Source organism: Solanum stenotomum, chromosome 2, assembly GCF_019186545.1.
Source record: "Solanum stenotomum isolate F172 chromosome 2, ASM1918654v1, whole genome shotgun sequence".
In the NCBI taxonomy this organism is placed as follows: domain Eukaryota; kingdom Viridiplantae; phylum Streptophyta; class Magnoliopsida; order Solanales; family Solanaceae; genus Solanum; species Solanum stenotomum.
Window position 1 is genome coordinate 62,013,409 of NC_064283.1, and position 72,089 is coordinate 62,085,497.

A 72,089-nucleotide genomic window follows, 5' to 3' on the forward strand; every position below is an offset into this window, starting at 1 on the left:
CTAAACACCTCCAGAAGACATCCCTCAAAACTTTCTCATATGTCTTTTTCATGATTAATGAACACCATATATAGGTCCCTCTTCCTTTTCATATAATTCTCCGCCAATATCCCCACAATGTGGATGGCTTCCGTAGTTGATCACCTGACATGAATCCAAATTTATTCTCGTAAATGGACACCACTCTCCTCACCCAAATTTTCACTACTCTCTCTCAAACCTTCAAGTATGGCTTAGCAATTTAATATCCTTGTAGTTGTTACCGTTTTGAATATCACCCTTGTTCTTGTATAGTGGAACAATTGTACCCCCACCTCCCTTCGTCGGTCATATTTTCCATCTTAAATAGCATAAAACAATCCAATCAACCACGTTATACATGTCTTGTCTATGCTCTTTCAGAATTTCACCAAAATCTCATCAGGTTCAATCGTTCTTCCCCTGCTTATTTTACTAATATCATGTGCAATATCATCAACCCTAAAACATCTATAGTTTCCAAAGTCTCAAAGTCTTTCAGAGTGTGCTAATTCATCCAATATAATAAATATGTCTCTATCTTCGTTTAAGAGTTGGTCCTTAAAGACTATAGGGACAATTCTTATTATTCGGTGTATTTGGTAGAATTGTTGACTGTGAAACTCGATTTCCTAGGGGACAAGCTTTAAATGAATAATAAGGAGTAAATTATGATTCAATCATTAGAGATAGGGATAGGTAGAATAGATCTTTACATTTTACGTTAAGGTCATGCATCTTGCATCCTTAGTTAAAGTTATCGGTCACGAACTTACGTACTTGGCTTTGATGCCAAATTATTTTTATAATCATTGAATTATGATTCAATTTTTGATAATATTAGTGTACGTAGTTAAATATTAGGTGTATTGTATTATATAAAAATCATTAGAATTATCTTATTCGGAGAAATTAAGACTTAAACTTATGCTTAAAATTTGAGAAATATTAGAGTTGAATATTAGTTTACATTAAGATTAGGAACTTGATTATAAATTTGTGCTCTACAATTTATGGGTAATATAGTTTTACTAAAATTTTGGTATTGTCCTTGTTGGTCTGAATTCAACTTTTGGGTGATTTTTGGGGTTCAGAATGGAAGTATAGAAATATGGCTGCCTATATACTTGTTTACTTGTGAATAATGTATAATTAATAGACTGGAATGTTCTGAAGCATTGTGAAAGATAAAAGCAAAATATTGAGGATTTGTGATACGAGTTCGACCTTGGAAGACATTTTTCTAATTAAAAATTAAAAATTGAATAGCTAATGGGTAAGAATAAAAATAGTGGTCTCGTATCAATGATGTGATGGGCATTAGTGTGAGTATCGGTGTTATAAAAGAGAAAGGTTATTACAACGAAATGATAGATTGTAATTTGAGAATACAAAAGCATATGAGCATTAGTTAATTATTATTGACTTGATTTCTTTTATATATGTGGTTGTGTTTCTTTATTGAACATGTATATATTTATGATAGTTGAGATGATTATATGTCATACCGACATTTGACTGATTGAGATGCATCACCATCCCCTATTTTATTGATATTATATTGTGCATATGTATAGACATGAGATTGAGTATCAGTAAGGGTCCAACACGTGGAGATAGTTCGTGTTGAGAACATTTTATGATTATGAGTTGGCCACTTAGAGATCGTATGTGGTGGGGATGTCTTGATTTTATGCTACTGCATTGATATCGTATAGGCATGTGGAGATCGTTCGTTTCAGTATATGGATCTCGCGAGTTCCTCATGAATCATGAACTCTCGATGAATTTTGAAGAAGTATCATGTATATACGGTTGAGAGATTACTTGGTATTTTGAGGCATATCATTTCATGGTATTGCATTGCATCTCATTATGTCCTTCATTTTTATTGAATTATATGATTAGTTTATATTTGAACATTATGTGGCATTTCATTAACCCTATTTTGATGAAAACTTAAGGGTTAAATGTAGCGTAGATTTGTAAATTTATAGGATGGTTTTTCATACATAATCATGTCACTACTTTTTCATTGTCGATCAATAAGATATACAAAGTACACATGATTTCGTATTCATACTATAACTGCTGTATTTTTTTTGTGGTGCATATTGGATTCTGAACACGAGTGAATCTCATGGAGCTTTTCTAAGTCAGAACTTGAGTTATTTTGGAGTTGTGGTGAGTTGTGGCTGACACCTCTCTCTATGTTTTTATTTATTATGTTGTTTTAGTATTCTGACAGGATATTTTTTATGTCTAAACTTGTCATTTTAGTTTCAAACTTGCATCGTATTTTAGAAGTTTTTGTACTTAAGAGTATGGTACCAAATATTGGGATGGTATGTAACACCTTGGACTTCAAAAAAGACTAAAGAGGGATAACAAACAAGTCCATGAACCCAAAATGGACCATGGACCATTCACGGCACCCTAGACAGCCCAGTTACATGTCCACAAACCGTTAAGGGGGTGGTGAACGACCATCCAAAGCTGTCAAGGTGGGAGTCACCTAGACGAGATCCTAGACGGCCCGTGGTGAATTTTACGGTCCGTTTAGGGGTCCGTTCAAGTCACCCATCAGTTTTTTAAGTTTTGGGTCAACTTCAAATGATCATATCTATCAACACATAATGAATTAGGTAGTCCATCACCTATCAAATTAAAGTTCTTTGAGTCCTCTTTCCAACGTTATCAAGTTTGCCTCATTTCAAGTTTGGTGTAAGAAGTTATGATCGTTTAAATGAAGCCTTGACGGGCAAGTGAAACTTGAGGACCAGCTAGATGGTCCGTGAAACCTTAAAAGGTCTGTGAAACCTCCCTTTTAAGGCACCTTTTCAATTTTAAAAGTTAGGGCAATTTTGGTTTTTCCCCTATGTGTCTGGTACTTAAACTATGTCATTAACCCATATTTTGAGCCTAAACCATGATGTTTTACATCTAATTAAGGGCTTAGAAAGTGTAGACCAATTTTTTACGTTCATTAACACTTCAAGACATTAGANGTCACCCATCAGTTTTTTAAGTTTTGGGTCAACTTCAAACGATCATATCTATCAACACATAATGAATTAGGTAGTCTATCACCTATCAAATTAAAGTTCTTTGAGTCCTCTTTCCAACGCCATCAAGTTTGCCTCATTTCAAGTTTGGTGTAAGAAGTTATGATCGTTTAAATGAAGACTTGACGGGCAAGTGAAACTTGAGGACCAACTAGATGGCCCGTGAAGTGTTTCACCGACCGTGAAGCCTTAAAAGGTCCGTGAAACCTCCCTTTAAAGGCACCTTTTCAGTTTTAAAAGTTGGGGCCATTTTGATTTTTCCCCTATGTGTCTGGTACTTAAACTATGTCATTAACCCATATTTTAAGCCTAAACCACGATGTTTTACACCTAATTAAGGGCTTAGAAAGTGTAGATCAATTTTTTTACGTTCATTAACATTTCAAGACATTTGAGAAATGTTCCAAGAGGAGAAAAGGTAGGGTTCAAGCGTTCTTCGAGTTTCATCGATTTTGCCAAAGAACTTCATTCTTCCAATTATGTAAGGCTATCATAGTGTTGGACTAGTTCATCTTCACGCCCTACATCTACTTTTAAATCAGTAAAAGAGTAATCTAGGGTTCTATCCGTAGATTTTAGTATTCTTTAGATGAGTTGATATTGAGTTATGAATTCTTGAGTTGTTGATTATTAAATTTCTATTTCTAATTATTGAATTGCCATATATTGTGTATTGTGATTATTGAGGTGATTGTTCATGACTATTTTCAGAATTAACCCTATTTTTGAGTATTCAGTGAATTCTCATTGAGAATATTTAAACAAAATATTATTGTTTAAACTACGTTTTGAGGAAGTAAAGAGCAGTTTGAGAAAGAGTATAAGGGAACTAAATATTTTTCAAATGCTTCATTTTTTTACATGAAGAAAAATAGTAGACTTTTATTGAGAAAAGTTAAAAGAGTTTTCAGAAAGATTAAGTATAGATCAATTACCTCTAACAGAAGCCCCTTTTGAGTAATTCTCTCAACCCAAAATGTATTTTTACATTGAGCAAAGAAAAACCTTATTTTCTAAATGAGCAATAGTTTCAAAGATATTTCAGAGCAGTTACCTCTTTTAAGAGGATAGTTTAAGCCATTACCTCAAACCATAGAAACATAATGTTTTTATACATTTGAGAAAAAGTATATATTATTGAGAGTAGTATTGAACACCGATATGGGGAGAGTTCGGACAACTCACAGCCCCCATAAACCATGTCTTGCTAACATGGGTACATGATCATACTTTTTAGATGAATCATTAGTGCCTTCAGGCAGAGCTTAGTGGATACACTTTGTTGAGAGGTTCTATATCTCGGCACTATATAGGACAGTTCTAGCAGCGTGGATAAGACGTTACATCATTTTGTATCTCATAGTGATGGTTGTCGGTTAGAGAATCTCTTAATAGAGTTAAAGTGTATTTTATATATATCACTTATTATGTTGAAGTTCAAAGATGAGAACGTATCTTGTTAAGTTAAATGATTTCATTCCTTAATTCATTAAATGCAGTTGAGTTTATGTTATATCTTTTGCAGTTCTTTTAATTAGTTATTTTGCCTTGGCTTTATTACAAACTCGTGCATTCAATGTATTAATATCATTCGACCTGTATCTTTTATGATGCAGATACATGTATTCAGGATCATCAACAGGCGCTTTGTTAAGATCATTCGGTACTCCAGTTAGATTTTGGTGAGCCTCCTTGCATTCCGTAGGAATCCTCTTTTCCTTTAAGTTTAGTGCTTTTAGGGTATTGTGGGTCTCATCCCAACATCCATGTTGAACTAAAGAGGCTTCATAGATAGTTAGAGTTGATGAGTCTCTCAGTATGTTCCTTTATGTTTCGAGATCTTGAAAAGTATTACTTATACTTTATTTAGTATTTCTACACATTTATTTAAGTTGAGTTTAATTGAGACTATTGAGTTTAATTATGCATTAAAGTTTCCTAATTGCTTAAGTAAGTCCTCAACTAACTAGTCAGTCAAGCCAAGGGTTTACTTGGGACCAGCAATGGTTCTTGAGTGTTAGGCATGTCCAGGGTTTAGACTCAAACGTGACATACTTGGTATTAGAGCATAGAGTTCAAGAGTCCTAGGGTTTCTATGAAACTGTGTTTGTAGAGTCCTTCTTATCATTATGAAGTGCGCCACATCTATAATTAAAAGGCTATGACATTTAAGAACATTTCATTGTTTTATTACTTATGTTCGTGCGACAGAGTTAAACTTTATAAAAGTTTCCTCTAACTCATGCTTACGCGTGTCTTTTCAGATCATGCCTCCACGAAGAACTGTTCAAGGACGTCCTACTAGGAGGAATGTTATCCCTCAAGGTCAAGAAGCTCCATATGCACCAAAAGTGTAACCCCCTCGGGGAGATGTCACCAATGTTGAGTTCAGGAATGTTATTCAGATACTAACTCAAGTTATGGCAAACCATGCTGGTTAATAAAGAGCCCCCTGAGTTAACTAGGTCGATGGTCATTGAGGATTTGGAGAACATAGTTAAAGAGCTTCAGAAAGTATTTGAGGTCATGCGTGTTTTTGATACAGAGCATGTGGATTTAGCCTTATATCAACTCAAAGGTGTTTTTAGGATATGGTTTGATCAGTGGAAGAAGAATAGGGCAGAGGGAGCACCACTTTTGAGTTGGGCTGTGTTTGAGTATGCTTTCTTGGGGCACTTCTTTTCCCGAGAGCTAAGGGAAGTTAAAGTGAGAGAGTTCCTGAATCTAAAATAGGAAGCGATAAGTGTGCAGGAGTACAGTCTCAAGTTTACTTAGTTATCCTGATAAGCACCGGAGATGGTGGGGGATATGAGGAGCAGGATGAGTTTGTTCATGTCTGGGCTATCCCGCATATCCAACAACGAAGGTAAGGCAACTATGTTGATAAGGGACATGGACATATCTAGACTCATTATTCATGTGCATCAAGTTGAAGAGGATAATTTAAATCATAGAGAAGAGTTTCACAACAAGAGGGCCAAGACAATAAGTAATGAGATTGGCCAGCAAAAGACGGGGAATGGGCATCAGTCATCTCTTTAGCAAAGGTCATATAAACCTGCTCCATATTCATCTAGTACACCTGCACCAAGAAACAAGAATGATCATAGGAATCAAAGTTCTCAACATTTCAAAGCTTAGGTTACTAATCTCAGGGTAGTATGGCACAGGGGTTTCGAGCTCATCATGTGCTAAGTGTGGTAGTACTTATCCAGGAGAATGTTGTGATGTCTCTAATGGTTGTTTCAAGTGTGGTCAGATAGGTCATTTTATGAGAGAATTCCCTAAGAACATGCAGGGTAATGAGAGCAATAGAGCTCAATTTTCTTAAGCAGCTCCAACAGATATAAATACCAGAGAAGAGCTATTTTAGGAACATGCAGAGGTACAAACTGTATATATATGTTATAGCTAGTCTCCAAGATCAGGAAAACTCACCAGATATTGTCACTGGTATGCTTAACGTCTTCATTTTTTATGTTTATACCTTACTTGATCCAGGTGCGAGTTTGTCTTTTGTGATTCCCTATGTAGCCATGAGGTTCGACATTCCCCCCGAACAACTTCTTGAGCCCTTCAGTGTTTCCACACATGTGGGTGAGTCTATTCTAGCAGAAAGAGTCTATCGTGATTATATCATCTTTGTCTATCACAAGGACACCATGGCTAACTTAGTTGAACTAGACATGGTGGACTTTGATGTTATTCTAGGTATGGACTGGCTTTATGCTTGTTATGCCTAAGTTGATTGTAGAACTCGAGTAGTGAAGTTTCAGTTTCCTAATAATCCAGTTTTAGAGTAGAGGAGTAGTTCAATAGTGCCTAAAGGTCGTTTTATTTCATACCTTAAAGAAAGAAAGTTAGTTTCTAAGGGGTACATCTATCATTTAGTCCGAGTTAATGAATCTAGTGTTAAGACACCGCATATTTAGTCAGTTCCAGTTGTGAGTGAGTTTCTAGAGGTCTTTCCTTATGATCTTCCCGAAGTCCCTCCTGAGAGAGAAATAGACTTCAGAATAGATATTTTCCCGATACTCAACCCATTTCTATTCCGCCATATATAATGGCTCTAGCTAAGTTAAAAGGGTTTAAAAAGGAGTTAAAATATCTTCTTGATAAGGGTTTCATACAATCAAGTGTCCCACCTTGGGGCACTCTAGTCTTATTCGTGAGAAATATAGATTGTTAACATAGGATCTATATTGATTACCGCTAGTTGAACAAGGTCACCATAAAGAATAAGTATCCCCTTGTGAGAATTGATGACCTTTCGACCAACTTCAGGGTGCCACTTGTTTATTTAAGATAGTCCCCAGATTTAGCTATCATCAGTTGAAAGTGAGAGAAAGTGACATCCTGAAGACAAATTCAAGACCCGTTATGGTCATTATGAGTTCATTGTTATATCCTTTGGGTTGTCTAACGCTTATGCAATATTCATGGATCTTATGAACAGAGTATTTAAGCACTATCTCGACATGTTTGTTATCATATTTATTGATGACATATTGATTTATTTGAGGAATGAGGAGGACCATGTTAGTTATCTCATAATAGTCCTCCAAACTCTCAAAGATCGAGAATCATATGCTAATTTTTCTAAGTGTGAGTTCTAGCTTGAGTATGTAGCATTCTTAGGCCATATAGTGTCTGGCAATGGAATTTGAGTTGACACTCAGAAGATTGAAGTAGTGCAGAATTGGCCCAGACCCACCTCACAACTGATATAAGGAGTTTCTTGGGATTGGTTGGTTACTACAGAAGGTTCGTCAATGGGGTTTTCATCTATTTCGTCCATGTTGACTAAGTTGACTCAGATAATAACTAAGTTTCAATGGTTTGATGCTTGTGAGAAAAGCTTTCAGGAATTTAAAACTCGGTTAACTACTACTCTAGTGTTGACCCTACAAGAGGGTACATAGGGTTTTGTTATTTATTGTGATCCATCCGGAGTGGGACTTGGTTGTGTATTTGTAACATCCCATCACAGAAAAAACTATAATTAGAAAGAAACTATTTTTGGAAAGAATAAATTTGGAAATTTTGGTAAGTTATGCTAAGTATGAGTTTTAGGTCAATTTCAAACGACCATAACTTTCAAGACATAATGAGTTAGGTGGCTATAAGATATCAAATGAAAGATCTTGGAATTCTCTTTCTAACGCCACCGAGTTTGCTAATTTTCGAGCTTGTATGAGGGAGATATGCATGTTTGAAGTCAGGTTGTCTAGTTAAGGAAAGCTATGAGGATTTAAAAGAGGTATTTTGGTCTTTTCCTTACCCAATTAACTTAAAACAAAATTTGGTAATATCTAGGGGTCTAAACTGATTTGGTTCAGTTTTACAAATTCTAAAATACGCTAGGGTTTTGAGAGAAGTTCAAGAAGAGGAGAAAAGGAGAAAAAGTTTAGTGTTTGTCAAGTTCTTGAGGATTTTCGTTGCGGATTTCGCCAAGGGTTGATCCCTAAGAGGTATGTGAGTTCACATAGCATTGGGTTCGTTCACCCACGCACCAATCATGATTAATTCAGCGTAATTTCTTTCTTAAAAGTAAAGAATTTGAGTTCCTGATGAGTTTTGTTGAAGTTTCCTTCATAGTCTTGATTGCTGAGGTTTTTAATGTGTTCTTAAGATAATAATATAAGTTTTAAGGTTGTTTTTTAGTAGATTCTTATGCAATATGGTTGGGTATTCTAATCTAAGTAATTGTGGAAGAAACCATTCGATTATAGACGAATTGGGATTGAAAAATGAGTAAGGAAATTTATCAAGTTTTCTGGGAAAAGGGGTAGGGGGTTGCGCCACTCAGTGCACCCCACATCAGTGTCTATAGTTTGGGTCCTGGGGCACCGTGCCACTCAGTGCACCCCAACCCAGGTTCTGTAGTTCAAGGTCTAGCGTACGCTAGGGTCGCCAAGTCCTCAACCATTTCCCACTCTTTCACCTATGTTTTCTAGTTGATTTTTACACTCTAAGGTACGTCTAAACACCGAGAGATCATCTATAACATGAGATCCTGAACCTTGAATCCATTATTCAAATTTAAGGTAGAGCTAAGAGTCAAGTCTAGAGAGTTCTTGGAGTCTTTTCAAAAAGTTTTTTACAATTACTTTAAAACTTGTTTTAAGACTAAAGCATTGAGTTTGAGAAAGAGTAGAGCCGAGTTCATTTTCTTTAAAATGTTATATGTGAACTAATTATTCCCAAAGAGTAAATGTTTTCACATTTAAGATGAGAGGAAACACCGATTTCCAAAAGAGTTTTCATGAACTGTTTTAGTACCATCTCTTTTAAAAGAAAGATCTTTTGAGTAATAATCTCAAACCACAAAAAAAGTTATGTTTTTAAACATATGAGCTAGTTACGTTTTGGGAGTAGTATTGAGCACCGATATGGGGACAAGTTGAGATAAATCAAGTCTCCATAAACCATGTAGCCAACATTGGTAGAAAGGGTCATGCTTTTTAGATGATTCCTTAATGCTTTTTAGCATAGACAACTGGATCCACTTTGTAGTAGGTTTTATACCCCGGCAAAGTATAGGACAGTTCTGGCAGTGTGGGCTAGACGTTGTATCATCACATAGCTCATAGTGATGGTTGTCGGTTAGAGAATCTCTCACAGAATTACTTGTATTTTCATATACAAAACTAAGTTATTATTGTGTCTTTCAATACACTGAGTTGTTATCTATATGTTTTAACGTTTTTCTTTATATTGCATTTCTATCGCTGCCTTATATTGAAATGAGTTGAGTTGAGACGAGGTAAGTGTTTCTCCAGTTTCCATTTCAAGCTTATGTCTTGTTTTAGAATTCCCCTCACATGCTNATATATATATATATATATATATATATATATATATAGTAACTCATTATCTCCATAGCGATAAACCAATAGTAACAACTTCTAGTTTTTTCCCTTTTACTTTTGTACGTGTATATTATGTTGATGCATTGAGAATATTAAAATAAACCTTTATGTTAATAGAAATCATACTTGATAACGATAATATAGGAGATAAAAGCTAATGTGAGAGTTGTGGCATTTATTTATAAAAATAAATAAAAATTAAATGAGAAGAATAAGTGCCTTAAAAAAGGGATTTAGGTTATTATGGATTATCCATCAGGATTGAGAGGTAACTTTAAAAAGTCTGCTAACTCTAGAAGGTAAATACAGATTATAACTATATGAGAGTAGAAGGGTATATAAGGCCAGAAGGTATAACAATAGGGGTAAATATGACCGGATAATATAACAGAGGATAAATCTAGACAATATTTAAAAGTATAGGATAAAATTTGAAACACATCAAAGAAATAAAATTCAAAAAGCCACAAGCGCAAAAACTAGAATAGTTGGCAAATGCCGTTGAGTGAATTGTCATTGTCCCTATTTCCTGCTTTGAGCAAATGGTAACTGCACACTATCCAGTATTACAACCTCAAGCTCTGATCCTTTATGCCTTAAAAACCACGACATGAGAGGATCATGCTATTTACAACACAATCCCGCACCCCGAACGAACGGGGAGAAAAATTGGGTGGCTAAGTGGAGAATGCCCTTAATAGCAACACCTCTTCCCTCCCCCTGCGCAACTTGGGCAAAACAACCCATCCAGAACAACAACAATCCAACCAAACAATAGGGGCGAAAAAATGGAACTTAATAAATAACGGCGCAGCAGCATGCTTCTAGGTGAGACCTGGACAGTAGAAGAATACATCAGTTTTGACCTTAGTAAAGCATGGCCAGAGATGTGGGAAAAGAATATTGGGGGGGGGGGGGCAATAGTAGGAACTGAAGATAGTCTACTAAGGAAAAAAGTCACATAATGAGTTAAAATGATTTAAAAAATATGAACTTCAGAACCACTGGACTACATTATGATTTAATCTCCATGCAATTCCAATTTCTGCCAGCTTTTTTGGTCATTTTCATTCGCCTCCCCCTTTTACCATTTTTGTTCATACTTGAGAGCAAATACCAAAAGATGTTTGAGACACATCACATGTTTTTCCATCTTAATCAAGACCACCCTTATATCAAGGTTAGCAGAGGAAGTTTTTGCAGAATTTCATACAGCAAGTTTCATTATTTTATTTTATTTTTGGTTTCCCATCTGATGTCTGGTAGGAGCCCGACTAATCTAGATTCGCGCCGCGTAGAGCCCCATTCAGGTGAAAGCATTCCCTACCAAGGATTTTTCCATATCCAGGGCTCGAACCCAAAACCTCTGGTTAAGAGAGGAGCAACCACATCCACTGCACCACCAGTTCCATTATAATCATTCACTACTACATATATTCTCTGAAATTATAACAGATACATTGCCATTATATATGCACCTCCCTTTAATATATGTCCACATAATATTAAAACAAAAAAATTATGTATTTGGGGATCAAGGAGAAATAAGAAACTTAAATGCATCCATATAGAGAATGACTCACCTTTCTTACGCCTTGGTGAGATCATTGCAACTCAAAGACCAACTTAGAAAATTACATCAAGAATTGACACCCACTATTTAACTCATGGCATCTTCAATGCTTGTTTTAATTGATTGAGTACTGAAGGATGCAATCTACCAATGGCTGCATTAAAGGATTCCCCATGAAGAGATGAACAAGTTTGAAGATTGTCTCTCACTGAGTTCTCCAACGAAATCTGGTTTATTGGGTCCGAGAGTTTCATCTAAAAAAGAAAAATCTCACTAAGAATCCAATTCAGAAAAGAGTTACATAGCCCTATTCATATATAAGTACTAGCACCAGTTACCTGTCTCCTCCTCAACTCCTTGCTTGGCACATGAGGTTTGCTAGAGCTTACATTGTCACTACTGTGGTTTCACATTTTATATTGCAAATGGAGTCTCATCAGTTGTCAAAATCTCAAGAGCCATTAAAGTAAAAAGAAAGATTATCAGACATACCTAGACTCTTCTTCACTTAAATCCTCACTTCCACCCATTATAACACTTGTACATACACTACCAAAAGCATAGAGGTAGGATTAGCATAAACAAAACGTACATATCGGATTAGGATAATGATTAAAAGCAAATACATAAATAAATCTCACGATTACAAATTCAATCAAATACCTCATTATCTGATCAAGTTTATCAAGTACTTGAGGCAACCTCAAAGTCAAAATTATAGAGAGGGCCAAACCAATTGTCTTCTTCTGGAAAGAGGTAACATTGTCAACCTGAGAAAATTTCACAAAACAAAAGACCAACAATAACATAAAAAGTCAGGTGAGGAACACCACACAAAGTTGTTATCAGAACTAAGTTCAAAGAAAAATTTAAGGCTATACTTCCCCAAACCTTCTATAAAAGGATTGAGAAGATACAAGACCACTAAGTTCCAGCCATATAGATTTAACAACATGAACCCACAATAAAGAAGGATAAATAATTTATAGATGATGGCCTTGCTCCTTCATGAACTGGAAAAGGTGATTCTGGATGCTGAAGAAGCAGAAGGGGAAAACAAAAGGGGAGTTGAGGGATCTACGGTCATGTTAAGGTAAAGGAAGGCACAAATCATTGAAGAAAGTTTGGAGGACAATCTCAATCAGTGATGTTGGGTACTATGGGAAGTAATAAATTCTAGGAATTTCGAAGGTAAGCAAGCTTTGTCTGTGATGTGTGGGTTAGGCGCATGTCACGGGTTCGAACCCTGTCGCAGACAACAGACTGCTATTTAAGTGGAAAATGGTAGAGGGGCGGGCCCATCATCCATTTGTTTCGAACCTTGTGCCTTTAACCTTCGGTGATTTCTTGGTTATCAAAAATAAATATAATGTTCGTGTATGTTGGCTTTATGGTGTAAGCTTCAGGAAGTACATGAAGTGCAATATATGGTAGACTTCATTAGCACTTCTCTGGAGTTGTTATTTTATAGAGGTGATCACTTTCAGTGTTTTTGTACAGGGGATGGCCAACTTTTGTATAGGCCAAATGCCAATTTGGTGATTGGCTCTGATGCATTAACAAAATCTTTTTGTGTTACTAACAAAAGGAATCAAGCATACTTGCTTCCTAAAACTGATAATATTATAGACTATGTAAAAATCAGGAAATTGTCGAACTCCTATTACTATAGAAGTGCATTTATAGCCTAAAGTTCCACATGATTGTTATGTCAAATAGTTCCATCATATACTGAATAATTTCTTTTGATATCTGACATCTTATACTGAATGATACTATAGCCAAAAAGTCTTTTATTCCATAGTAACTAGTTTGTGCTCAAATCCAGTGTAATCAAAAGCAAAAGGCGCAAAAAAATCTCTAACGTCTGTTGGGGCTTTCAGCACAAATAAAGGTTGGGCTTTAATGAAAAAAGGCGCAAACGGAGAAAAAAATACAAATATATATGTTTAGTCCAAAACTAATAATTATTTTATTTTTTTATGAACTTTCAAGACTAATAATTATAAGTATGAAAGAAAAATATATGAACAAAGAAATTGAAAAAAAAAAATATGATGAAGTGAAATATCAATTGTTTAGAGTCGCCTCTTAAGAAGAGGCTTATTGGCAAGGAAAAGTGTGTCTTAAAATCTTGATGGTGATACTGAAGCGCACATTTTGAGCCTCGCTTCAGGGTCACCTTTGACAACCCAATGCTCAACTGGGATCAATGGTTAATGCTTCACAAATTTGCACCTTGATACAGCAAGGAGAAATATTTTGATTGAACAGACAAACCAAGAACACAGCTTACCATCATAAAGTATCAGCTCAGGTTTTGTAGAGGTTCTAAAGAAAACCATTAATCACAATAATATCTATCAAACTCCAAATTTAATCATTTAACTTACCTTTTCAAGCCACATGTCGACGAGGCAAAGGAGTATGTTTTCTTCACTAGGAAAACCAGATTTCTGAAGGTGTATAGACAGTGACGGATCAGAAGTTAGCTGTGCAAGATAATTAGTGTTCATCACCAAAATCCTTGCCAGCAGTGCTGATGATGATGCTTTTACAGCTGCCTTGGAAGGATCATGATCATCTCCCCCAGTCAGGCACATGATTATTAATTTCTAGCAACATTCATGGAACCACGTGAAATCATGCCATAAAGGAAAAGGTAGACATACACGTTGTAGTGCATAGAGAAGACAAAGAAGAAAACTACAGTTACCTGCAATGTGGAACTGATAAGCTGAGGCACTTCCATCGGGAAACACTGCCACATCATAAAAGTATTAGCACATATCATTCACAGGAAGAACCCTTTTGGGCCTATATTAAATCCACCAATGTTCTAGTCAGAGTTAGTGAGAAGTTTGTACTTAAACCTAGTCTCAATACATTTTCATCTTATCAAAGCTCAAGTTTATAACATGAGAAGTTTGTATTGGAACTTACTTTTGATACATTTTGATCTTATCAAAGCTCAAATTTAGAACAAAGGAATTGAAGGTTTTAAGAATAATATCAACTACTCTTTTCCTCTAAGTTGCTCAGACTCTTCACTTCTGGTGCTGCACCTGTGTCGACACGACGTGGGTGTGGGATCCGTGTCCAATTTGGTCAACCGATTATGGGTACTTTGACCAAGATCGATGGGGTAAGTGTGAACGTTTTAATGATTGTCTGTAATCAATACAAAAGCTAAGGTGAAATTGCAAAAAATGGAATACCTTTTATATAGAAATTTCTATGTCACTCCTTTTCCGTTAATCTCCTTCCAGGTTTCTCCTCAAGTTCTCCCATAATATCTCATAATTTAGGTTTTCTAACTCTATTTTTAGATATTTTAATTATATTTAGGTGAATCCCTGCACTTGTATCCCTACATGGATCCATAACCCCGAATCTTAAAAGTTAAATCATGAAGAATCCAACATTTATATCCACACCCGTATCGGACACCCGCACCCGAGACTGAGCAACTTAGCTTTTCCTTAACTTTTCTCTTATCTAAAGCTCAAATTCAGAACATATCGAATTATACATTTTAAGAAGCTTGTCCATTACGTTTTCCTATCCCTTCATTTCTGACTATTTGCAGCCCTGTTTCAAAAGAAGTACACTGAAACTAAAGCAGCTTAGGTAACATATTATTTATCTGGTTAATCTATAATTCCTGGCCTTCCACCAACACATAATTTAATAAAAGTGGCAAGGAAATCAAATACCTGAACTAGAATGTCAATGACTGGAATAACTGAGAGTAGTCCCCTGTCATTGACATTCCCAACCACCAGATCTAGAAGTTTAGCAATGTTAGACGCATGCAAACTGAGAAACTCCCTTCCACCCAAAATAACATAGTCTTCAATGATATTGGTAGCAACCTACATGTCATGAAACATCAGCACAAAAAAAAATCCAGAACTGAAAATATTAGTTCTGTTAAATCTCTCCTCAACCTTCAAGTGATCAAAACTTCTTTCCAAAATTTCCACAAGACATGGGAAATACCCCAACAATTCTGGTACCATAGAAGGCGCATTAATAAGTGTTGCTTCCCATAACTGCATGATAAACTGGCTGGAATAAGGGCACAGTTCTAATATGATATGAAACTAATCAATTAAATCGGCCACATATAGAACATGCCTGCATGCAGTCTTCTAGAAGCTCATCAGGGCTGGTTATGTTAATTCCACTTCGCAAAATCGGCAATAACATGCCGTACGATTTAGGCGACTGATAACCGAGAGCAACTACAAAATTCTTCAATGCAGTAAGAAGTTGAATCTGCAAGATGCTTTCACTAGAAGATTCTTCCCATGCCTAATAAAGGAACAGCTCTAATCAGCAAAAAAGAAAGAACAGTAAATCACGCAGATACAGTTTAATGGGAAACAAAAGCACGTGGAATTCATTAAGAATCCTACTCTTACATGCAATTCTATCAACAAATTTTCCTCAGAAACTACACAAAATGAAAGTAAGGAGAATAGAGGCAATTAAGTTTGGGTCTCTAAATGGGAAGTTTGAGAAACAGCATAAAGTGACAGCATAGAATCTACCATCTAATGAAAAAGCTTTACTAAAAATTCCCGAGCTTTCTCCAGTTCTCCAACTTCTAGATGAAATTTCAGGAAGGCGGAATCTTACAGAGATTGTACTCTGGAATGGTAATGGTAATGGTAATAAAATAAAACTTCAACTGCACATAAGTCATCACACCTAAGTTAACATATCAACAAGGAGATGCGGAAAAAGAAAACCATAAGGATACCTTCTGGAAAAATAGCATCAACTTGTTTGCATATGGTGTAACTTCAGTAACACGTGCTATCAGAACAGAGATAGTATTCAGAACTTGAACCTGAAAATTTTATCCAAAAAAGAAAACATTGTGAGCAGAGAACTAAAAAACGACTAAAATATATAGAAGATTGAAAACTAAAGACAGATTGAAAGAACACATAAGTTGAAAAAAAGATTTCCATGATATTAAAAAAAGTGATAGGGACAAATCTTGTTTCTAGTGTTACCTTGCTCAGAAAAAATCCTGTTTCTTTTTCTTCTCCTTTTTCCCCATTTTCTAACAACTATAACATGGGCTTTTTTTTCAGAGAGCAAAGAAAAGAACAGGACAAGAGATAACTTTGAAATGGATCCTCTCTCTAACCTTCCCCCTCAAATATTTGTGAGCATCCTCAACAATGTTACAATTCATTCAAGCATCAACCAATAACACCCAAAATATGTTAAAAAATTACCTTATGCATGTGCATGTAACCACTGAATCGGTACAGCTTGTCCTTAACTGAGAGCTATTGCAAAGGTCTAGGGAACTAAAGTTACCAGAAATCGGATACAGCAATATTACAAAAAAGAAAAGATGAGTGAACAAATGACTCTCCCTCCGTCCCAATTTATGTGATGTAGTTTGACTTGGCACGAAGTTTAAGAAATATGGGAAGACTTTGCGATGTTCCAAAACTACCGTTAAAATAAATGAATTATTAAATAGAAGAGTACACCTTCGTAAACTTTTTGCCAAATAAGGAAATGTCTCATTCTTTTTGGGACTGAGTAAAAAGGAAAGTGTGTCATATAAATAGGGACAGGGGGGAGTAATTAAATACTGAAGGGTAGAGGGGCAGGTCCATTATCCATTGAGTTTCAAACTGTGAACCAGTGGCCCTTGGTTTTCTTGGTTATCAAAACCTTTGTTGCTCGGACTCTTCAAATATGTCAACGGATGCGTGTTGGATCCAACATGGGTGCACCAACATTTTAAAGAGTCCGAGCAATATAGACAAAAACAAATAAACAAATAAATAAATGAGAATTAAATAGGCCGTTTAAAGTTAGAAAGAACACCAGCTGATTCTACCTTTGAGTCAAATTCCTGTACTTCATCCACCACTTTGAAACACAGATCCCAACAAACCGGAAGAAGATCTAAGAACTCATTTTCATTAAAAGTTGCATCTTCAATATGAAAATACAAGGACCGGCATGCTGTCAGCTAAAAGAAGAGACAAAGTAGCTTCAGTATAACACAAAGTGAATGAAGAGAAACTTGAAATTCAGAAAATTCTGATAGATGTACAGCTTAATTCAGAAGGTAGTTGTTTTCTATAAAATGTGGCATACCCTTACACACAAGTCATTCTCCTGAAGTAATCTGATTAGAGCACAATAAACTGCTCTTCTGGTGTCATCTTTAATCTGTGAGAAAACACAGTTAGACAAAAGTATATGTGATCACTTCTGGTGTCATCTTTAATCTGATGTGAAAACACAGTTAGACAAAAGTAAACACGATTGCTGGCTCCATAAATCTATGGGTTGAAGGCACATAACTATCATAATAACAACCTACAACTGTCAGTGAAACAATAGCATATGAACGGTAATAAAACAAAGACAACAACTCAAGACTCAATCCCAAAACAAGTATACAACCCCCCCNCCCCCCCCCCCCCCCCCCACGTCTTCATTTAAGCTCATTCCATCATCGTCATACTAAATAAAATAAAAGTGAAAAATAAGTGTGGGTGTGTGTGTGTGTGTGTATATATATTTAGAAACAGTCAAAGATTTCCATTTATATATACAGATACAACACTCCATATATCTCAATTTATGTGGCACCATTTGACTTGGCACAAACTTTAAGAAACAGAACATTTGAAACAGAAATTTGTGGTCTAAAACAAACCTTAGATATTTGTGTGGCTAAAAATCATTTCATTAAGGATAAAAGAGGAATTTAAAGTTAAATTCTTTCTAATAATAGAAAAATGATATTCTTTTTGGAATAGACTAAAAAGGAAAGTTTGCCACATAACTTGGGACAGAGGAAGTACTATTTTAGATTACTATGAACCAACAAGGATTCACCATATTAAACATTTTTCTTACAAGAACTGCTGATTGAAGAACGAAGATTGCATGAACATTTCATACAATACTCCTCTCTTTCTAAATTCCCATAGATTACACCTTATATATTGGTAATCCGAAACCAATTTTATAAATAACTTATGCTTGACTTCTATGACAAGAAAACAAAACTTAACTTGACGTTAAGTGGAAGTTTGTATAAATGAGAGGAACAGCATATATACATGCTATAAACTTGTTCAATTAAAAGTATGTTATATTTCCACTAGGGAAGACACTTGTTAGGGTCTTTTAGAGTTTAGACCACTGACAAACTCTCATTAAAGGAATGCTGAACTTGTTTTACTAAAAAATCATTCCTGAATAATTGGGTTTTTTTTCCTGTATCTCTATAATGACAAAGGAGAACTGGAATTAGTTGCTCTCGTCCTTAATGGCTTCTGTTGCAGTTTTAGATTGGTAAAAGGAACGAAAAGCATCTGTTTGGCATATTCAAGAGCACAGAATATGGGACAACCAAGAGTTATGAGAAGTTCGTAAAAGACACTTCAAACCACAAATATTAATCAACTTAATATCACTGCAATGTGGGTGCTCAAGGAGATTCATCTATTCTCACTCTCAATCTAGGAGAAGGGAAGTCATAGCCTTATATAGTAGGGTTAAAGAGAAGTTGCAGAAGGGGGAGTTATACAACCCAAAAGAAGCAAAGAGAAAAGTTCCATTCCCTTGTTTGGTTAGGAAGTAAAATGGATGGCGAGTAACCCTCGCATATCAGTCCTTTAACCCATTCCAAATTTGACAGAATGGGGAAACAGACATTTATTACTTTCCATCTCCCCTTCTTAATTCGAACACTGCATAAAGCAATTTCCAGGAAATTCTCTTTTTTGTTAGCTGCAGTCTAAATACCTCTGAAACCCATTGTCCAAGGATTAGTGCTACTTTTCTGTGGATTATCCGCATATTGGGATGATCATTTGTCAACTCCAATGATAATGCTCCATTGAACCTGCACAACATGTTAAGAGATTGTGAAGACGCATATTTATATCCCCAATAGAATACGACTTTCAATTTTGCAAACCCCAACAAAATGACTAAGTAATATTTTTAAAAATTATGAGTTCATATAATAGAGTGGTCTCTAAAGGATGAGTTTCACTGTCTTGGGCAATGGGAGAACAAACCATTCAATATATGGCACCTGAATATATTTTAAAACCAAGAGGAAAAAAGTTACTAATAAATCATGATGTTGAGAAAATTGTAGTTGACTTTATCCATTCCCTTCATGTGAATAACACAGCAAGGCGAAGCCACCTATCATTTGCTATTTCTTTTATTCTGTTTTGCTAATGTGGTTCCTCATGTTTTATCACCTTGTTTCAGATGCCGTTGCTAAGATAATAAGAGGATAAAAAATTCCAGAACATGTCTAAGGGGTCAGAGCTATTGGATCCAGCAATATTTCAAGCATGAAAAGCACATACCAATCCTTGAAACTCAGATAGTTCGAGAGCTCATAGTAAATGTATGCGGCAGCACCATAAGCAGCATCCTTAAGAAGCAGTGCTGGAGTTATTTCATTAACTGCAGAAGGGCAACCACTCATAGCCTCTTGCAGAATAGAGACAACAACAGGTCCTAGCAGCTGAAAATCACATAACAAGTTCATGCCCAGACTAATGCAATGTGTTAAGGTCATAGAACAACACATGGAATAGGGTCAACATACTTGACTATGATTTTCAAACAAGACAATATATAGAGCTTCAGCACATGGCCTTAGTTTCTCTGACCATAGCACTGAATCCTGCTCGTGATAGAAAGACTCTGGGTTCTGGTGCCATTCCTCCATATCACTTGCAGTCAGAACAAAGTACCTACATTTGGAGAAATTGGAAGAATAAGGAGACAGGTCTCAATAATATATAATACAAAAAAGGATCAAAATGCCCTTAAACTATGTAAAATTGTACAAAAATGCCCTTTGTTAATAGTTTGATCCAAAAATGCCCCTTCCATTGATATTTTGGTCCAAAAATGTCCCTTTTGTTGCTTTTGGGTCAAAATGTCCCTTTTTCCTAATAATCATATTGTTCTTTTCTTTTTTATGACAAGGGAAACCCGTAGCCACTACCCTTTGGGTGCGCACAAAGTAAAACCCCTGCTCCTATGCAATAGCTCGCAAACCACATAGGAGAGGTAACCCGCACTAGGCAAGCCTGGTGCGACGAGCTCGACCCAGAAGGCAAACCCCTTGCTTTCACTGGCAAGGAGCTTCGAACTTGAGATCTCCAACAGTATTCCAGTTTTCCTTGGACTTTGATTTTGCTCCTAAAGGCATACTCAAGTACACTGTTGGCAGGCTACCAATCGCTCGTCCCCGAATTGCATTTAGGGATTTCATGGTTGTGACCTCATTGATAGGATATAGAAAGCTCTTTCTCCGGTTGATGTGCAGTCCAGACATCCCTTCAAAGAGAACCAATATCACCCTCAGAATTTTGATTTGTTCATCATCTGCATCACCAAAAATTAGGGTATTATCTGCATACTGTAAATGAGTTATCTCCAAATCATTTTATCCTTCTCTGACCACATTGAAACCTCTCAACCACCCATTCATATTTATTGTTTTGACTATGTTGTTGAGACCTTCCATTGATAATAAGAATAAGAATGGTGACAAAGGGTCAGTTTGTCTTAAACCCTTTTGTGCCCTGAAGTACCATGTTGGGGAGCCATTGACAATAACTGAAAAACTCGCAGTGGATATGCAAAATTTTACCTAGTTTATCCACTTTTGTCCAAACCCCATCCTATTTAGCCCTCCTGATTGACATGGTCATGGGCTTTCTCTATGTCAAGTTTGCAAAGAATCCCTAGTTTTCCTTGCTTTCGTTTGGACCCCACAGCTTTATTAGCTAACAAAATTGTATCCATGATTTGTCTTCCTTTAATAAAGGTCATTTGTTATGATTCCACCAGTTTTGCCATCACTATTTTAAGCCTCTCTGAGTACTTTTAAGAAGATTTTGTATATGCTGCCTATCAAACTGATTGGCCTGAAATCCTTTAGCTCTTTGGCACCTTTCTTCTTTTGGAAGGAGTGTTACAAATGTAGGCATTGAAGCTCCTTTTAAACATGTGTTGGTCATGAAAATTATGGAAAGCATTCATGATATCTTGTTTCACCACTTCCCAGCATTTGATAAAAATTCCATGGTAAGACATCTCAACATCATCAGGCTCTAATTTTAGACATCTCAACATCATCTTCTTCCTCAAAACTTCCTTGCATACTCTCATTTTCCTCCATTGATAGAATTGGACAGTTAGGAAAATGGTAAGCAGGTCTCCAGTGAACTGTTTTTGTATATAGGCTTTGATAAAATTCTACTATCTCCCATTCAATTCTAGTATTCTCCTGAATTATTTCTCCTTGCACACAAATTTGGTCCATATTGTTCTACATTTTGTGAGTAGTGGCAACCTTATGAAAAAACTTAGTATTTTTGTCTCCCTCCTTTCAGCCCAGCACTTGATCTTTGCCTCCAAGCACTTTCTTCTTTCTTAATCTGATCTTCATACTCAAGCAACAGTTCAACCTCGTTTGTTGTCTCTTCATCTGTAAGCATTCTTATCCCTGTCACTATAGCAGCCTATTTCCTTAGCAAATTCTTACGCTGTGACCCGAGATTCCCCAACCCACTCTTATTCCATACTTTTGAACTTGTTCTTTAAGGCTTTCATCTTACAGGCCAAAATGTAATCAGGTCTTCCTTCATAGCTCAAGTTATTCCACCAACCTCCTGACTCTGACAATAAAGCCCTCAGTACCCAACCACCAATTTTCAAACTTATTGTAACTTTTCTTTCTTCCCCAAGATCCCCTTTGTAAAGCAGTAGGAGGAGTGTGATCAGAAGTAATGCTCTGCAAGGGAATCTATTTCAGATTATTGAAAACAATCATCCCAATCTGCAGAGATTAACATCCTATCAATTCATAAAGCAACTTCCTCGAGGTCCCCTTTGAACCATGTGTATTTTGCATCTTCTAATTGCCAGTCTATGAGATTCATATCTTCAATAAAGTCAAAGAACTCCTTCACCCCTTTTATTCTTCTGGTGCAGTTTCTTTTTTAAGAAATGTTTCTGCATACATTAAAATCCCCACAGACTGCCCATGGCCCAACCATTAGTCCCCTAATCGAATTTGAAAAATATTAAGAAATAAATATTTTCTATTTTATTAAAAAAAGATTCTTATTGTTATCTAAATGAAAATTAATGATGGATTACTATGATCTTATATATATGAAAATCAATGATGAGTTACAATATCTTTATTAGGAAAAGGGACATTTTGACCCAAAAGTAACAATAGGGGCATTTTTGTACAATTTTGCATAGTTAAGAGGTATTTTTTAATCCTTTTCTGTATATTATAATTACAACAGCTTAAAATTTTCTCTCAGAGCAGAAGATATCAATTCATATTCGAAATATCCCCTTTCCTCAGCTTGTAGACATTCAGCTGAGACCCGGATAATCTCCACCTTCACTCCCGTCAAAATGCTCTTTCATTTTATTGGGCAAGAAAGGTGTGTGTTTGAAGTCAACAGAAACTAAAGGTTTTCATCATGTGCCAAAATAGTTTTGGAAAGATAAATCAAGTGGTCAAGAGGATATTAATAATTCTAATGGCCACAGAATAGCCCCTCATCACAAAACAAGATTCATCATTCTGCATTGTTCAAATTCCCACTACCCCAACACTAAGAAACCAGAAAGGAAAACATTAATCGCGGTGTCTAGGCCAGCTTACGCGCACCTTGACTAATTCAGGAAGTACTTCCTACCTCCCCACCAACACAAGTTTCAGGTAACTTTGTTCCATCAAGAATTGGACAGATGGAATCACCTAGTGTTTTTGCCTATGATGGGATTTGAACATGAGACATCATGGTTCTCAACCGACTTCAAAAACCACTAGGCGACACCCTTGGGTGCAAAGGAAAATACTCAATTTCTTTAATCTAAACTGATCTCCCCAAATTATTTAATGTTGGAAATGGATCTTCCAGCACTAGAATTCACTAAAAGAACAACTACCCTTTATTGCACCTTCTCCACCTCCATCAAACCCTACTCGCACCTTAAAAAAGTATAACTACCCTTTATTGCCCCTTCTCCACCTACTTCAAACCCTACTTGCACCTAATATAACCCTGCAAGTCCAAACCTGTAATGAGGAGAACATTGATTCATACTACTTGAAATTAGGGCACCATAAAGAGCCACTCAAATTGGCCTATCTGGATTGATTGAGGATGTTATGACTATTCTACCACAAATGGAATAGAGACGAGGACCAAAAGATCATTAAAAATTGTTAAGCTTGTTACATTTTTAATCTGGTGCTTGGGAACCTCATTCAGCAAATCAGTTGCTTCACATAAAATAGCAAGAAGAGGACCCATAAAGAGTTGGGATGTCTTACCTCCTTATCAATACATTACACAGGAGTACAACCCGGTCAGTAGGCAAAAGGGAAGTAAGAAGGCCAGCAACTGTACTAGATATGTTTTGCTTCATCTGCTCAAATGTTACTCTATTTTCATCAACCACGCGTCCTGTCAAGTTTTCCTTATACTCTTTACTTTCCAATATTGTTTTCACCATTACCATACATTGAATCATGAATTGCTCAAAGGACATAATATGTGGTTCAGGATCCAAAATCTTGCTTAAACAGAATTCCGTGATAAGTGGAAGGACACATTTATCCCCGAATGAATAAGGATGTCGCTGCTGGATGGCGACTAAAATCTTCATTAACTTTGTACAAGCCCTTTTTAATAAATCCCAAAATTTAGGTTGATGGTCCTGGATAGATGAATCTGCAAATTTAAGGAGTGATCAGTATATTAGTTCAGAAGGAATATAAAAAACATTTTCCCTTTTCTTGTTAGGCAGCATCAAAGCAACAGAGAGGAAATAGGAATCAATCCCCAACCCACATTTTCCTTTTACTTCCTCTCTGTTTATTATCAACCAAACAAAAGGGAGAACAAAAAATTGTGCATTTCCTCCTCTCTACCTTTTCATTTCTACTTTCTTTTCATCATCTTCCTTTCCTAGTATCCAAGAAAACATGAATTTGGGTTTCCACTATATACTGTTGAGGGAAGAAAAGTATCTTGCTAAGCAACATTCATAAGTGTAAGTTACCAATAATCTAACAAAAATTGCACTAGTATTTTAAGGAGTCTCAAGCATCTTGAAAACTTGTCGTTAGAGCTTCAATGATTCACTTGTCAGATGTGACACTTTGGCATATCAAGGCACAATCAATACTGGCCCTTTTTATTAAGTTACTCACTTAGAGGATGCATGCTGACATTTATAAAGGTTAGTAGGCAAAAACTTTTTTAGCCATAAAACTGAGTGTGTGTATGTCACATGCCCGGTTAGGAAGGCAATGATGTTGTCATTTTTTGATTGATATTTTCTACTTTTAGATAAAATCAAAGCATGCCCCAAAACTGTCAGGAGAAGGTCGATATCTGAAACAAGTTGTGTTACATTGCTTAGGTGCATTTGTCGTTGGATTGAGATTACTTTTGAAGTCCACAGTTGAAGCCAATGCAGTGGATTGAAATATGCCTTTTAAGTCCTTGAATAAACTGACTCTGAAATAGCATTTCAAATGCATTTTCTCCAGATGGCACTGGGGAGAAAGAACAAGACCCAAACCAAGTAATTCTTTCACTTGTCATGTAATAGTCTGAAAGTCAGCAAAGGGGCTCCCAAGAAGACACTGGCATCCATTATATTGATTACCATTTTCCTATCAGAAGGTCAGCATGAAAAAATCCTATAAAATAAAATGTAACCCTAACTTTTTGCACTTTTTTATGTAAGTATACAGGAGGCTCACACATACATGTGAAATTTTGAACCTCCAGATGCCAAAAACAGGGCATGACGGACAGATGACACTGCCAGACCTGAATACTCTGCTATGATGCATTAACGTTCTACTAGGAAATTGCAAGTATATTGAAACACAAATAATTCATGGAGAAAAAGTAAATATGAAGTTTAGGTAAGGATCTGAAGTTCATTCTCACAGTATGGAAGTAGTGATTGGATGGCATTCAAAAGCACTGGAGCAACCTCTTTGACATGCCGCACCTCCTTAAAATGTGGGGGAGGGGGGGGGACAGAGAAAAAAAGTCAATAAATTACTCTGAAATAAGGCAATTAGCTAGAAATCCTACTTTATCTTTCTTATGTTTTTTCCTCTTTGGGGTGGGGGGGTGAAGAATGAATTTTCACCCATACCTGTAAGGTTTTGGCATCACTCGGAAAGCCAGAAATTATCAACTGCCTTATTATCTTTGAACATAGAAACCATCTCTCACATGTTAAGTAAAGATCATCATGATGTAATTCAACAGCACCCCCACCAAAGGTTTGAGCAAGAGCTGAGAAACCATGGAGTATTGTCTGCACATCAGTCTGCCAAAGATGCCAACTATAATCGAAGAACTGCGTGCATATCTGTTAAAAAGATCATGAAATACCAAGTGAGGCGCCTCAGCAAGTCCAATCCATCATATCAAAGTTTATTACCAGAGCAGACTCAAAGAGACAATTATGTGATGACTGAAAATTATTTGGGAAACCGTGGACATGATTTGATACTCAAAACTGCTGTCATCTAATAACCAATATGTAAAATAAGAGATTTCAGATAAGCAGTCTGCAAAATAAAACAGCAAGTGACTGGACATATGAAGCAGGGATATCAGCCATTAAGAGTTACACTCCCATGCAATTGCTTGTGCCTGTGCCAAAGAATAAGAATTGATAAAACGCAAAAGTATGCTTTACACAGACAAAGGGTAGGCATTCTAACACCTAGGTAAAATTATATGATGACCTCATGATAACAAAAGCAACAACACTAGCTGATGATTAGATGCAATGTACAAACATGTACAAGTATATAAGCATGTGCATACTTGTCTTCAAACTAAATTTAGATTATATTATATTTATACACAATGTAGAAAGGTTCTACAAAATAGATATCAGCAAGCATTCCATGTAATATTTGGATTCTTACAGACAACTCAGTTATTGAACCCTAATTTTGACAAAACAAGACTCCAACAACAACAAATACGCCTCAGTCCAACCAAGTTGGGGTCAACAATATGAATCCTCACTTCTTCATTTAAGCACATATCATCATCAAACTAAATAAAACAAAAGTGAAAAATTAAGTTAAAAAATATGCATATAAATTATTATTATAATAATAATAATAGAAGTTCTCTACCAAGTCTAAAACCTTTCAACTAGTAGCGCTAGGGGTGTCAAAAATGAGCTCAAATATAGGCAACCCGCCCAACCCGTTTTAAGACTCTTTATTTGCATTGATATAGTGTATGTTCCTATATTGAAGGTATGGATTACTATCTATTCTATATCTTTTAGGATTTATCTGTCAATTTTTAACTTTTTTTTTTAATTTTCTTGAGTTGAAATTCAAATTGTGGTTATAAAAGTTAAATAACAATATGTTAAAATTATAGAGATTAAGCGGGTCAAATAGGGCGGGTCATGACCCAGCCAACTTTTAGCCCATTTGAGCCCAAAGTAAACTTGGGCGGGTTATGACCCAATCCAATTTCTATTTCAACCCATTTTAATATCTCTAATTTCAACCCAACCCGCCCATTTGACACCCCTAAGTAGCGCTATCACCTGTATGGATCTTTTTCTTCCACTGTGTCCTATCTTTAGCTAAGTCTAGGACACGTATCTCTTAGTGTTCTCTTCATAAGTGAGGACTAAATATCTTTATTATTCTATTACTTTATGTTACATTGAGGAGATATTAATGCACTACCAAACCTTCAAACTTTTCATAAGATCACTTGGTGCTCAAAGATATTAAAAGTATGCAGGAAGAAGACAACCAACAGCACCTCAGCAAAGGTCCTTTGGTCTGATGTAAGCCTCTTTGTAGACAACTCCTTCAAGGTTCTGTAAAGAATCATGAATATTCTATGTGAAGTAAGAATATCTGCCGATTGAAGCTGTTGTGCTAAAAAGGAAAAAAGCTCTGGCCTGTAGGAGAATTCAAAATCAATGATTAGTGTATAGATGAAGTCGGAAAATACCAGAAAGGTATTTAGACAATAAATTTCTTTATAAATATCGGAACACAACCAACTAAACATAGAGAAGCAAACCCATTAAGGACTCGGGGAGATCTTAGGGATTAGGGCAGTCAAGAGCACTCTAGTATAACCACCTAGAGCAACTGGATAATCTTCTTGACCACCAAAACTGAATCAGGATAGCACTTGAGGATAAAGCATAACATACAGCTCAAGGTGGAGCACTATAGTTTTAAAATGCATAGATTGCTATTTAATATACTTTCACGGGAGATTTTAAACCACCTGATTTGATTCAAATGCAATTGACTACGTTGTTTCTGCTTGACTTGGCTAGTTAATATTTGATAGCTGATAATAAGCTATAACAAAAAACACTATAATTGTAAATAAAATCAAACAATCGAACATTAAGATTTGGTGGTGATACTACTTAACCCCAAAAAAAAGATAAGGTTGTGAAACTGGCAGTAAAAAGAAAAAAGAGAAATAAGGACCTCTACAGAACCAAACTTGTCAAGAGTAAAAATGAATAGATCCTTTACATTAGTGTCTATAAGGATCATATAAATGGGTATTAACTTCAGAGCCCAATCTAGGTCCATAATTCCTTCATTTGCTCTTTTTCTTGTTGAAGAGCAATTACGAATTCATTAGCATTTTATCGAGGACTAAGAAGTATTAGAACCCTAAGTAAAGCTCTTCCTAAACAGACTATCTATTTACGTTGGATAACTTTTGAAGAAGGAAAAAAACGAGTGTTTTCGTAACCATATAGAGTAATACTGTTAAGGATAATTCTTCACCTTGACACGCTCTTCAATTCTGATCCAGACAAATGCATCAAAACAAGAATTTTGGTATAGGATGGATTAAATTATAAGTTTCTTTTGTTGAACAGAATAGACCGTTGACCTTTGTTTCACATGTTGCTTCACATAAATGTAAAAGCTGGTAGAAACTTGGTTCTATCAAGAATCAATTCAAAAACAAAACATCAGTGGTTTAGTTTTTCCTTTTAAATCAACAACATTCAACCTGGTAATCAAGAAAATCGTTGAGAGACTGAAACCATTAACTTCTCTGGGGACTATTGGATGAGACTCCAGCCACTCTTCAACTCTATCAACTAGAGCTATATTCATATTTGGATTTGCATTTACACCTCAAATTATCCCAATGAAATCGGAAGCATGATATTTCTCGCTGATATACATGGTGCAGAATCACCATCCTGTGAAACTTGAGACAGCTTTGACAGTATAAGCAAGTAAATTTCAATTCTGGTCGACAGCTCAGGGTATGGGCCAAGTGAGACGTCAACCCGGTAAATCACCTAACTTTGTAGAGCTGAAAGTTGCCAAATCGGTTGAAAGAATTAAAGGGATGCAGGAAAATGAGCTTTGTCAGATGAATTATATGTGAAATGACCAGTTAAAAAGCTGATCTCATATTAAGAGTGGGCAAGCAAAAAAATCCTTTCACCAGAATAATTTAAATCTTCAGAATGAGCAAGGAGACTTCAAGGCCGCATCAATCCCAGACAAAAGGGCCTTGTAACTGTTGGTTAGGGATTAACTCTTAGACATCTAAAATGTTCACCCCAACATCTAGTGATTTCATATTTCTTTTTATAATCTCGTTTTGTCCTAAAAAGAATCTAAGAAGTCAAGATAATAATCATAAAAGACAAAAGAATAAAATAGTTCTTCTTCAATAATCTATTGTACTTTGAATAGTTATGGAGAACACCATACCATTCTTTAGGGTAATCGATCCGAGCAATCTTTGAGATGATCACAGACAATGTAAGGGCAATCTGCACCAGCCAATCACGCACCCAGTTGAGAAATCAGGAAAGCACTTACAAATATGTCCACCAATGACAATATTATTCAGATCTCTAAGTAGTGAGAGCAGTTCAAGCAACAAATGTCGATAACGGGGATGACAATTTTCAGAGAAAAAAAAAGAGCTCTAGCTATCTGTATGCTCATTACAAAACCAAACATAAATCTGCATCACCTGGTAATTCTCTTCCCTCAAGTGTGACAACAGCTTTTGTCTTAAATGTAATTTCTCCTCATTGCTAATTCCCCTGTCAAGATGTTCCAGAGATAAGCAAATAGTCATTTACAGCAGTAATACAAATATATAAACATGCAGGAAGGAGAAATCACAACACATGGAACATAAAAAGGCAAATCAGAGCTAGAGTCGTGGGAAGAACAAGCAATCTGAAAACTCAATCCACATTCATATGTTGCATCAAGCCACCAAAATTGAATAATACTGCAGGCGATTGCTGAAAAATTCCATCATCATCTTGACAGTGACATCCTCTTTTCCCACACATTGACCTCCTTTGCATTTGTAACTATACTTCCATAAATTTATTTTATCATAGAATTTCATTTGTCTGCATTATGAAAGATAAGTTGTGGGACTCTTCACTTCTGATGATGCATCTTTGTCGGATTCTATTCACTACTTTTGGAGAATCCAACACACAACTGTTGACATTTTTGAAGAGCTCGAGCCACATAGATGGAAAGACACATAATTTGATATCCCAAATAACACTGTCTATTTTTTCATTTTTTGACAAGTTTCAAACTAATATTACCTTGTAAGTCGTACATGGGTCATTTCTTTTGATAAATATCTTGGAAATAAATTATATAAGTTAAAGTGCATTCAGAATGATTCCTTCACTGAACGATATAACCTGACCATTTTCTTTGATTGATGACTTTACTTTAGACAATGAAGAAGGAACATATGCTAATAACTTATACTCATCAATCTCAAATTTACAGTCTGTTATTCTCCTTTCAGATGTCCCAAAATTGTGGTCCATTTCCTTGAACAAATAACCATTCAGTCAAAGATAATTTAGGGCATCATTTAGAATAACAGTAGGAAAACAACAGGGAATTTCTGCAGTAAATAGGACAAAGATTTACAAAGGACATGACCATTTTGGGTTAATAGTGTAATAAATTCCTAGAGTTCATTCAATCTGCATCCTTTAGCTTTCCAGAATTTGAGAACTAGTCATGTCCAGAAAACAATTTCAAAGGATTTTTCTGTAAAATATGGGGAGTACTCTAACTTAACTTATACACATAGAATATACATACATAAGAAGATTTTCAAGGATGGGAACATTTTGGAATAAAAGGAGTACAACAATTCTTAGGATTCCTACAATTTGTTCCATCTCCATCCTTTAATTTCCAGAATTTGAAAACAAATCATATCCATTAGCAATTTCGAAGGAATCCTATAATGGGGAGTACACTAACTTATCTTGCACATACATACATACATACAGATACACATATAACAAACATGCATACATATATATGTGTGTTTGGGGAATAAATTACTCTTTTTCTGTTCTCCACTAAACTATGGATTTCCAGAAACAACTGGGATGACACTATCTTGGTCATAGTTTTACAGAACAATGCAACAATTGAAGATTAGGAGGAGGAAAAAAGAACTTGTATTCAATAAACCCACAAAATGCACAACTGAGTAAAACTAAATCAACGTGAATAACTCACGTGGAATCACGCCTGTTCCTCCAATACCGATTTATGCTATTTTTGAAGTAGACCGATGCCATTAACCGAACATCCACTTGAGACGCCAAGTCCTTAGCAGTAATCACTTCCTACAATGTTAAAAACATCACCATTCCACAACTTATCATCCAATGTACTTCAAAAACCCTAAAATAAAAAAAATCAAATGTAAAAAAGAGGGAAAGAATTACCACAAGACAAGAACAAAAACCCGGCCGGTTTTCTGATTGAGCTAGGGCTGCTTCAGCTGGTTTACGCACGCTTTGTTCGCCGCTAAGTGAATTTGTCAGCAACGAATACATTGCCGGCAGGTCGGAGGCTGATAAAGCCATGGCTGAACCAATCGGATGAGTTCAAGCACTGAGTTGATACCGAGTCGATTCGTTGAGTCAAACAGCAGCGGAGTAGAGGAGGGAGAAAATGGAAGATTTTGCGGAGGATTTTGGATGGAAATGGCGATTGCTTAACGATCTGATAGGAATGGAAATGCAGGAGAAGTTGTCTGTATATAAAAAAAAATGGAGAAGAAAATGGAAAGAGGTTTGGAGTTTTGTTAACTCTTCACTATTTGGCATGGTCAGAGGCTCACAGCTGAACTTCTATATCTGTTTCTTTTCTGTTTTTTGATCTTTTTGCTGGAAGTGCTCCATAGTGGTGGTGGAGTTTAAATATGAATAAAAGAATTACAATTGTAAAATTAATTTTAGGTTAATGTTATAAAATGAGAGGATAAAATATAAAAATAGTAAATAAGAATGAAGCGTCAAGTCAAGATAAAGCAAATGCTATGATTTTTCTTTATCATCTGGATGAAAGACAGAAGGTTGAATAATTTACCATGAAAGATCCACTTGAATTATGGAAAGGTTTAAGAGGAAGGTATAAGTGATATGATCATTTCAAAGCAACGGAAATGTCAAAGACCTCAAGTGGATCATACATTGCAATATCAGTGTTGTTAAGGATCATACCTCCGCTCTTCTTTTCTTTGCCCGTGAAAGGTAAAGATGTTGTTTATTGCGACACTTTACATTAATATTTGGGTGTTGTTTTGATGCAAAATGAACAATTCATTGTGTATGCATTTAATATAGTTGAAAGTGCATGAAAAGAATTATTCTACACATAACCTTGAGCTTACAGTTATAATATTTTATCTAAAAATTTAAAGGCACTATTTTTATAGTGTTTGCAGTAAAGTATTCACTAATCACTGCAACCTACAATATGTGTTTACTTAGAGGGATCTTAATTTGAGATAACAGAGGTGGGTGGAGTTATTGAAAGAATATAATGTGACTATCTTATATCATTCAAAATAAGATCAATTTGATTACTGATGTAAGTTTAAAAGCATGGATACCCTAGCTTGTTTAGAAGTTGCAAAGTATCTATTAGCTAGAGAGGTTTATACTCTAGCTAACAGTCTTACGAAGCTTGAGTTGCCAGGATCCTATGGGCTATTGGCTCGTGTGCAAGTTAGATTTTTATTTATGAATTAGATTAAGGATAGATAATTTGAGGATATTTAAGTTAAGCAAGATTTATGAAAAGGTTTTGCAAGAAAAGGCCAAGGAGGCAATGATTGATGGTGAAAGTGTCCTAAGGGGCATGTGTGTTCCACGTGTTAATGAACTAATCAAAATCATTATAATTGAGACTCACAATTCTAGATATTTTATACATTTTAGATGTATCGTGATTTGAGACAACATTATTGATAGGGTAAACAAAGCGAAATATTATTAAGTTTATTGCAATATTTGAATTGCCAGCAAATAAAGTAGGAGCACCAGAGACTTAAAGAAACGCTTCAAAAGATGCCCATTCTTGAACGGAAGTAGGAGAGGATATTGTTGGATTCTATGCAATTTTGATTATTGACATAGTAATATGAACATGTAAGTGAAACTAGTTCAATAATACAATGTCACAGGGAGCTGAATTCGTAGCAAGATTATAAAATAAATAAAGACAAGTATGCAGAAATCAAGAAACAGATAATGCTAATTTTTGATAAATTCAAAAAAAAATGTGTTGAATTGAAGAATTGAAGTTTAACTACAACACAAAAGAATCAAGGAATTTGATTTGAAGAAAGAGTCTAAAGCGACAAGAGGTTTGAATTGAAGGAGTCTCACTTGAAGTAGTACTCAAAGTACTTAGAGAGTTTGAGTTAAGATGGAGTTTGAAGTGAAGAACAACTCTTGCTTAAATAAAGTGAAGTTGTTCATAATACGTGTGCACTTACAAAGCAAAACCAATTGAAAAATTGACTTCATAAGTGCTACTAGCAAACTGAAGGAACACATTGAGAGACCAGGTCCTATTACAGAGCTTATGTATTAAGAGTTTTTCATTGAGTTGTAATGTTGATGTTATCTCAGTTCAGTGAGTTATAGACAGAATTATGAGTGTTCTCTTTAAGTTGTATAACTCGAAGACTTGAGAATACGTACCTTGGAAGGTTTGTGTTAAAATTTAGGAATTAGAGTTACTTCCGAGGATTGTAAGAGTTTTAATCTAAATTCATAACTTGAAATTTAGGAATTAGAGAGTTAGCTCTTAGGATTATAAGAGTTGTAATCTGAATTCATAACCTAAAGTATGTTTGACAATCTAGTTGATTGTGACATTTATGAATTATAATTATAATTCCTTAAGTTACATAGGTTTGTAATATTTTGTTGAAGGACTCATTGCGATTTAGTGCAGTTGGGAGTAAATAATGTATAGGTACAAGTCAAGATTTTTACACCTTTGTGACCCCGGGATTTTCACGTAAAAATGGTGTGTTGTTTACTTATTGCTCTTACTTCTTTGTTGAAACATGTTAGGCAATTTATTTCTCTTAGGTGAATAGTTAAGATAATTAACTAAAATCTAGGTCGTGTAAAATAACATATACCTATGAATTTCACCGTTCGTCTTGCTAAGACCTTAAGAAAGTGGACGAGAATACCTATGTATTATTTTTTGTCCCCTTCATTGTCAGTGCATCAAACTCTTGTTCAGGATACCCACCCTTTGTGTTCCTTGAGTCTTGTTTCATAGGTTCCACTTTTGTTCTTGTCTACATTTTTCATACAATTTACGTCTTCCGACTCCTTTTATGTGCTTCTATTTTTCTAATGTGTTTTGCTCACTTTGTTTCCCTTTTTGTGTTTGTTCTCCCTCATTTTATTCATCTGTTATATTTTTCACAAGTTGATTTTTTTTGAAGTTTTTTGTTTTGGTATTCCTCTTCATTCTTTGGATATAATTTTGGATTGATCGCAGAGCATTGTTGTTTATCATGATTTTGTAATTTGTGATTTTTGCAACACTTTGACATNCTTCTCATGCCTACCTTACTTGGTTCTTGTCGTACCTAATTACTAATAAAATTTGTTTAGTACCTCTGATGATATCCAGGCGGTAGCATTTATTTTACTTATTTATTTATTATTTTCTCATATTAAATCATTGAATTGTTACTTACATTTTATTTGTTTGTGTATTGCATGTGAAATTCGTCCAAGTTCACTATGAGCTTATCCTTTCCTTTGCATTTCGGAGAGCCATAAAGGCTCAAATTCCCCTCTTCCGAGTCTGCTAGTTATAAAAATCGACGAACAGGTCTCGAGGTTGAAAGAAGCAACAGATCAATAATTTGGAAAGTTTGGGTCAAAGGCCCACATTTCATTTTTTGTATTTTGTTATTTTGGGCTTAAGCCCTTGTTATTAAATTTTGCTATTACTTTGCTAGTTTTATGGCAGGTGGAAAATTGGGCCTAAGGCCCACAAGAAAGAATGATTACTTTGCGTTAGTCTAGGACAGGTGTAACTCAAATGGGCCGAAGGGCCAAAACAAAAATGGGCCCAAATACTGGTCCAGGCGGACAGAAACCAGATTTGGGTCCAACTCTCTTTCCCTCTTTACTTTACTGTGTTTGTTTTGCTTACTAATATTTGTCGTTAATCTTAGGGTCGAAGAGTTCAAATCCCCGAAAGACGCTCATTTCGTTTTAACAATTTAACTAAATCGATCATCTTTCAAAAATTTTAAAAGCATAAATTTTGAGAAGCATCTCACTTAGATCGTAGGTCAATATTTCCCTTTTTTCCCTTTTATAACTGTCTCAACTATAAAATAGTTCAACTGTTTTACTCAAATTAAGTTAAAATTATTTTAGCCAAATAATTAATTGTTGGATAACCGCGTGTTAGCGGGCATTTCGGGTGCTTTCAAACCCTTCCCGAAATGCTAATATGAACCTCGAATCCTCTTTAAATATTTTCATTAGATTTACTGTTTTAATCTTTTGAAAAAATAAGTTTTCTTGATTTTTCTTAAAAATTAAGTGGCGACTCTTAAACCAGTCCAAAAATATTTTCCTAATAAAACAGTATTCCTCTTCATTCTTTGGATATAATTTTGGATTGATCGCATAGCATTGTTGTTTATCATGATTTTGTAATTTGTGATTTTTGCAACACTTTGACATGTAATCATAATTGATTTTAATACATTTTCAACAATCTATTCAAAATTTCTCTTCATTCATACGTTAATTCTTTTAGAAAAATCACTCTATTAAACTTCAACCTTAACACTAGCACATATAGATCTCATTTTATTGTGTGTCTTTATGTTTATTTGCAAAGTCTTTTCGTTCCTAGATACCAAAAAAAAGTGATGGAAGTGAGGAAAAAGAGATTCATGTAATCACAATAGCGATCTCCTCCACTAAATTAAATAATAGAACTCATTTTAGAGTGCGCGTTGAATAAACCCAATTAAAATATATAATATAGAAAACAGGCTTTGAAAAAAGATTGACGTAGTCTTTCAATATTGTAACATGAATCAAAACATACACATTGCTTAGTAATCATTTGTTGCATACTTGGATCACATTTTTTAGGAGTCTGTCTACATAACAATTATAGATCTGGCTAGCCATTTATGTAATTTTAGATCTAACAATTTGAGTTTGAGTATGAACTTGTAATTATTTTGAATTTTATGGTCCATTTATGTAATTTTCCCTTTAAAATTATTATACTTAAATTTTGTTTTCTTAACATGAGCTCAAACGTATAAAGTACAGTGTTGGACCATGTTTAACACAAATATATCTGTCTAATTTTATTTATAAGTGTATCTCAAAAAATTGTTTATACTCCTTTTTTAAATTTAAATTTAATTAGAGGCACGAATAACACCTTTCAACAAAGATGCTTATCATTTTCTTTAAAAAAAATTATCATCTCTACGTAAAAAGAAATTGATTGAAAATTTTAATAATTATATTTTAATATTTTTATTTCACTAAATACTTGATATCTAATAAAATGAATTTTTTTTATCCAAGCTTAAATAATATCGTATTCTATATAGAATAAGATGCTATAAGCACACAACTTCATGCATAACGTGTGTATTTGAGCTATGAGCTTGTAACCAAGAGTGTGAGTCCCACTTTAGCACTCTCATCATTTTGATTTATTCATCTTACTTTTTAATATGTTATAGGTTAGAAAATTAAGTTAAAAGTTCTATAAATTATAATGATTAATAATTTAAAAATACTCGATTATATATTTAAAAATTATGTAAAAAAGTACTATAAAACACAATAATTAAAATTTAAAATTCATATAAAAATTTAGTTGGCTCTCCAAATTTCATATGTGCCACATAAATTGAAATAAAGGGAGTAATATATATTATTTGAAATGACATAAAAAATATTATGAATAAAAAATAATTAACAACTTCAAATATCTTTAAAAACATATAATTTTTTAGGGCAAAATTCACGTATAGCCACTCAAAATTAGCTTAATTACGCTTTATAGTTATAGTTTGCTGATTATGATTCGTAGCTACATGTTATATGGAGGAGAGTGGCGAGCGAGATTGGGAGAGGGAAGAGAGAGGCGAGTGAGAGAGGGCAGAGAGTGGGAGATAGGTGAATTGTATAAGTATATGGGTTAGATAATTGTATATATGTAACTACTATGTATATGTATCAATTATTGTATTTGTATATCTACATACAAATTGGAGGAGAGTGGCGAGCAGATTGGGAGAGAGAGGAGAGAGGCGAGCGAGAGAGGGCAGAGAGTACTGGGAGAGAGGTGAATTGTATATGTATATCGGTTATATAATTGTATATATGTAAATACTATGTATATGTATCAATTATTGTATTTGTATATTTGCATATAATTTGAATTTGTATCAATTGAATTGAGTTAAAAAATTTGAATTTGTATTTCGTATACAATTGAATTAAGCTAAAACATTTGAATTTGTATATCCAATCTCTCTCGCTTTATACAAACACAAAATATACATGTATTTGTATAATTTGTGTTNGAGAGGGAGGAGAGAGGCGAGCGAGAGAGGGCAGAGAGTACTGGGAGAGAGGTGAATTGTATATGTATATCGGTTACATAATTGTATATATGTAAATACTATGTATATGTATCAATTATTGTATTTGTATATTTGCATATAATTTGAATTTGTATCAATTGAATCGAGTTAAAAAATTTGAATTTGTATTTCGTATACAATTGAATTGAGTTAAAACATTTGAATTTGTATATCCAATCTCTCTCTCGCTTTATACAAACACAAAATATACATGTATTTGTATAATTTGTGTTTGCATAAAGCGCGAGAGAGAGGCAAAAGAGAACTGAGTAGGGAAATATTGTATTTGTATAATTATAAGTGTATAGGGCGGAGAGATATGTATTCGTATTTGTATATCACGTCTCTCTCGCTTCATACAAATACAAATTATACATTTGTGTTTGTATAAAGTGAGAGAGAGATTGACAAAAGAGTAGTGAGAGAGAGAATAGGCAGGGAGAGGAGAGAGGCGAGGGATAGATGACTGAAAAGGGAGGAGAGTGGCGAGCGAAATTCCAGAGAGAGGGGAGAGAGGCGAGAGAGAGGAAGAAGAAGAGAGGAGAGAGGAGAGAGGAGAGAGGAGAGAAAGAATGTAATTATAGCTAGAAATAAGTTCCAAATTATAATTAATACAAATTGTAGCTATATTAGATAATTAACTAGTATATATTTACTTAATGAAATAATTTCCCCTTTTTTTAATTAACTCTCCAAATTGTTTCTGTCACATGGAAAATTTGGGAAGCAAACTAAAATCAAAATAAATAAATATTTATTACAACATAATGGAGAAATCTAAAATCTGATTGGCCAAAAATCGTGTAGCGCTGTCACAAATGCCACGTCATAAAAAACAGCCGAATGATCTGGAACATTCCCCAACCCCCGCAAAATCTATTAAGACCAACTTCTTCTTCTTTTTCTTCATCATGTATGTCTCTCAAATTCACTACTACGATTTCTGAAGAACAATCGACCCGACAAATTGTATTTGGATCCGAATAATCGACCCGAATATGAAAACCCGACAAATTTCGATAGCCATTGTTCTATGTGCATCACTCTTTGTTCTCAACGTACAATCTAAAACCGTTGATCCTTATAAGGTATGTATGATTTTCTATTTATTGTTTTTTCCCGTTTGAATTTATGTATGATATATGAATTTTTCATATTGGCACGAATTAGGCCCGAATATAGTGGAATTTGAAATGGATATAGAGGATTTTAACTACATTGATTGAGCATCTTGAGGGCTAATTGATTTAAATTTTCACACTGTTAGATTTTGAACTGATTTTGGTGATTGAGTTTTCATGGGTAGCCCGGTGCATTAAAGCTTCGGGCTTTGTACATGGGTCTATTATACACAGCCTTGTCCTGTATTTATGGAAGAGGCTGTTTCCACGACTTTTGAACCCATGACAGCAACTTTACTAGCTATGCCAAGGGTACCCCTTTGGTGATTGAGTTTTCGTGATGTTTTTGATTTTTTTGTTTTTATTTGTCCGTTGGTTTTGTTTGGGGTTTATTGGAATTGCTCAATTTAACCAGTTTTTGTATATTAGGATAATGTTGTAATTGAGAAATTGTGTTTTGAAACTAGGAGTAAATGAAGGATTGTCCCTTGGAAAGAAGGGAAGCAGACGATATCCTCAAAAAAAAAGAAAAAGGGAAGCAAATGTATTATTGATTTGACTGTGGAATAATATCTGTTTTATGTAATTTTCATATTTAAATGATATGTAAAAGTTTAATGAGAATGTAAAAGGAGAAACTCCCAGTATGCTGATATGCGTATGATGGATTCTGAAAAAATAAAATAGTCATGATGCATTGGTTTCATTGTTAGCCCAGATTTTTCATCTGTTACGGCTGATATATACACACATCTTTGTGGCACAAAGACAAACACTGTAAAGAGGAACCACAAAAATACCGTTTGAAGTTAGGTGTGGCAAGTACTGAAATCTCAAATTGATCACTTTGTTTATATTCTTCAAAATGGAGACTAAATGAAAAAGTTCTGATCCTCTCGTGTTTGTTAGTTTTAAGAAAATAAACCTGAAATATTCGGCATTGTTAAGCCTAAAGATTTAACTATGTGACGGTTCATAATGCTAGAATAGCTATATATACTGAGTGTCCATGCAGAGTGATTACCTCATCTTCCATGGTTAACAATGATTTTGAATTATTCCAGGTGCTTGGAGTTGATAAAAGCGCAAGTCAGCGTGAAATCCAGAAAGCTTTTCACAAGTATGTTCGCTCATCTTTTTTCCATTATCATTTTTTCTTTAAATCTCAATGCTTGTGCTTTTGTTGATTCATGCTTACCATCCAGTAGTCAAGTTTCTCTTAGCCAAAATTTGGCATAACTATATCAACTGTTATCCTACCTACATGTTTTACTGGAGGTTCTGCCATGATTGATGTCTCTTTGTTGGTAGGAATTACCTTAACTTGAGGATTTGTAGTGGTGATGAGTATTTTCCAAGTACTTCTATTTGTGCTTCAAACTCTCACGTGTCTTAGAGTACTTGTAGTTTGGCCTTCAATTCTATTCATGTTTTACATGCTTCTGGGATGAAACCCCTACAAGTGACACACCAAGAGAGTGCAGAGTATATGTAAATTTCTGGGCTCTTAGTGATGATAGTAAAGCAGGACTCTTCATAACTTTAAAATTACAGTTTTCCTAAGGATACAGAATCTTAGGCCTGCAATAACTGGATGTTTTCATCAATAAGCTAAGAACTATGATTGAAATATCAGAGACAAAAAGTATGGACAAATGCTAGGCTTTTAAGTGCAAGCACAATTAGAATGAATGGAAAAACAAAAAATGTGGATACTTTATATAAGTAAACAATATAAAGACATATATAAATTTGATAAAGATATTATTACTATAGCTAAACAAAGTATGTAGAGTGAAAAATCATGTTATTTCTAATTTATCAACCATTTCAATTTTTTGTTTAGATGTAAAGAAGTAGTTTTAAGTTCTCATTAACTAGTTTTAATGGTAAATTTTCAATTTATTATTCATTATCAGTTTATCACTCAATAATTCATCCAAAACTTTCTGCTAATGATTAATAAATCACTTTGCCAACTACATTTATTTGTTAATGCTTCCCTCTTAAAAGCTGAGACTATACAAATAAGGCACATCCATAGTTCCTTGGTGCCGGAGGAGAAATGCCAAACTGAACTTTACGTAGCTTCGGGGCTTAAGCCTACCTCAAACAAGCCCTTAACAACGTTGGTTGAACTTGAACATAGCTTGTTTTGCCCGAGAACAAATGACCTTAGTATTGATCAATCTGATCCAATTGGTCTTAACTACTTATTCTTGTCATTGTCTTGGAATGGGACAGGATAAGTAGTTGGAAGTAAGACTATAAATTTGAAGGTAAAGGAACATATTGACAATTTTTTCCATAGCCTCTTTACTATCAGCATGCAGTAGGTTACTGGTATTTTCCTTAAATTCGGATCCTGCAATATGAGAGTTGCAAATATGCTCATGGTCGATTAGATTCTATGGGTTTCAAGGTGAAACTTTGTCTGAAGCTGTTTTTTTTTTAAAAATTGATTGTATTTAATTGCTGATTTTTTTCAATTGTTGAACTTCTCTGCATTAGTTTTCCGGCAATTAATGTTCTGTCCTTTTAATCTTCTCCTTTATCCCTCTTCCTTTTCAGGCTCTCACTCCAATATCATCCAGACAAGAACAAAAGTAAGGGTGCACAGGAGAAATTTGCTGAGATTAATAACGGTATAACAGCTTCTGATTTCTATCTTCCTTTTCAGCACTCTGCCAATTATCAAAAAGAGGAAAGAAAGAAATTGTAGTTGAGGAAATTAAAAGAACCGCTTTTGCTATTTTCTTTAAAATTCTTGCTAAAGTTATCACTAGAATCTGAGATCCAAAGATGGTGTTGTTTTTCTTATCTTTCTTCAAGGTGCTAGGTAGGTTTGATTTTATCTAAGATCCAAAGATGGGTGGTGATTAAAGGTTAAAACCCATACAATCTGAGTTATCTTGATGTGTGCAACTAGTTACAGCATGCATTTTCTTTCTCTGGGTGTTTGCTTGCTTGATGATCAATATTATTAACTATCTGTATCATTTGTCTATCAAATTTCAGCTTATGAAATTCTGTCCAATGAAGATAAGAGGAAAAACTATGACCTATATGGAGATGAGAAGGGAGCTCCTGGATTTGATGCTGGAGGCGCTGGAGATCATGGTGGATATACATACTTTACAAGTGGTGGACCAGGACAAAGTGGGTTCAACTTCGGGCCAGGTGGTATGGGTGGTGGACAAGGAGGTGCAAAATCATTTTCATTTTCCTTTGGCGGTCCTGGCAGTCAAAGCTCTTCTGGCTTTGGTTTAGATGATATATTCTCCAACATGTTTGGGGGTGGTATGGGAAGTGGGAGTCAGTTTGGGGGTGGTATGGGAGGTGGGAGTAAATTTGGGGGATTTAGTGGCTTTGGTGGTTCAGGCAGGTCTCAGTCTAGAACCAAGAACTCTGGCAAGAGCATCCCTTCCGTAAACTCGCAGATGTATAAGAAAGAAATATCTGATAAAGGAATGACTTGGCTATTACTCTCTCATACATCTACATCAAGAGATATCCAATATTATGAATCTGTCATCAGAGAAGTTGCAAGCTCACTGGATGGGGCAATGAAGGTATGCATCCTTTTACTTATATCATAATACTTCTAGACTCTAGTCATTACTGTAATTCCACTGATGTGCTCTTACTGTGATAGGTGGGGAGAATAAACTGTGAAACTGATGCATCTTTTTGCAAGGGTCTTGGCATATATCCTCGCAATGTGCCAAGATTGTTTGTGTATTCATTAAAATCAAGTGGGGATGGTGCGTTGATGGAGTACAGTGATGATTTAGATGTGAAGAGGGTGAAAAGTTTTTGCCATGATCATCTTCCTAGATTCTCAAAGCGTGTAGATTTGGACCACTTTGATTTTGTTTCCCAGACTGTAGGAGGTTTACCCAAAGTGATGCTTCTCTCAACAAAGAAAGATACTCCAGTTATTTGGCGTGCTCTTAGTGGCTTGTATCGAAATCGTTTTGTCTTCTATGATGCACAGGTTAGAATATATGACTAAACTTGTCCGTATGATTAGTTAAATACTATACCAACTTGAATTTGGAATTGAACATGACTGCATTTGTTCTTTGCAAGTTTTTTACTAAAGCCTGTGTCGTGTTTAATAGGTTCGTGATTCTTCTGATCCTGCTGTCCGAAGGTTGGGTGTTGATGCTCTTCCTGCCATTGTTAGCTGGCTATCCAATGGGGAGAAACAGATTTTGAGAACAGGAATCTCTGTAAAAGATCTAAAGTCGGCAATTCAAGATCTAAGTAGTTTACTGGACAATTTTGAAAAGAAAAGTAAGAAGGCAGCTTCAGCTCAGAGTAAAAGTGAGCAGAGTGAAGCAGAGGCTAAGCAAGTACCAGTACTGACAGGCTCTAATTTCAATGACATTTGTGGGGAGAAAACTCCTGTCTGTGTGATTGGTGTCTTCAGGTCATCTAAAGCAAGGGATAAGCTAGAAAAAGTTCTATTATCGGTAAGTCATCAACTGTATAGACTTTGTTCGGTGCTTTATGATTTGCTCTCTTCTCTGGTATGAAATACAACCAATTTTAACTGATTTGTGACTCATATCTTGCCTACTTTAGGTCTCTCAAAAGTCATTATCAAGACGACAGAATACAGCCTATGGCTCAAGAGATTCAGTTTCCTATGCACTTTTGGATGCAGCGAGGCAGCAGTCTTTCTTGAATGCATTTGACAAATCAGGATATAAATCATCAGACAAGGTCCTTCTTGCATACAAGCCGCGGAAGGGTAAGTTTGCAGTTTTTGAGGGAGAAGTCACTTCTGAAGATGCAGAGAGTTTCATTAGCTCCGTTCTCAGTGGGGACGTACAATTTTCCAACACCAGACAGAACCTATAGCAAAGTAAAAATTAGGAGCCAACTTCAGTGGAAACGAAAAATACTGAGATCTGGAAAACATGTACAACCAGCCCTTCGTCATGAGCTGGAAGAAGTTGATTTAGCAACAAAGTTTATTAACTGTTGCCAGAGAAGGGTTCGTTTTCTTTTGGTTAACGAAATGCACATAACAGCAGCATACGACTGAACTGAACTGAACTTACAGTATAGCATGTACGCTGTGCCAAGGTTTCTATAGTCTGGTTTCTCAAGTCTATTGCAATTTTTCATGTATAATATAATCTTATAATCAGACTAGTTAGACTTGTTACTTTGTCGATGGATAAACTATCAATCAATATTTTGATAGTTGTATTATTTAGGACTTGTGAGTAGTAAAACATGTTAAGACAAGTTTTCTTGATTTAAGATCAAGATTTCTATGAGAGAAAAAAGGACATTTCATGGTTTAGTTTTAGTTTGATTTTAAATTTTATAAATAATCAACAAAAACTGAACCCAACCACCTAAATAATACATATTTAAGAACTATGATTTTGCATACACATTTGTATGTAAAGATGTTTACCCTTGTAGTAATTGAATGTTTTGCTTTTACTATCTAGTTTGATTTGTAATTTTTATTTTGATAATGTCAAGAGTTCATTTCATATATTTTTTAAGTCTGTTAATTAATAATCATTATTGTTTAATCAAAACATTATCGAAACATCTTGATATATTACAACTAAAGCTTAATTTTTTTCACAAAAATAAAATCATTATATACTATGATGGAAGGCAGTAAACGCGAATTTTTAGTTATTATTTACTACATTTTAATTGAGTATAACCTAATATGATGAATGTATACTCATTATGTGGGTTCTGTTGTGTAGACTGAATTTATACTAAGGTGAATATTTAAAACTAAAACAACTACTCCCTCCGTCTCATTTTATATGTTATCCCTTTCTATAAATAGTTAGTCCATAATACTTGTCATTTTATAAAATCAATGTATAAATTGCCATATTGTTCCTTTTTTACCCTTGTGAGTTGTTAGCCTTGAAAATATAAATGTAACCAACTTAGAAAAACTAAGTAAATGATTCAGGTTCATTGGTTAAATTAATTAATTAAAATAAATTAATTCATATTCATTGATTGAAAACTTGAGTTCCAAAAAAATTAAATAAGGGTAGAAGGGTAAAATTNAGACTGAATTTATACTAAGGTGAATATTTAAAACTAAAACAACTACTCCCTCCATCTCATTTTATATGTCATCCCTTTCTATAAATAATTAGTCCATAATACTTGTCATTTTATAAAATCAATGTATAAATTACCATATTGTTCCTTTTTTACCCTTGTGAGTTGTTAGCCTTGAAAATATACATGTGACCAACTTAGAAAAGCTAAGTAAATGATTCAGATTCATTGGTTAAATTAATTAATCAAAATAAATTAATTCATATTCATTGATTGAAAACTTGAGTTCCAAAAAAATTAAATAAGGGTAGAAGGGTAAAATTACATCATTTCTTAATGCAAGTGCAAAGTAAAAAGGTGACATATAAAATGGGACGGAGGGAGTATTTTAGAATGTTGAAATTTGAGTAGAAGATCAAAAAATTATAATGAAAGAGTTCGAAAATCGAGTATACACGTGAAAAATATGAATTAAAATATGGAAGAACTATCTAAATACACAATTTATTTGACTATATTCTCTAAAATTTTCTACCATTAGTGAAAAAATTACAAAAATTCCTACTTTACACAATATATCGGTCGGATACATCACTTTATGTCATGTATCGATCGTACGCGATATATCGGGACGTTACTGTATGCAATGTATCAGTTGGATACATCACTTTACGCGATGTATCGGTCAGATACATCACTTTATGCAATGTATCATTCAGATGCATCACTTAATGCAATGTATCATAACATATGCGATGAATTGGGACGTTGAGTGATGTATGCGAAATCAAAACGCGATGTATCAGGACGTTGAGGGATATATCCGAAATCAAAACGCGATGTATCGAGACGTTATGAGATGTATCCGAATTTCATCAAATTTAAGGAATTTTTAAAAATTTGAAAATAAAATAAAAAAAGAATATAATCAACTCTTAACACTGTGAAATTTACGTAAAATCTACCTAAAATATTCAAGATCACAAATTGGTCCATAGAATTGTGACACTAACTTGCAGCACTTGGAAGTTCTCCAAGAATTGGCAAAAGACAATTCATCTGCCTAAAATTTACTTGGAAATTCACCAAGAATTTGTTGGAGGAGCAATTAATGGGCCTAACCAAGAATGTGAGGTTCAATTAATATTGAGAAAATTTCAGAAATAACTAATATTAGGTTTACTTACTAATAATTGGCTCCATTATAATTTATAGTTATATTATTATTTGTTTCAAATATATTTAATGTATTATTTCAGTTCCATTGCTTTCTAACTCTCTAACAACTATTGTAAAAGTATAGCTAATGAAACAATTAATATGCACATTTTATTACTATCTAATAAAGGGAAATAGCAGGCAGCAGACCGTCAACACGTCTGCTTGTGCTGCCTGCTTATTCCCCTTGGCTGCCTCTTCTTCATTTAGTTAACTGCTATATGCTCTTTATTAAAACTTTTTTAAAAAAGGCTGTTACATGCTGCCTCTTCTTCATCCAATGAAAATGGAAAAAGAAAATTGTCTTCTTCATCCAATGAAAAAATGTGAAATCCATTTTAAAATTTCAATTATAAACTTACTTTCTTAAGATCCTTCATAAGATGGAGTCATGAAAATATTTTATGGGCTTCATTTATATTTTATATTTATTATTTTTTATTAATTATTTTTAATATTATTATAGTTAACTCTTGAAATTCTACCGGTGAAATACCACAAATAATGGGAAAATTACGCGGCTAAGCAAATTTATACTACTTAATTACTCATCATAGCTATAATTTACTATAATTATCACTCGCGACTAACATTATACATTAATTACGTGGGCTGACTTCGAGTTTGTATAATTAGCCACGTTTGTATATGTATAATTCGCCATAATATACAAATAAATATGTATAATATACAATTATCTAACCGATATACATATACAATTCACCTCTCTCCCACTCTCTGCCCTCTCTCGCTCACCTCTCTCCTCCCTCTCCCAATATCGCTCGCCTCTCTCCTACCTCTCCCAATCTCGTTTGCCATATATACAAATGCATATGTATAATATACAATTATTTAACTGATATACATATACAATTCAGCTCTCTCGCTCACTTCTCTCCTCCCTCTCCCAATCTCGCTCGCCTCTCTCTTCCCTCTCCCAATCTTGTTTGCCATATATACAAATGCATATGTATAATATACAGTTATCTAACTGATATACATATACAATTCAGCTCTCTCGCTTCCCTCTCTCCTCCCTCTCCCAATCTCGCTCGCCTCTCTCCTCCCTCTCCCAATCTCGCTTGCCATATATACAAATACATATGTATAATATACAATTATCTAACTGATATACATATACAATTCACCTCTCTCCCACTCTCTGCCCTCTCTCGCTTGCCTCTCTCCTCTCTCTCCTAGTCTCGCTCGCCTCTCTCTTCCCTATAACATGTAGCTACGAATTGTAATTATGAAACTATAACTATGGAGAGTAATTAGACTATTTTTGAGTGGCTAAATGTGAAAGTTCCTCAATAAACATTACGAATTTCAGATAATAATAATTGGACCCGTGCAAAGTACGGGCTTCCCCTTTCTAGTATAACATAAATGTGTATTGCCTTTTTAGTAATCTATTTTCAAAAAAGTTTGTGGGACCATGAATGATTAATTCACTTGTCAAGTAATGAATTACCTAACAAAAATAATGTTCATTCGAAAACATGAAAACAATGAGAGTTTATTCGGTATAAAAAAAAAATTGTTTTCAATTTTTTTTATATTTGATTGGTCAAATTTTTTTAAAAAAATAAAAAAAAGGGAAAAGGCTCAAATATGCCATCGAACTTTCAGCAAAAGCTCATTTATGCCATCCGTTAAAAGTTTGGCTCATCTATGCCATTACCGTTTAAGAAAAGGCTCATTCATGCATTATTTTTTAACGGTGGTTTTGCAAAACCATTTTTTACACGTGGCCAATTATAATTTGGCCACGTCATTTTTTTTCCAGAATTTTTATTTTTTATTATAAAAAAAATAATGACGTGGCCGAATTATAATTGGCCATGTGGCAAAANAACAAAAATAATGTTCATTCGAAAACATGAAAACAATGAGAGTTTATTCGGTATAAAAAAAAATCGTTTTCAATTTTTTTATATTTGATTGGTCAAATATTTTTTTAAAAATAAAAAAAATAAGCTTCTTGATAAAAATAGAAAAAACAAACTTAAATTCCATATTGATTATATCTTCTTCCGTTTTCTCCGTCCAACACACCTCTTCTTCACGGTCCCCCTCCTCTCAATCCTCTATATCCTTCATTCCTACCATCTGATACATAGGGATGATAATGGGGCAATGTAAGGCGGAGATGGGATGGGTTGAGCTCAACCCGAAAAAATTTTCAATTCGCCTCCGCCTTGCATAACATTTTTTTCATTTTCAACCCGCCTCATATAGACCCGCTCCGCATGAATCTGCCCCGCATAATTTTTTAATATATTCTTTTTCTAGTTAAGTTTGATACTTAAAATAAAATTCATAAAAGAAATTCATTCTTTCATTAAGTTGTATTAATTTAATAAGATGGTGACTTAAAATTTTATTTTTAGAGGTCAATTGGGAAACATGTAAGAAATTGAATTGTTTTTTTATTGAATTATTTTCATTTACTATCTTGAATATTTTAACAGATTTAAAGAAACTATATGAATAAATAATGTGTTCACTCTTGTAATATGTAAAAAAAAAATTAATTTAAATCCACATAAAATTACATATACACGCAACTCACACCGTTCCACATTAATTTAAAAAAAAAACATTTTAATCCACCTCGTATTCCACTCACCCCGCATAACCTTAAATCTATCCCATCCCACTTAATCTTAAATCCGCTGCACCCCGCATCGGCCCACCCCAATTGCCATTCCTACTGACATCCTTGCCTCCCATAGTATTTTCCAAAGTGAATGCATTCCATTAGTTTTCGAACCTTTTGGCATGAAAGACTGTGAAATGTGCTTCAATTAATTTGCCTTGATACATTGGTCTAGATCTAGCTGAAATAAGCTATTATAGAGTACTGACCACTAAAATCAAAATAAGAAAATAAAAAATGTAATGATTGACATCGAAATCTACTTTTTAAAAAATATTTTTCATCGTTATAAAATAAGTGACGTTTTAACAAAATATTTTTATTCGAAAATAAGTCATGTCACCTTATTTTGAAATATCATTTTAATTTGTCAAATTAAACACACATACTAAAAATCTTATTTTATTTCATGTTATTTTCTCTTTTGTTTCTTCTTTCAGAAAGATTGTTGCTGTTTTATAGCATGATTTTTGTTAAAATTATTATTATTATTATTATTATTATTATGTCACGTCAGTAATTATTCTGATTTCGTTTCCCTTTGTCTCAACAACCAAGATTCTTGAATATTCCGTACGAAGGAAAATGTCTTTTTAAGAAACCAACTAAGTAATTTAATTTATTTTTTGTATTTAATATATAAATAAAAAATATTATTTTAAAAATATTGCATAAGATCTTGTTAAATATTATAGAAAATGAGGGTAGGTGTAGGAGTGTGGTGTGGGGAAGATGAAGTTATAAAGTGGGAAAAAGATAAGGTATGTTGAAGGTGGGAGGACACAATTAATATAAAATATTATTTGTGAAATTTATTTTTTATATTTTTACTCAGTAAACTTTTATTTAAAAAAAATTATATATCTAAAAAATATTCTAATTAATCAAACATAAGAATTTTAAAAAATTCTTCAGAATTTGAAAATCCAGCTTATTCATATTTGTTGGGTTCGAAAATGATTAGAGCGTCATGTGAAAGCTTACAATTACAAATCATGACATCGATAAATCAAATGACAAAAAATTATACTAAAACTCAAAACTAACATATTTTTACTATGAAAAGAGCAATCTCGTTCTATCATTTTCTCATATTCATATTCAAAACTAAAATACTTTTACTAAGAAAAGAGCAATATCATTCACAATTGCACGTGGATACTAACACTTCACAACTATTCTTAGAGAAAAAAAGTTTGCATGGAAGACAGGTGGAGAAGTGAATACATTGAGCTACAAGTCTAATGTATCGTTTGGCCATAAATATATTTGAAAATTAATATTTTGCCATATAATTTATTAGATCATTACTTGATAAATATATTTGGTAAATATCTCAAGTTTTCAAGTTCTAGAAAAAATTAAAAATTTAGGAAGAATTCTAATATTTGAGAATTTTTAAAATTTTAAAAATTACCTCAAATTTTTATATTTTATAAAAACACCCATTATTTATAGTTCTGGACTAAATTTCAGTACTAGTTTATTGTACAAATTTATATTGTTATATTCATATTTTATACAATTTTTATCCATGCTTGCTCTCTAAGAAATCACTTTCAATTTAGTTTTTCGTATATAAATCAATGATATTTTTCTTTTGTTTTCTTCCTCTTTTTTCAAATTAATATTAATTTTGTTCGTTGTCATGACTTTTTACAAAACGTGTTCATTATAAAATGATAATACAAACTTATGGGTATTTTAAATAATTTTTAGAACTTATAGATATAAATCATATATTTTTTTTAAAAATTAAATATTTCTCCCAAAATCTATGGTCAATCACTCAGTGAAACTTCACCCAAAATTGAATAGCCAAAAATATTTAAAAATTTGTGGTCGAATGCTAGCTAAATTATTGAACTCCACTTTGCATCCGTCAAAGGTGGAGCTACGATGACGTCATAAAATTATACTATATATATATAGAGGTTAAATCTTAATTACCCTTAAAACCAATGGAAACTTGTATTGTGACGGTAAGAATATGCTCAAAACTTACATAGCTCCCAGATTCAAATCCTTTAAAGTGATTTTTTTTTATTGTATTTCTTATTCAAAATTTGAACACCCTTTATGAAATTTTTTATTATGCCACTGAATCAGCCATATTGATTCACGAGTGCTCACAAAAATTATGAAAATAAAATTTAATGAGGGGCAAGATTTGAATTTTATAATTTGTTACAGTATTTTAAATTAATTTATAATATATTATTTAATTAAAAATATTTAATGAATATTACAAATAATTTTAATTATTTTCATGATTTTAAATTGTCAAATATAACAAAATATCTTTTAATCTTAAGAATTTGAACATGACAAATGGACAAATAAAACTAAAAAATTGCTAAAAAGAATCATTTTTTTTAAAAATAAATTAAGAAATAGTCCGAATAAATTGAAATGAAAGAGGTGCAGATTAGTACAAGATATGTGTGATTAAAAGAAACACTGAATTCTTAAAATTCGTACATAATTATTTGGACCCACCCCTGCTCATTTTTGTATCGAAGTTTATTAATTTAAAAATTTAAAGAGACATCAACAAATTAGTATATTTAAAAAACGAATTCAACAAGTCAAATCATTAAGTAGTTATTTGGTCATGCATTTTCATATCATGATATGAAATCGTGAGACGAAATTAGTATTTGGATATGTAATTTTACATTGATTTCATCTCATAATTTTATATCATAAGATTAAACCCCATATTTTTCAAAAATCATGATTTAGAAATTTCAAATCATAATTTGGAACTTTTTTGAAATACAACAATTAACCCACAAATATATGTTTTGTACAAACAATCTCACATTTATAATTTATTATTCTAACCATTTAAATCATATGTAAATAAATTTTATAATTCATATCATTATTTTTTAAAAATTATTTATATCTCATATAATGATTATTCTCGTCAATCTAAAATTTATTATTACTTCAAATCAATTCCTTCTTTACCATTTATATTTCACCTAATTTTATTACTTTTTAACAAATTTACTTATCAATCAAATTGACAACCAATGGCTAAAATTAACAATGTTAGTTCGTCTTCTCAGTAATATGATCGAGAAATGCAAGTTCAACATGAAAAAATTGTTTGTACTATTTGGGAGGATTATTTTAAAGATTAGTACACTACAACTTATGTTCAATTTTATTTTTTATTGAATTAAAATTTGATAAATAAATATTGTATTTTTTAAGAATAACTTTGTGGTAGTGTATTATGTGATTTTATGAACTTTTACTTATTCGATATGATTGTATAGAAAATTGAGATAATTTTAATAGTTTTACAACTTACGAAATTTCTATAATTATGAGAAATATATCATATAAAAAATTCAAATTACATGTTTAAACAAAATTTTAACTCCATTTCATTATTTTATATCATGACTTCATATCGTCTGGCCAACGGCACTAAGCATAATTATCCGTCCGATCAATAAACAACCCTATTCATGAGTGGTATTCTGATTTGGTTGGCCTTTTTGTCTACAAGCAAGAATCTTTGAATATTTTTTCCCATGTGAGGGTGGGGGCTGCTAGTTGACTAGTAGTAGCCTATTAGAAGACGACACGTAGAGGATGCGCATGTAAGACACGTGTAAATCTTTACAGAAGAGAATACCTTGACCTACAAGTCTAAATCATGAGGAGGTCATAAATATTTACTTTTTCTGTTACCCCAACATGGACACAATTCGATATTTAATAAATTTAATATTTTAAAATTAAAATTTAGAAATTATATAAAAAAATTATAAATCATTTTGTCATATAAATATGATTATAGAAATTATCTAAAAAATATTGATTAAAAATTCATATAATTTGACTAAGAACTATAAATATATTAGAACGAATGAAATAATAACATATTTAAGAAAAACAATTTGTATTTCAACGATGAATGGGAGTTGGCTGTCAAATAAGGGACTTGTTGGTGAGTGAATCTAAGGGAGTAAATGGTATTTGACCTTTTAAATAAAAGGAAAAGGAAAAACGTGTAAAGCAATTCACCGATTAAAGCGAAATATAAATCGATGCAAAATGAAAAATGATATGTGATAAAATATTTTTTTTATTTGAATTTATTTGTCTTATTTTATGAGAAATAAAAAAAATATAAAACATTAAAGTAACTCACCAATTAGAGCTAAATATAAATCGATGTAAGGTGAACAATAATATTTGATAAAAAATTAACTTTCCTTATTTGAATTTTTTATGTCTTACTTTACCAGAAAGGACAAAAGGAAAAATGTGTAAAACAACTCGCCAATCAACGCTAAATATAAACGTGCAAAACAACTCACCAATCAAAGCAAAATATAAATCAATCCAAATTGAAAAATGATATTTGATAAAAATTTACTTATTTTTATTTTGTTTGAATTTGTATGTCTTGCTTTAGAAGAAAGGAAAAAAAAAAACGTGTAAAGTAACTTACCAACTTACTCAGTAATCAATCAAATATAAATCGATGGTTGATCATGTTTCGTTGGAAAAAAAAAGGATTCAAAGTGAAAAATGATATTTGAAAATAATTTAGTGTTTTTAATTAGGAATATAAATTAGAGCTATTTTTTGACTTTTTGTGAGTAATTTAAACTGAAAAAATGAAAACACTTATTTTGATTGTTTTTAAAATTTTTGAAATTCAACTGCATATTGTGTTTTGAAGTTTATGACCACATGTGAAAATTTTGAAGTCATGATTTCCTTTTTTAGAGTCAAACGATAAGAACTTTGACTAACCATTTACGATGTATTTTTTATCATATTGATATGTAAAAAATTGCAATTTATACTACTTTTCGTATGGTTTTTGAATATCTAAAGTTTTTGTTTAAAATTATGAATTAATGTAATCTAATTTAACTTGAAAAATTAGTCAAATTGACTTTCGAAAAACACAACATGACAACTAAAAGTGGACGGGCAAGAAATTGTCTGGCTCTCGAATTTCATTTATATCACATAAATGGAGACAATAAATTAACATATATTGGATTTGGGACCGTGCTGGCACGGACACAAATACCTAGTAATATGAGAGAGTTTTATGTCGAAGCAGACGCATCTTCATCGACACGTCTAGCAAGGACATTTTTTTAAAAAAAAAATTTAAAAATATTTTTTTGTTTTACTTTAATATAATTAATATACAATTTTGTTAAAATTATGGGACCTGCTTTAACTATCTTTAGTTATAACTTTATTATTTTAAATATCCTTAAAAAATCAACTATCGATAATGAAAATTATTTTAAATGTGGACACCTCAATAGACCTGTACACGTAAAAAAAAAAAAGAGAAAATTTACCACCACACAAATATATATTATAATTTATTTCAGTATAAAAATTTAAAATATTTTAATCAATACCACTTAAAATTTATTAATATTAATAATATTTATCAGGTATATATTTTATGTTAAACGGGATGATTTCATATCATCTAATTAATATCATTTAAAATTTATGAACAAATATTGAGCTCGTATACCGCGAAATTTCGTAACTAGTATTTCAGATAGGCCCGTCTTTGCGCTGGCCGAAAAACGGCTACGACCCATGTGCATCAGCCAAATTCACGAGAGAAATTATGGAAATAAAATGTACTCACTTTTTTCCTAATATTATTACGTCTTTCCTATAAACTTTTACTATTATTAGACTTTATACATATATATATATATTTGATTTTACGTGCTATATGAATCAACGTTTTAGAATACCATGTTCAATTTGATACGACAATTCGATTTATAGTAGCACGTATTTTTTCAAACTAGTGTTACGTAGTGGAATTATCATTTTAAATCGAATGAATTTCATTCAACCGTCTTAGCCTTTTAAATTTAGGAAAAAATACTTATTTTTGACCATTAAAATGGGATAATTTTAGGGAAAAAACGATCTTGTCCAGGTGCACAAACGAATATGATATGGTGATATTTGACACGAGCATTCGTTTACGAAAGGTGTTGGGATTTAAGTAGTCTTGATGATTGATGAAGAAAGATGAAACACGTAAGTCAGCATGGTCCAAAGGTACGCTGTCACGAGCAGATGAATTCGGGCAAGCTTTTAAAGTGAGTAAAGACAAAAGTGCAAAAATCAAGAAATGAATAATACTAATTTCGTGATAAGACTAAACAAATATATGTTGAATTGAAGAGTTGGAGTTAGAATACAACACAAAAGAATCAAAGAGTTTGATTTAAAAAAGGAGTTTCATATGAAGTAGAATTCTAAGTCAAAAGAGTTTGAATTGATGAGGAGTTTGTACTTGTGCTGAAGAGTTGGAGTTTGACTACAACACAAAAGAATCAATGAATTTGATTTGAAGAATGAGTCTAAAGAAGAGGGTCTATTTTTTGTTTGATTTGTACATGTGTTGAGCTGAATTGTTGGGCTTAAAAGAAGCAAAGTCATTCATAATACTTGTGCACTTACAGAGCAAAAAGGACAATTGAAAAATTGATCTCGCAAGTGTTACAAGCGGAAGGAACACATCAAAGAACCAAATCCTATTACAAAGTTTATGTATTAAAAGTTTTCTTATTAAGTCTTGTTGTAATCTTAGTTCAGTGAGTTATAAATTGAATTAGGAGTGTTGTCTTCAAGTTGAGATAACTCAATCTAGGAGGATTATATTGAAGTTTAGGAATTAGAGTTAGTTCCTAAGATTGCAAGAGTTGTAATTTGAATTTATCACTTGAAGTTTAGGAATTAGAGTTAGTTCTTTAGGTCACTGAGTTTGTAATCTTAAATTGTTAAGGCTTAGTGATTTAGTGAAGTTGGAGTTAAATTATGTAGGAGCACAAGTAGTGATTTTTTACACTTTTTGAGCCGAGTATTTTCCACATAAAAATATTGTGTCTATTTTTACTTATGATTCTTACTGCTTTGTTGGAACACATTATGCCACATGTTTCACACTTAAGCGAAAAGTTAAATTAGTAACTAAACTCTAGGTCTTGTACTAGAATATCAAAAGGCTAGTTAAGAAATATTGAATGGATACAAACCTAGGGATGAAGATTGACTCAGAAAGGATTTCAAAGATCAGAACCTCACTAACATAGTCCGCTTAGCCTCGGCAAGGCAGGATTCGGGTATGAAAACAACCACCGACGATAAAGATATATAAGATAAGCTTGTCAACATGAAAATCACAAAAAAGACTGAGATTCTCGTTAGCTAGTGTGCAATTGAATAGTTAGTGGTTAAGTGGGAAACTGAGAGAGAAAGATAAGCTTGTCAACACCTAAATCACAAAAGAGACTGAGATTCTCGTTAGCTAATGCGCAATTGAATAGTTAGTGGTTAAGTGAAAGACCGAGAGAGGGGCGAGCCCTATAACAATTGCCTAGTTCGTTCTCTATATGAATGGTCAATTAGACATCTATGTTAGAAGTAGATATAAACTATTTGTTAGACCATAACAACGAAGATATATATGCACCATTTCTTTAATGAAAGATATATATCAACTTTAAATTACAAAATTGAGGGACATATTTGCCTTTTTTCCCTCTAACAAATTTGAAGATGAGTATTCAAAATTGATTTGTAGAAATATGGGAGGAGAATAATTAATGTATACTCTTTGTGTTCCATTTTATATTAACATGCTTTTTGTTTAATTTTTATCGAAAGAATTAATGATAATTTTTATATATATTGTTTTACTTTTAATAACACGCTATTATAATCATCAAAATATTATGCATGCCCTTCCCTTGAATCGCTCACCTCAAGTCCCAACACGTTTTCCATAAAACAATAATTTAAATTAAATTCTCACTTCATCATCAACCAAGTGATATAGTACATTGTAAATTTATGTTTAATAACTATAATAAAATTATTTAATTTGATATATTTCGTACATCTTATTTAACTGTTGCCTTAACTCTTTTTTTTTTTGGTTAATTAACTTTGATTAATCACCATCTGAAATATTTACAAAGCAAAGAGTTTCTACTGTCTTTGGCCGTTCCTTACCACTGAATCATCAATCAGTTTTATTAAAGGGTTTAATGTTACTGGTTCGTCCAAATCCCTTGTTAGCTCCTCCCCCTGCCTTCCGGAACCAAGAAAGCTAAACTCAGCTATACTCTACGTATACTAAGATGTTTGGTCATGAATTATTTTCATTTTTTCCTCAACTCCGAAAGACATATTTAATCTTCAAGTTAAATTTTAGAACTTTCAAAAAATTAAAAAATAAATTATTCAAAATAAACTCTAATTTTTAATATTATTTTCTACTTTATTTTTTTTTTTTTTTCAAATTTCACAATTAAAAAGCAACTCAGCAATCAAAGGCAAACTCGATGGCAAATATGATTTGAATATTCAAATTCTACACAATTCCAGTCAGCATTTTGTCAACCAGCTTATTTCACAGTCATGTTACGTATATTCATAAGCCAATTTTGGATTTAAAGACTTTAAGGTGTATTAATATTACTTTTCAGCTACTTAAAATAAAAATATTGAAAAAAGCTTTAGCTAGATTCAAAATGTGATCTCATGAATAATTCCTTCAGTTTGTACGAATAACACAAGAACACTTACGTATTTTTTTTGGGTGTACAGTTAATTATATTCTAATTTCTCTCAATTTTTCAAAATATATACATAATTTTTAAAAAATTATATAAGTATGAATCCGCCTGTCCGTATACTCTCATTTACACTTTTTAACAATACCATGAATCTGCCCCTTGTTTCTTCATAATCCAAACACTATATAAATCTTCTCAACTCCCTCCATTTCTCTTACTCACAAAACAAAACAAAACAATTTCTTCATAATCATCTCTCCACGAGAATTCTGATTTATAAATAATGGACTTCAAAATAGGTGCAATCGACACTTGCAAGCCCATAAATGGCGACATAGCAAATGTACCAACCAATAAATCCGTTACAATCCAAAACTCCACCATTCCATTCAATTCCCCTGACTCAACACTCGGTCGTCACCTCGCCCGCCGTTTAGTCCAAATCGGAGTAACCGACGTTTTCTCCGTTCCCGGTGATTTCAATTTGACACTTCTCGATCATCTCATTGCTGAACCTGAACTTAACCTTATAGGTTGTTGTAATGAGCTAAATGCCGGTTATGCAGCTGATGGATATGCTAGGGCACGGGGAATTGGGGCTTGTGTTGTTACCTTCACCGTCGGTGGATTAAGTATTGTTAATGCAATTGCTGGTGCTTATAGTGAAAATTTACCTTTGATTTGTATTGTTGGTGGACCTAATTCGAATGATTATGGAACTAATAGAATCCTTCATCATACTATTGGGTTACATGATTTTAGTCAAGAGCTTCGTTGTTTTCAAACTGTTACTTGCTATCAGGTAGGTTCATCAATTTTACTACTCCGATGGCCTAAATTATGTGGCACTGTTAAAATTTCGAAATCTAAATTGTATGAAACCTGTTGTTTGATTTTAGAGTATTTTTTTCTGGGTTTTGCAGGCTGTGTTGAATAATTTAGACGATGCTCATGAACTGATTGATACTGCAATTTCCACATCTTTGAAAGAGAGTAAGCCGGTTTATATTAGTGTAGGATGTAATTTGCCCGGGATTCCACACCCTACTTTCAGTCGTGAACCAGTTCCGTTTTCCCTCTCTCCCAGGTAAAGTATTGTTTTCTACGTCTATTAGGAGAAAATATTTACGTCAAGTAGCTCATGTTTTGAGCTTGTTACACTTTTATATACTCCAGACATAATGTTGTAATAATATTGTATATTGGACACACATATTTTGAAATGTTCCCTAAAATATATTCTTTGACCTTTGTTTATATTTTTTTTTTTAAAATTCTGTTCTGATTGTAGACTCTGTTTTCATGATGAAGTCGTTTATATGGGTTCGGTCCAATCTAATAATTTTTGTTCAAATTAGTTTATTAAAATATCAAAAACTTTTAAGTTCAGAAACTAGTTATTAACACTTGAAATCGTCCTATAAAATTCATCAGAATCGTAAGGTTAAAATTCTAGCTTCGCCTCTGTGCTTAAGTATCCGAGTTTCTTATTTTGGTTTTTTTTTTGTGGTATAGATTAAGTAATATGATGGGCTTGGAAGCAGCAGTGGAAGCAGCGGCTGAGTTCTTGAACAAAGCAGTAAAGCCAGTGCTTGTTGGAGGGCAAAATATGCGCGTTGCAAAGGCATGTGATGCTTTTGTTGAGCTGGCTGACAGCTGTGGTTATGCGGTGGCAGTGATGCCAGCCGCTAAAGGTTTGGTTCCGGAACACCATCCACATTTCTTAGGAACTTACTGGGGTGCAGTGAGCACGACCTTCTGTGCTGAAATTGTTGGATCTGCTGATGCGTACTTGTTTGCTGGACCAATTTTTAACGACTATAGTTCTGTTGGTTATTCTCTTCTTCTCAAGAAAGAGAAAGCGATCATTGTCCAGCCTGATCGTGTGACAATTGGGAACGGACCTGCATTTGGTTGTGTTCTGATGAGGGATTTCCTTTCCGCATTAGCAAAGAGATTAAAGCATAATCCAACTTCTTATGAGAATTATCATAGGATTTATGTTCCTGATGGACTTCCTCTCAAATGTGAGCCTAAGGAGGCATTAAGGGTTAATGTTCTATTTCAGCACATTCAGAATATGTTGACTGGTGAGAGTGCTGTGATTGCTGAGACGGGGGACTCGTGGTTCAACTGTCAGAAGCTGAAATTGCCACAAGGATGTGGGTGAGAACAGAACAAATCTACGCAAATTGCTGTCATTTTGGTATTTATTTCTATCATCATAACAAGTTTTGTTCTTCTTGATTGTCGTTTTTAGGTATGAGTTCCAAATGCAGTATGGATCTATTGGTTGGTCTGTTGGTGCAACTCTTGGTTATGCACAAGCTGCACCAGAAAAACGGGTGATTGCCTGCATCGGTGATGGTAGCTTTCAGGTAATTGAAAATAGAGGAGAATGAATTGTTGGCGTTCTCTGGTGTGTCTAATCCAACTTTATGGCAAATGAAATGTACTTGCAGGTGACTGCTCAAGATATTTCAACAATGCTAAGGTGTGGGCAGAGGACCATTATCTTCTTGATAAACAACGGTGGTTATACAATTGAAGTTGAGATCCATGATGGACCTTACAATGTGATTAAGAATTGGAACTACACAGGATTAGTCGATGCAATCCATAACGGAGAAGGAAAATGTTGGACAACTAAGGTGAGTGGAAGTTCAAATTTTCAATCATCGCCTTTGTTTTTTACTCTGAACCTTGAATGAAAGGATTTAAATATATTGAACGTCTTGATTGTATGTAGGTTTATTGTGAAGAGGAGTTGGTGGAAGCAATTGAAACAGCAAATGGAGCAAAGAAAGATTGTTTGTGTTTCATTGAAGTGATTGTCCACAAAGATGACACTAGCAAAGAGCTGCTTGAATGGGGTTCTAGGGTCTCAGCAGCTAATAGTCGTCCACCAAATCCACAGTAAAATCTCTACTTGTTCAAAGAATATTGAATTTACTGCAAAATATTCTTGCAATTTGGGAGTTGCCACTATATGCTGTAATATTTTTTTCCCAGTGAGGGGTTGTATTCCACTAACATGGATGGTTGGTGTTGTGTTGTATTGTATTGTTATTTTAAATACGATGTTTATTTTTATTATTACTTAAATTCTATTGTATCGTATCGTTTAAATTTATTATTAGGTAACGACCAATTTGNAAATCCACAGTAAAATCTCTACTTGTTCAAAGAATATTGAATTTACTGCAAAATATTCTTGCAATTTGGGAGTTGCCACTATATGCTGTAATATTTTTTTCCCAGTGAGGGGTTGTATTCCACTAACATGGATGGTTGGTGTTGTATTGTATTGTTATTTTAAATACGATGTTTATTTTCATTATTACTTAAATTCTATTGTATCGTATCGTTTAAATTCATCATTAGGTAACGACCAATTTGGTGTGATCGTGTCGTTACCTTAATATTTTCCTCTTTTTTTGTCTTTATTTATTATTTAATAATTATATTTCATCTTTTATCCTACATTTTCATAATAGCTCTACCTTGCACCTCGTTTTTATTGTAGGTTTATCATTCAAATTGTGGATGTGTGACATTATGTAATGATGGAAAACAATACAATTTATCCAAACATTGTATTCATTTAAACAATATAATACGATACAACACTATACGATACATTATGAAACAATACATAACAACCATTCACTCATACCATTTTATGCCTTAGCATAAATTATTTAATTTTTGAAATTTTGGGACTGATTTTCATTTTTTGGAATTTTTTTTAATACGGGTGATTTTTTTAAAATCTACCGATGATTTTAGAATTTTAGTTTTTTTTAAAAAAAGAAATTAATGATGAAGCTGAAATTTGAGATGATTTCGTGAAGAATGGAAGATGTTGAAAATTTGGAAGTTGTTTATGTTCTTAAAAAAAGAAGCAAAAAGTGTACATTTGATCCAAAAACTCCAATTGAAAAGTGTTAAACCTTGTTTGGGTGTAAAAAATGGTTTAGCAAAACCGTAAGTAAAAAAAGGCATGAATGAACCTTTTCTTTAACAACAATGACATATATGAACTAAACTTTTAACAGATGACATAAATAAGCCTTTTTTAAAAATTTGATGACATATTTGATTTTTTTTCCCTTAAAAAAATATAATACTATTATATATAATTTCAGGAGGAAAACATGGGTTCACTTGAACCCGGTGACCCCCTCTTGGATGCGTTGGCTTTTTTGTCGACAAGCAAGAATCTTGAATATTCTGTTCTCCATGTTAGGGTGGGGGCTGCTAATGGACTAGTAGAAGCCAATTAAACGAAGACACATGTCATATTAGGTGTGCATGTAAGACACGCGTAAGTCTTAGAGAAGAAAATACCTTGACCTACAAGTCTAAAGCCATGAGGAGGTCATAGATATTTGCTTTTTCTGCTGCCTCAACACTGCCACAATTTAATATTTGATTAATTTAATATTTAAAAATTACACTTGTCATATAAATATGATTAATATTATCTAAAAATGTTGATCAGAGATTCATATAATTTGACTTTATAAAAGAAGTATTTTCTCGGTTCATTTTTAATTGTCACTGTTTAACTTGATACACTTATTAAGAAAACAATTATTGCTATAGATATTTTATCAAGCTATCCTATTAAATGATGTTTAGTACTTTCTTCGTCTCTTATTACTTGTCTAATTTTCCTTTTTTAGTTGTCTCTTTTTATTTGTTCATTTTGATAAATAAAAAAAAGGCAATTTTTTTTACCTATTATATCCTCAATTAATTAATTTTGAAAAAACTACAACTTCTTGAAAATTTTAAATTATTAATTCATCCACTTCATAATTAATAAGGATAAAATGATAAGCTCATTATGTCAATCATTATTTTTTTAATAGGTGTGTCAATTCAAAAGTGGACAAATAATTGGGGACAGAGGGAGTACTACATCTTAGAGAATGATTTGGAGAACAATTATTTAATGCCGTGGTAAACATGGAAAAAAAAATTATTTTATTTTTTCTTGATATGTCAAAAGTGATAGCTTACGTGATTTTATGTCGGTTAATAGTAGCTCCCACAATCAGACTCCTCAGTGCATTTGACCTGATTTTCAATTATACAACAATATTCAGTCTCAATATGTTATGTTAGAAATCAGTACTTGGTTATTGCATTCAGTTCAGTTCATTTCAGTATAATTCAATATTATTGTTATAATTCAGATTATGTCATTGCTTAGTTATATTTTGTTTAGCTTATATGTTTGTTCAATATTCTATATACTGCATGCTCAGTACATTCCAAGTACTGGCACATACTCTGCGCTACATCGCATGATGTAGGTTCATGTCCTCAATATTCAGATCACGCGTAGATTGATTCCTGATCCATACTCAGCAGTATCAGTGGTGAGTCCTCATACTTCGAGGACAATAGACATGTTTTCTATTTCAGTCTTTCATTTCAGTTTCAGTTTTGGTCCCCAGCTAACCCTAATCAGTAGAGGCTTTTTCAGACATAGTTTTAGAGTCAGCTTTAGCATTTGAATGATTGTTCAGTATCACTATCAGGGGCGGACCTAAGTGAAGCCTAGGAGGTTCACCTGAACCTCTCGTCGAAAAATTACACTGTATTTATAAGATAGACTTCTGATTTTAAGCGTATAGATAGTAAAATGAACCCCCTCAACAACCAAAAGAGGAGCGTGCATGGCTCACTGGCAAGGGGGTTCATTGCTAAAATACATGTTCAGAGTTCGATTCTTGTTGGGTGCAACAAGTTTAATTTCAACCTTTTTTTTTGCTTTGAAAAGGTTGAGATGAGCTCAGTTTTGGGCTTAGAATACCCAATAAAATGCCTCATTATTTTTGGATTCAATCTAAAACTATATTATTTTATTTTTTTAATTTTTCTTTTTATGTTTTATCTTTTTCTCAATTTATCTTTGTTTAAATTTATTAGCCACATTTTTTATATATTTTTGTCTTTTATTCTTCTTATTTATATTGCTCATTTTATTTCTACATAACTCTCTTCTCATGTACTAACTTAAAGAAACTCTTTGAGAAAATGATGAATTGTTATTAAATTTAAAATTGAATTAGAAAAATATTAAATAAAATAAAGTAATTAAGATTAATTGAATCGAAAACTTTAAAAGTTGTGAATATTCTTTTAATAAAATCTATTTAATTGAATTTTTTCTTAATTTCACTGTATCTCTTTCTTACTATTTTCAAGTCGATTCTAAAGAGATTAAAACTAAACTAAACTTATTTGATTGGTTCATAATTTATTTTTTTTAACAAATAATTAACCTAGTAAATTGAATTAAATGAACTAAAAAAATAGATGATGTTATTTATTTATCTTCAGAATATGCACTATAATATTAGTAACTCGATCTTTACACATTTCTAAGGACTCTTGATGGTTTTTAAAGTAACATATGATTAAATGTGCACTAATTCAAAATTTAGAAAAAAATCTAAAAAGTAGAATACTGCAAAACAAAAGGAAAGACACTAGAAATTTTAAAAGCTCGATGGACCAGGGTAAAAGTAAGAAGAACCTAAACATAACATGACAATATAAGTTAAATTTAGCAAATTAAAATTAAAATTTTCCTCCCATGTCACTCGGTTTTTCATCTTGTAACTTTTACGTGTTTACTTCTTTGTACTTTGAACCCCCTCAACAAAAATTCTAGATCCGTCACTGATCGCTATACTCTTATTCTGTATTTATATATTCAGACCAGTTTTGGGTATTCCCCACTATCAGTTATAAATTAGTTTAGCTTCCGCATTAGTTCGTGTTTTCATAGATATATTCAGTTTGCTTATGATATGCCAGCTCAGGATTAGCTTGAGGTCACTCGTGATTCTAGGTCCCGTGTTTACTTCAAGGAGATAGCCTCGAGACGTGACATGTGGAGTCTCCGATGATGGAGATGCACAGTTTCCAGAATCTAGTCATTAACAACGACAACATTGTTGGTCACAGTAACTTCAAGATGATATTTGTAAATTTCGACTTCATAAATTTCAGCTATTTCTTGAAAAAAAAGAGTATTTTTTGTAAAATAATTCATTCATGAATTGACGGATATATATAACAATTTAGAGACTTCAAACGAACTTCTCCAAAAGTTTCCTAATTTTTTTTTTCCTTAAACCGCGTTGCCTAAGATATTAATGAAAAGTTACCTAAAATGTTATATTTACACGGGATTAATATTTTAACTTAATTTTGGATATGCATTTATATTTTTAAAAAATTAAACACTTTATGTCATATATACTATTAAAATGTTATATTTACTCCCTCTATGAGAATATATCCCTAACTAAATATATTAAAAGATAAAATTATAATTACAAATAAAATATTCTTACATATTTATTTATTGTGAAATAGGTAAAACAAAAATATATCCATGTCATTGATTAGCCATTTCGTAGAAACTATCTAATTACACAAACAATTCTTCATATAGTTTGAAATAATTACATGTTATATCAATAGTTATTAATTTCATATCAAATTTCAAATCAAATACAATTAGATACATGCATTTTGCTACCATATACACTGAAATAGGGAGAGAGGCAAGCTAGAACAAAAGAGGAGGTGAGCAAGATATGCTTATGTATATCAGATATATGCGAATCACACTAAATACATGTATCTGAGATGCCAGAATCATAGGAGAATGGCGAGCGAGATTTGTCTAAATATCTCAAATATATGTGAATCCACTTAATTAGATACAATGAAGAATAAATTACATCTAATTTTGCCCTCATATATCCTGTAATATATGTATCTGATTTCTATTTTTTAATTAATAAGTAAATTAAAAAATGTTGAAAAAAGAATTCTATGAGTCACTACCCTTATTAGTATAAATATATATTTGTCATGCTTCTTTTCCTTCCACAGATTCCTTATTTACATCTCAATTTTTTTTAGTTATTATTGAAGATTATGTTTGTGCTCATGAGTTTGATGTTATATTTTTTTTATACTTTCTAACAATTATTATACAATCAATTCTTTTTACTATTTTACTTTTTGCATATTCATGTTTGAACCGAAGAAAAATTCATGGCTTTTGATCGTATTTGAGTTGATCATGACGATATTCAACATATGTATCAGTTTATTTTTTATATTTTGTGCATAATAGATATATATACAAAGAAAGTCGAATAATATACGTACCATTTAAATTTATAATTTGCAATATAAATATTGTATCAAGTACTTTGAGATAAACATGCAACGTTCTCCCAGAAACTAGTAAATATAAAATGTTATAAAGCATTTTAAAATAACACTCATTCATTAAAAGTAAGAAAAACGAAAAGGTAGGATTTTATAGAACTGAAATTGTGATGGGCTCGAAAAATAATTGGAAAATGCAATTTTTAATATGAGAATTTTGAATTCCATGGCCATCTCCATGCTGGTAAATGGAGTGACTAGCTCTTGCAGAATTTACTGCACATCCAATGAATGTTTCAGAAAATAATGAATTATCCCGTTGAGTTGTACTATTGATCAGTTTCCATGTCTCCTTTATCATGAAATTGATGTGTTTTCTTGCATCTTCTTCAGAACCACCCTTCTCATTCATGTAACATTGAATTGACTTAGGAACGTCACCTCTTTTCATTTCATCCTGAAGTAATTAAGATCAGGAACATAATCATCTCAAATATACTCTAACTAATGTTAATTATAACTTTCAATAACAAATCGATATATATTTATAAGTAGTGTTAAAAGCATATATACGTACCGAGGATGTCCCCAAATCATCGTTTAAACGAATAATAGTAGGAGACCATCGAATAATATCAGACCAATTGGTTAAGGAATCCAAGACCTCTTTGGTAATTGGATTTGTGACAAGGAACAATGAGTGGACTAATATCATAGGTGCTGCAATAGTGATTAATCCACTATCCATGTATTCTTCCAGACTTGGCTTATATCCACTGTAGTACCATCTTGCTTCTCGTAAGTACGATTTACACAAATCTGCCCACTAATTCAATAGAAAAATATCTCAAATATTTAGAAATGGGAAAAGAGTAAAAAATGTCCTTAAACTATGTGAAAGGAACAAAAATGTCCCCCGTTTATAATTTGGTTCAAAAATGTATCTACCGTCAATACTTTGATTCAAAAATGCCCTTGCAGTCAATACTTTGGTCCAGAAATGCCCCTATAGTTACAAAATGAGTCAAAAATGTCATTTTCCGAATAAATGTATTATTGTTTTCTTTTTTAAACATATATTCTTCCTGATTAAAATACTATTAAAGAACACTATTCTTGTTCTTTTTCTTCTAAAATCACTTTAACAAATAAAAATGTAGGAAATATGTTTTTTCTTCTTAATCTCATTTTATCAATTAAAATAGAATAACTTCATGTACCCGTTCAACAGATAATATATGTCATATATATAAGATCATAGTATATCCATCATTAATTTATATTTATATAACGATAAGAAAATATGATAATAAAATAAGAAATATTTTCATTTTTTATTTTTTTCTGAATTGAAGTAAGATAAAAATTTGCTAATTCGAAAAAACATTATTAGAAAAAGAATTTGTTTAAAAGAAAATAATAATATATTTATTTGGAAAATGAGCATTTTTGACCCATTAAATAACAATAAGGGGATTTTTGGATTAAAGTATTGACGACAAGGGCATTTTTGGACCAAACGACAAATGAAGGGCATTTTTGTTCCTTTCGCATAGTTTAAGGGCATTTTTGAACCAAAGTATTGACGATAAGGGCATTTTTTAACAAAACTATCAACGGAGAGCATTTTTGTTCCTTTCACATAATTTAAGGACATGTTTAACCCTTTTCCCTTTAGAAATTAAAACAGGGAAATCCATATAGAGAGAGAGAGAGCAAAGTATTTTTACTGATTTTGTAAGGTAGGGCATGGCGTTGATCCCTTGTTCTTTGAGAACTTCGTATGCAATTTCAGTGGTTGTGTTGAAGAGTGCAAGGTAACATATTTTCATATAATCTGGAAGTTCGTTCATTGCTTTTATCTCCATTCTGAATGTAATCAGAAAACTTTTCAGCAATTCATGTATTGTTTACAAGAGAAAAATCTAATTTGTAAAGGTTATAATTAAGTTACAGACCTTTCAACAGCATGAGTGAAGAGTTTCAACTCATCAAGAGTGCCGTAAACATCATACATGTCATCTATAACTGTAGCCATAGCAGTGACCTTTGCCAACATTATTCGACAGTATTCGTTCTTTTGAGGTTCAAACATCATGCCAGCTATCCATAAGAAAGCCTCCACAATTCTATCCCTTGAAAATGGCAATTTTTCTGCAAGCAATGACTTCTTCCACCACCTTAATTTCATGAAAAATAATGTTTCAGATGTAGGAAACTTATTGATTGATGCCCCAGATCTCTCGATTACTAAGCGTATGGACATGAATTCTAATAATCTGATACTCTGTGATTTTCCCTAAGAGTTGCTACCTTTTTTTACTCACCGCGATAGATTTCTTAGATCTTGTTGGTGTGTTGCTTGAACAATGTTGAAATCCAACTTAGCAAACTCGAGCAGAAGAGGATCAACATTTGGGATTTTCTCATAAATTTTAATGTACCACCTTGTCTCTACTCTCAACATCTTGCAATGCAAAGGAAGTTCCAGGGCATGACGCACTAGTTCCACTGTCCCATTCTCTTGATGTTCAGTATCATTTAAATTGTGCAAATAGTCTTTTAGATGTGACACTGCGAATATATTGGCTGACTCCAATAAAGTAGAGGTTTCAGAATCCGTAGACAGAAATGAAGCTTCATATAATTGTAACAACCCTTTTGTATCTTCACAAAGACTTTGTTTGAAGTTACCTTGCTCATCTTTGAAATCATTAATCAATATATCTAGGGAAAAAAAAAGAGTAGAAATCTTATTCGTTGGAAGAACATATATATATAAAAATGACAAAACGAAGAAATTAGGAAAAAAAATAGAGAGCACCTTGAGAGATATGAAAACCATGTTGTCTGAAGAGCCTAAACATCAAGGCTGTAGAGTATAATGAATTATCTCCTGTGGTTGTACTACTAATTTGGTTATGTACACTTCTCAATACTTTCATAAATTCATCCTTAAAGTGGTAACTTACTCCAAGCCTTTGTAAATTATCAATCAACTCCAACTTAGCATCTAATTGATCTTGTATTGATCCCTCCACCATAACCATCAATTCTTTTTCATTTCCTTCTTTAGTTCGTTACAACGCTTCATATACTTATCTCCCTACACAACACACATTTACAAATTATATTTTGAATGATAGAATAACGCACACGAATAATATGATATAAAGAAAATGTAGGTATGTACCGCGTAAGGATTGTATAGAGAGTGAATAAATTGAAAATCCCAGATGGGAGGCTGGTAATTCCCTGAACGCCTAATGGGATTAGATGAATGATTAAGAAGTGGTGGTTCAGCTTCATGCCAGTGCCACCGTCACCGTCACCGGTGGTTGAAAGGGAGGTTAGTGATGATGATGGGCTGAATAAAGAGGAAAATTTAGGTAGAGATTTTCTTGAGATGGCCATAGGTATTAGCCTCCCCAAGTTTGCCATCAATAGTGCCACCATTTTGTTGGTTTATTCACTTTAATGTGTGAACAGATCAATTTTTCTGAGCTCTAACAAGTAACTATAATTCTAAGTTGCTCGGACTCGGGTGTGGGTATCCGAGACGGATGCGAATCCGAGAGTCGGATTCAGCAAAATTTAAATTTTAAGATTCGGGGGTGCGAATCCGAGTATGGATACGGGTGCGGAGATTCGGCTAAAATTATTCAATATTATAAAATATAGTTATAATAATAATAATAATAATAATAATAATAATAATAATAATAATAATAATAATAATAAATATCTTGTAAAATGCTATACTTAAAAGCATATCAATTATAGATATACAAATTGTGAGAGAGAGAGAGAGAGAGAGAGAGAGAGAGAGAGAGAGAGAGAATTCATTAAAATTATGTGTACTGCCCTTACTCTTCTCCCAAGAAACCCTAGCCTGCTTTTTTCCTTTTCAAGAAAAAAAGCTTTCTCTTTGCTTTTTCAAGAAAAAAAACTTTGAACTATTTATTCTTTCCCATGGAGCCCCTTCGCCTCCTCTGTACAAGAAAAAAGATTTGTCCGCTCTCTCTCTATTCTTGTAAGTTTTGCCTCTTCATTATTCTTTTCCATGGAGTAGCTAGACGTGACAACTTCTTCGTCGTCGTCAATTTTCGCCGGCCATGAAATTGATCTCTTCCCCATTTTTTTTCTCGGCTTTGGTCAAAGTATCCGGATCGGATTGACCGAATCTGACACGCACCCTGCACCCGCGCTCGCATCAGTGTCGCGTCGAGACGAGTTCGGCTTCAAAATTGAAGAGTCCGCGCAACATAGCTATAAATAGATCATTCCTCCCCATAGTTGCATGCAAAACTACATCAAAAATGATCTTTAGTGACAATTAATTAACGGCAATAACTTAATTACCGCTAAAGATGTATTTTTAGTGGCAATTAGCACTCTTTGTATATGTCCCTAAAGCCTTTAGCGACATTAGATCTAATGACACTTAATAATGTCAGTAGGATTTTAGCATTCTTTATTAATGTGTATATTTATTGTTGCTAAAAGTTTTTTTTGTTACAGTGCCAGCAGCTGCAGGCTGTAGCCTAGGTGAGGAAAAAACAGTTAGTACATGTTGATGGTCTATTGGAGGTAGATATGTGTATTATGTTACTAAATGCAAGGCTTAATACATAACTAACTACTTAAATTTGTCAGAATATTTCATTTAGACAATCAAACTAAGTTCTTTAAAAAAAATTATCCACAGAGGCTTTCACCATCCATGGTGATGACGGATTTGGCATAGATCCCTACCGTGCTAATTATATAAACAAAAGTACAATGGAGGAGTACAAGATCCAATACTTCTGTGAGCATTTCAACAGCTAATTATAAAATATTCTAATTAGACATTTTCAGTTCAAATTTTAAATATTTTAGACGTTACTGAATATTGCCACCATTTTATTAATTATGTGCTTCCATGCGTTTGTAAGTACGAGGATGATTTTGGATATTTAATTTGGCTTATAATGTATCACTTTTTTTAATGTGTAATGGGAGTAGATGGTGGTCCATCTAATGCTTAGATAATTTATCCATTAGGGACCATGTCATCATAAAAAACAATGACTTAAGTTAGATCTTCAAGTTTGAAACTATCATGGAAATTACAACCATATTACTAAAGTTTCTATTGACATAATTCATTTTCAAGATTTGGTCCACAAGAATATAGGTTTGGTTTTCTTAGAAAATGTTAGTGTTAGGCATTTGATTTTTGAGAATTAGAAAACGCAAATATTGTTTATGGTCTTTTGGCCAAGTTTTAGGATTTATTTTAATGAGAGTTTCTGAGGCCTTGCAATTTTCTGACGTTAGGTAGTTGCTAAGCCCTCAAAATGCCAAATATTCAATGTTTCTAAGTCATTTGTGCAACGTTTGTTTTTATAATACATAAATATGCCCTTTAACTTAGCTTCAAATCACATTTATGCCCTTCAACTTTGGGTGTGTGCACAAGTAGACACTTAAACTTGTATAAAGTTGAACAAATAGACACACATGTCCTACATGGTATCCTACATGTCATTTTTTGTCCTGCGTGGTGTCCTACGTGTATGTGCCACATAGGACTCATGTGTCTCCTTGTTCAAGTTTATGCAAGTTTAAGTGTCTACTTGTGTATACCCAAAGTTGAAGGACATAAATGTGATTTGAAGCTAAGTTAAAGGGCATATTTATGTATTATGCCCCTATTTTTTTTTTTATATGGTTTATCTTCTTTATAGCCTGTTTGGCAGGAAAAAAACAGCAAAAGTCGATCCAATTTATCGTAATTAATTGGTTAACAAGTTGATTATATGTAGTTTAAAATACGGAAAAAATTATTAGTTTGTCAAATTAACTGTAGAGCAAACATAAATTAGAAGTGTTTTATACTTTTATAGGGTATCTACACTTATTGTTGACTTTAATTGAATCATAGAAACTTATTTTATTCTCTTCATGCGTTATTTGAGCTGATCTCAAGTATACACGCTATTTGTGAGGGCCGGACTGACAGCATACACCAATAGATAGAGAAAATAAATAATTGTGACAACTGCAACCGATAATAATAAGGAAATAACATGTCAAGAAAAACCTATGTTAAGGCATAAAATGGTATTCCCTCCATCCATCTTACTTGTTCACTATATTAAAAAGAAAAATTATGCATTATAGCAAACTATTAATTCAAAGTAAATATTATAGCTATAATTTCATTTAATTCCAATCAGCGGCAAACTTCTTGCCATTTGCCTCTCTCTGGAATCTTGTTCGCCACTCTCCTCTTTTTCAGTCCTCTCCATCGCCTCTCTCTTTTATACAAATACAAATTTGTTTGTATAAAGAGAGACACTGTATATACAAATATAAATACATAGTTTTCCGTCCTATACACTTATAATTATACAAATACAAATAAAATCTTCCCCTGCCCAGTTCTCTTTTGCCTTACTCTTCCTCTCTCTCTCTCGCTTTATACAAGCACAAATTATACAAAGTGCTTTTGTATAATTTGTATTTGTATAAAGCGAGAGAGATTTGATATACCAATACAAATGTTTTAA

General features: G+C 33.2%; 3 protein-coding genes and 1 pseudogene across 4 annotated transcripts; 2 read left to right on the forward strand and 2 right to left on the reverse strand.

Annotated features, from left to right (window-relative positions):
* Positions 1–10,473: 10,473 nt before the first annotated feature.
* On the reverse strand, positions 10,474–31,831 carry LOC125854822 (uncharacterized). The gene is made up of 24 exons (XM_049534407.1): positions 31,410–31,831; positions 31,198–31,307; positions 29,651–29,723; positions 29,383–29,444; positions 27,431–27,572; positions 25,776–25,994; positions 25,562–25,628; positions 23,929–24,328; positions 20,158–20,305; positions 19,913–20,073; positions 19,332–19,431; positions 17,667–17,741; positions 17,404–17,538; positions 16,297–16,386; positions 15,669–15,845; positions 15,479–15,583; positions 15,245–15,403; positions 14,245–14,289; positions 13,922–14,143; positions 12,192–12,298; positions 12,021–12,077; positions 11,867–11,927; positions 11,539–11,782; positions 10,474–10,790 (listed from the first exon to the last, which is right to left on the reverse strand). The coding sequence occupies exons 1-23, from the start codon at positions 31,548–31,550 to the stop codon at positions 11,621–11,623; spliced, it is 3,018 nt and encodes a 1,005-aa protein (XP_049390364.1). The 5' UTR covers positions 31,551–31,831; the 3' UTR covers positions 10,474–10,790; positions 11,539–11,620.
* Positions 31,832–38,537: 6,706 nt separating this feature from the next.
* LOC125856588 (dnaJ protein ERDJ3A) lies at positions 38,538–44,069 on the forward strand. Of its 2 annotated transcripts, XM_049536175.1 has the most exons (8): positions 38,550–38,733; positions 39,831–39,886; positions 41,338–41,411; positions 41,785–42,075; positions 42,106–42,338; positions 42,422–42,763; positions 42,891–43,244; positions 43,357–44,069. In XM_049536175.1, exons 1-8 carry the CDS (start codon positions 38,644–38,646, stop codon positions 43,633–43,635), a joined length of 1,719 nt encoding a protein of 572 aa, XP_049392132.1. In that variant the 5' UTR covers positions 38,550–38,643; the 3' UTR covers positions 43,636–44,069. The 2 variants fall into 2 exon arrangements, with proteins under 2 accessions (XP_049392131.1, XP_049392132.1); XM_049536174.1 differs by having other exon boundaries at positions 38,538–38,733; positions 41,785–42,338.
* A 13,535-nt stretch (positions 44,070–57,604) lies between these two features.
* On the forward strand, positions 57,605–60,296 carry LOC125855403 (pyruvate decarboxylase 1). Its single transcript, XM_049535127.1, has 6 exons — positions 57,605–58,123; positions 58,245–58,408; positions 58,837–59,487; positions 59,582–59,699; positions 59,784–59,972; positions 60,071–60,296. The coding sequence occupies exons 1-6, from the start codon at positions 57,605–57,607 to the stop codon at positions 60,239–60,241; spliced, it is 1,812 nt and encodes a 603-aa protein (XP_049391084.1). The 3' UTR covers positions 60,242–60,296.
* A 5,387-nt stretch (positions 60,297–65,683) lies between these two features.
* LOC125856174 ((-)-camphene/tricyclene synthase, chloroplastic-like) lies at positions 65,684–69,669 on the reverse strand (annotated as a pseudogene).
* Positions 69,670–72,089: the final 2,420 nt, after the last annotated feature.

Coding starts and splice junctions, on each gene's coding strand:
- LOC125855403 (XM_049535127.1), top strand. CDS start 57,605: ATGGACTTCAAAATAGGTGCAATCGACACTTGCAAGCCCATAAATGGC. Junction 59,488..59,581: donor AAATTGCCACAAGGATGTGG/GTGAGAACAGAA, acceptor TGTCGTTTTTAG/GTATGAGTTCCAAATGCAGT. Junction 59,700..59,783: donor TCGGTGATGGTAGCTTTCAG/GTAATTGAAAAT, acceptor ATGTACTTGCAG/GTGACTGCTCAAGATATTTC.
- LOC125854822 (XM_049534407.1), bottom strand. CDS start 31,550: ATGGCTTTATCAGCCTCCGACCTGCCGGCAATGTATTCGTTGCTGACA. Junction 31,308..31,409: donor GTTTTTGTTCTTGTCTTGTG/GTAATTCTTTCC, acceptor TTAACATTGTAG/GAAGTGATTACTGCTAAGGA. Junction 19,432..19,912: donor TATCTGAGTTTCAAGGATTG/GTATGTGCTTTT, acceptor CATGTTGTGCAG/GTTCAATGGAGCATTATCAT.
- LOC125856588 (XM_049536174.1), top strand. CDS start 38,644: ATGAAAACCCGACAAATTTCGATAGCCATTGTTCTATGTGCATCACTC. Junction 41,412..41,784: donor ATTTGCTGAGATTAATAACG/GTATAACAGCTT, acceptor ATCAAATTTCAG/CTTATGAAATTCTGTCCAAT. Junction 42,339..42,421: donor CACTGGATGGGGCAATGAAG/GTATGCATCCTT, acceptor TTACTGTGATAG/GTGGGGAGAATAAACTGTGA.